Below are 72,089 nucleotides of genomic sequence, written 5' to 3' on the forward strand. Positions count from 1 at the left end.
TTGGGATTCCTTTCCCCCAAGAGGCCCCTTCAAGATGAATTTCAAAATCTCCAATTTCTAGGTTTCAATCCAAAAACGTGGGTCTTCTTTCTAAAGTGAAATTGATGTTATAAAATGACTTTGATTGATGTTATATGAACAATTATGGATTAATTTATGTTGTATTAGTGGTTTCTTGAAGAATTCCCCATGAGACCCATGAATCTCCTTTTTTTCCTAATTCTAACCCTAGTTTGTGTTGGATATTGATTGAAGGCTATGAATTGAATGTGATGTTATGTAATTCATGTTTGTAAGATGATTCTACCCTAGGTTATGTATAATTTCTATAAAATTAGGGTTGAGTCTTTGAATGAAGCCTTGAAGGCTATGAAGGGAATATGTCAATTGCTTATATTGATGTTGATTATGTTATTACTTAATGAATTACCTTGTATTATGTATTGGTAAGTCCAGTTCCCCACATGGGTTTCCTCACGTTTAGCAAATCTGGATTACTACGATATGTGTTGTCTCATTAGATGGAAACCCTCACGTTTAGTAAGTTAGGGTTTCTAGAAGCAATCTCCTTGATCCTTAACTATGTGCCCACATAGGCTCTAGCTTAGTGGATCTACCTAGATAGCTATGTACGAATGGTTACACCTTAGGCAAGTGTTAACCCTCTCTTTTCGGTGTGGAAGTAGAACACCGGATTCCATGTAGCTCTCATGGTCCATGTCAGTTATTGCAATATTTCCCTAATGTAAAAGTAAATGAAGGTATGAAAGGTGTGAACTCTTACTAGGGCTCTTAAGGGTTTTTACATAGTGTAAGGGATGGTATGGGACTTCTCTTGCACATTGCACTTGTTGGATCCTAAGAGATGGTTGTAGTAGTGTTTTCTTATGATTATGATGATTATAACTTATGTATGTTGAAGCTATGTTATGTAAGATCATTATGAATATGGTAAGTTATGATGAAATATGATCTTATGAATGTATGCATGAAGTAGGTTGCTTAATGTGATACTTGGCTTTGAATAGGGTTATGGGGTTCTATTTTTTGCATTGCACTAGTATTGCTTGGGCTGTCTACATGTTGGGATGATATTATGTTGGGTTGGACTATGATACTTAATTTGTGTGCATATTGGATTTACTTGGCAAAAAGCATGTTTTGAATAAAATGTCCTTTTTTGCATGTTTCAATGGTTTTTATGCATAGTAGCCATACTTAGTACGTATGTTGTACTAACCCATATTTTCTCCCTTTTCCCAAACATTTAGGTTCGGGCCGTTGAGGATTCAAGCTTACTTCTCAAGACACTTGGAGTTGCTTCCCCGGGTTGGTAAGTCCTCAAGTCCGAGGACAAGACCCTATGATCTAGCTTCTATGTTTAGTTCTTTGCTTATGTTGAAAGACATTGTTGTACTTCCTATTTTCAAGACTTCTTATTGATGTAAGGGCTAAGTCCCATTTTCGATACTTCTATGTTTAGATGGTGCATTGTGACGAAGTTAGATTCTATTTTTCATATATGAAGTGAAGTTGAACTTCCAAAGTAAAAGTTTTAATTTTTCCGTGATTTTATTCTATGATACATGTTATGATGAATGTTAAGGGCTTGTATAAGACATCTTCGAGGTTGAATACGCCGGTAACGACTAGGGGTGCTCTCGGGTCGTTACAGAAAGGTTGAGCAAAGCATCAGAGAGGATGTTATGAAAGCAATGAAGGACGTTCAGTACACCTCAGACATTGTGGGGTTGAATTATGAAGATTTGTGTCGTCATCCACATTTGGAGCTTCCAAAAGGTTTTAAAGTACCAAAGTTTGATACATTTAGTGGAGTTGAGAATCCTTTAACTCATTTGAGGGCTTATTGTGATCAACTCATCAGAGTTGGGAAAGATGAGGCTTTGTTAATACGACACTTTAGTTGAAGTCTAAAAGGAGAAGCTTTGGAATGGTTTATTTCTAAAGAAATCAAGCAGTGTCCAAGTTGGAACACTTTGGCTAAGGACTTCATTGAAAGGTTTGATTACAATGTAGAATTCACCCCTGATCGATACTCTTTGGAGAGAATCAAACAGAATTCTACTGAAAGCTACCAAGAATATGCCTATCGTTGAAGAAGAGAGGCTGCAAGGTTAGGCCTCTCATGACCGAGAAAGAAATTATTGAAGTCTTCGTGCTCATTTAAGAGCCGAAGTACTACAATAGGATGTTGCTCATTTTAGGAGGAAAGTTCAGTAAGATAGTCAAAATTGGTGAAGCTATTGAAGACGGTCTCTCAAGACCGGAAAAATCAGCTGAATGACTCCCCAAGATGAATCCTCGAGACCATTGAGAAAGAAGAGGGAAGATGTTTCCTTTATCTCATTTGAATCGAGCCAAAAATCAAAGAGGCATGTTGGTCTCAATGTTTGAAAGTCTTTACCATCCAAAACCTACCCTTTAGCTCCACAAATTCCTTACCCCATCAAACCAAATTACCAAACTCCACCACCAAATCATCTAACTTACCAAGCTCCATTGCCAAATTACCCAAATGCTCAATCAAGTTACCAAGATGCATTTCCAAATTACCCAAATTCCCCTCATAGCTACCAAGATCCACAATACTAAAATTTACAAACACCAGTACCTACTCACAAAATCCTCCCAGTTACCACCAAGTACCTCCATTTTCACGAAATAATTACAATCTTTCTTGTCCGAAGTTTTTGAAGAAACATTCTCGAGTTTTTACTCCTTTGGTTGAAAGTTGAACCCAACTCTTTGAGAGATTGAAAGTGGCTGGTCTGATACGAACAATTGATCCAAAAAATGTCAATGTCAATTCCAGACTTTACAGGCCCGATCTTCATTGTGCTTACCATTCAAGAGGTGCTGGACATACCACTGAGGATTGCATCAACTTAAAGCATAAAATTTAAACTGTCACTTCCAATGCCAATGGTGATTCACTGTGGAATCGTGGAGGATTCACTATTAACATGATTGACCCAAAGTCTCAAGCACCTCCTCGTCAAAACGCCCCATATCATTGTCAAATGCCTCCCTCTCAGCAAGGCAATTATGACCCCTCTCGTCCATGGCTTGAGAAGAAACTTCCTCAAAATTTTACTCCTCTCATTGAAAGTCGGACGAAGTTGTTTGAGCAATTGAATGTGGCATGTATTATTCATCCGGTCAAGCCCAAGCCAGTCGATACTAGCTCTAGATTTTACCAAGTCGATCGAAGGTGTGCGTATCATTCCAATAGTGTTGGGCATGATACTGAAGTCTGTATTAATTTGAAGCACATGATCCAGAACTTGATCGACCAAAAAGTGGCCAGGACCGTTGTACCTAGTGTCAATAGTAATCCTCTGCAAAACCATGGAGACGTCACTAAATATATGATAGAGATGGAGGATGAGTGGTTCATGGTAAAGGTGATAGTTCCGGCTGGTCCTGACAACCTTGAGAAAGTTGTAGTTTCTCCGAGTATAAGTGAAAAACTCAATTTTACGAGTATGACACCCCATCAAGCTTTTGCTTCTGTGTCAAGAGAGGGTTAGAACAAGAAGGGGATTAATCATGTTCCATCAAAGTCTTTGTCTCATTTACGCCAATCCTTTCTAGTAGAGGAATATGCCAATGATGACGGTTTTGGAGAAGGAATTGGGGATCTTTTTTAAGGAGGTGATGTTGTGCCCAAGAAGATGATCGAGACACCAAGCATACGAGATGTCAAGCCAATGGAGCAAGTTCTTAATTGGACTTCCACTCCGCTCTTGATTCCTTGTTCATCTTGATAGACAAAGATGAATCTTATGTTGTTTCTAAAATCGGGGGTAGTCCGAATGAGGCCCGGAACCCACATTTTATGTTATTTTACCTAATTATGTTTTAATTTCCCTCGTTATGTTTTGAAAAAAGGCAAAATGGCTCATGGTCATAGCAAAAGTTCGTATTTCCTTATTTTCATTGAAGGCCTCTTCTATTGCGAAAAATTATTTTGCTTGCTTTGATTTTTTCTATCTAACAGTCTTTGTTTTTGTTTCATTAAAAATAATTTTTTAAATCTATCAATATCATGTCATGTCACAAGTTGAATGAACAAAATGAGGTAGATGAAGATGAGTTTGAAGAGTATGACAAGTAAATCATGATATTCGAACACCTTGTCAAAGATTTGAAACAGTTTGAGACTCCGAGTAAGTCGAATCTGGATGAGACAGAAATCGTAAATCTAGAAAAGGGTGATTCTGTCAAAGAAGTCAGAATCAGGTCGATGTGACAGAAGTTCGAAAAAGAGAACTCAACAGTTCACTTGGAAATAAATCGATGCATTTGTTTGATCACATGTCGTGGTTAAACATAGACATTCATCTCAAGTTGCCAATCGACTCAGATGCTATCAAGAGCTATTATATTGGATGATTCAGAGTTTCCTTTTTTTTCTTGTAATCGCATCGTTTGTTTGTAACTGTCTTATGTTCTGTAGTTAGAAAATTATCTTTTGTAATGAACTATGTCTGAACTGAATTCTCAAGAATGAGATACGTAGGTGGCCTATGTCGGCCTCGGTCACCCCTTTTAGTGTTTCCTTTTGTATTTGAACTACGTTTTACCTGAATTCTCAAGAATGAGATACGTAAGCGGCCTATGTCGGCCTCGGTCGTTCCCTTATCAAAATTTCATATTTTTGTTAATCCTTTAGTGGGGCAACTACGTTTGACCTGATTCCTGCATCAACGGGATACGTAGGCGCCATAACGGTTCGGTCATATCTCCCCTAAAATTTCTATTTTCATTTATAATAGAAACTGGACAAAAGTTTTGAGAGGGACTCAAAAATTCTCAAGAAGAGGATCTCTACAACAAGTCAGGACTGAAGATACATTTAGAATCGCAACTGGGACAGAATTTTTTAGAGGGTCTCAAAAATTCTACAAGTCATATATCAACAGTTCGAGATATCCCAAGACATCTAACTGGGACAACATTTTTGAGGATGACCTCAAAAATTCCTTGAAGCATATTAGAAGTTTAAAGCTAACTTCAAATGATCTCTGGCATTGTCAAAGTTCATAGTCAACTGCAGCAATCTCCGACACCTTTGGATTTCAGAGTCAACTGCAAAACCTTTCAATTATAGCAGATTTCAGGAGGATCGTGTCAGAAATTTCCCAAGCATTAAGGATTTTTGAATTCTCCAGATACACCGAAGTTTCGAACCAATGACGTTCATTTAAGTTATGCATGACATGACATTTGACAGTGACATTTCCCAAGTTGATTTTTGAAAATCTTTTTTTTACGATTTGATATGTCAAACATTTCGTATAATTTCATCTTATGTCTATCGAGAAGCAAGAGATCAAGTGATCAACCGAAGATAGCAAGACAAGGAGCAAGTGACTGTAGAACTCAACACAGATCCATTTGTTTTAAAAACTATTTTTTTTCTATGGATGCAGGTCTATAAGTTTGCCTCAAGATCATCATATTCCTCTATTCAATGAATATGGAGAAGTCAAAAGGGCGAGGACCTCCCCAAAATTGACAACTTTTCTATGGATGCAGGAAAGTCATTGAAGTTTTTCAGAAGAAAAGAAACAGTTCAAAATACGAGCAACAACACCTCGTTCAAATTCCCAGCAAAACATGAGTCACAATGAGTACAAATGTTCAAATATGAACAAGTGAAAACATCATTTTCAACATGTATAAGCATCTACAATGACATCAAATTACATTTTTCAACATCAAGAACATTTGAAGAAAATTCACAAATCGCGTCAATATCAGACGCGGTAATGTGAAACCCTCCTAGAGGGACATTTCTATAGTATTATCAAATGAGATAATACGACCACCAAGAGGGACATTTCTACAATATTATCAAATAAGATAGTACCACCACCCATAAGGACATCATCATCATTTTATCAATGAAGAATCATCATCCTATCAATGGAGCATCAACATTATCTTGTCAATGGATCAACATCATCCTACCAATGGATCATCAACGAAGTATCATCATACTATCAATGGAGCATCAACATCATCCCGTCGATGGATCATCAATCATTATCCTATCAATGGAGCATTGACATCATCATCCTATCATGTAGCAGCATTATCCTACCAATGGATCATCATCATCCTATCTATGAAACATCGTCATCCACATCATATCAAGTCACTATCTACTGCGTCAAAACCGATGGAGGCTGACGTCAGAACATTTATAGGAAAGAACATGTGATGAATATGGGAAAACATATTACTTCTCTATTTGAATTACGGTTTCTACTAACAGGTTTATTTCATTCTTTGTTGAGAGCGTCCAAGAAGATGAATTCTCAAATCAAACCACAGGTGCAGATGACATAAAAAAAGATGCAGCATAACGTGGAACTTTTCCTTAGCGCAAGCTGAGGAGCGAATATTCATCAAGCCATCCACCTCGTTACAGTTGAATAATCATTGAGCCATCCATCTCGTTACAGTTGGAATATTATCAAGCCGTCCACATCGTTACAGTTGGAACATTATCAAGCCATCCACCTCGTTATAGTTGGATATTCATCGAGCCATCTACCTCTTTACAGTTGGAAAATCACTGAGCCATCCACCTCATTACAATTGGATAATCACAAGCCATCCACCTCGTTACAGTTGGATATTCATCGAGCCATCCATTTCGTTACAGTTGGACATTCACCGAGTAATCCACCTCGTTACAGATGGATAATCATTGAGTCATCCACCTCGTTACAGTTGGATCATTATCAAGCCATTTGGCTCTCTGCATACACCATCGGAGTTGCGATACACAAAACAAGCAATGACATCTCCAAATCTTCAGTAAATCATGAGTTGTAATGGACATACGGTGTTCGAAAGCGGTATCCATTATCTTTTAACATTTCTTTATTTTCTCATCTAGTTGAAAAGAATGTTTATGCCTATCCATTAAGATATATTCATTTGTTATATGAATGATCTTTCTTTATTTTTTGATTCAAGTCGCTAGCTAAAGCGGCGCAACGTCTACTAATTATTTACTTGAGTGTGCAAACATATATTGAACATACCTATATGTCATCTTTCAAAGCAAGAGTGACTTTAAAACACCAAGACAATAGTGTATTCACAGAAACTTGCAAGAAGATAACTAAAATGTATCGTAACAGATGCTACCACTGTTTTCAAATACAGTTTCTACTAACAATTTTGTTTCAGTCTTTGTCGAGAGCATCCAAGAGGATGAATTCTCAAATCAAACTACAGGTGCGGACGACATCAACAAGGATGTAGCACAACGTGGAACTTTTTCTTAGCAGCGAACTGGAACATAGTCCGAAGAGGAGTATCAAACTCTTAGGACACGAGCTGAGGAGCGACTTCCACCACAATCAAACCACACCCCTATCAGAAGGCACGTGGAATTTTCTTGGGATTTATCGGTTTCAATTTCGCATCCAAAAATTTTTGGTTTTCACCAGGAGCAACTTTCCAATCCGAGTGACAATACACCAAGAGTTTTGGAAATTATGTTTGTGTAAGTTCTTACTTATGGGTGTGAAGTGCACCACATTCATGGCTAAGAGGTTGCAAGCCTCTTTTTCATACTCGACTTATTTGTCACTCCGCCAGAACCAAACGTTATCTAGCAAAATAGATTTCCTTGTCAATCGATCGAGTCGAACAACAAATAGCCTGATTCTTTGGGCTGAAAGATATGTAAGCGGGCTCAATTTTGAAAACTCTGATGTACTCTAACATTCTCTTTTGAATCTCATTCTCGAGCATTCGTGTCTCTCCATAATTCGATGTTCAAATAACTTTTGAATTCTTTCAAAATGGTGCATTAAATCAAGCGTATCGAACATAAAGTGGCATGAATTCTCATATAGCCTGAGATATGTAGGAAACCCGATTTCGGGGTTCGGCCATAATTCTTAACGTCCGTACCAAAATTCCTTTCCTAAAAAGGAAGATGTGGTCGGTCAAAATTGGATTCGTCAATTTCATTTTCCTCGAATTTCTTTCATCAATCCAAGTCAAACGAGGAACAATTGTTGACACCCAATTTTGGACCTCCACAATATATATTAATCACCAAGCTTCTCAAATTCCAAACGATTTGAAATAATTAGTTTTTATAAAGTTCAAAATATTTTTCAAGTTACTTTTAATTAATTTTATCCTTTTTTATAAATTTCAAATAATAAGTATGATTTTATATATAATTATGCATATAATTAGTATATTTTTTAATATTCGAAAATCATCTCAAAAGATTTTACGTTTTAGTTGAATATCTTATTAATTTAGTTTAACTTAAATTATGGTTATAATTTTAAAATTAACTATTTTATAATCAAATTAATTATTTTATTTTTATAAAATTAAGAAGCTCGTTAGTTAATAATACTAATTCGTCTTATTTAATTTTTAGTCGATTTCACCAATTAAATTCAAATTGGCTAAGTTTGCAATCTAATTGGTCCCTTTTTACACCAAGTTTTGGGCCTTACTTTTAATTTCAGCAACCCATTCCTAACCAATTCCAACTCACCAGTCCACTCTCTTTATTCCCCGACCTAGTCCCAACTATTACAACAATACCCGGCCCAATTCCCTTATTCTCTCTATTTGTTTACTTCTTTTGTTACATTAAGTTGTTAATAGCATGTTGTCTCTCTGTCGTTACTGTTCGAATTTCGGGCTATGGATGATGTCTCTCTGTTCGTTTATCTTGCTATTTTCGGATGTGGTTACTTCTTTATGTTGTTTCCAAATTCTAGTGCTATAACTAGTCTCAAAAAATGTTCACTTGTCTTAATTCTGCTCTATCTGTTGTGAATTTGTATTAATAGTCGATGTTTGACATGGTATCACTTTCTCTTTGATTTGAGCTAAATGTAGAAATTAGCATATATAGTCATTTGAGCTTACTTTTGTGTTTCCATTATTCCTCATTTTAAATGTGTTTACTGAACAAACAAGCATGAGCCTACTAATTATCAGGAGATTTGTTCTTTTCAGTCTTCAAAATGGCTTGTTATCTGTTAGCTCTGTCTCATTATTGTGCCTGTTTGATGTTAAATTGGGGTTCTGTAGCGAAAGCAATAAGTCGAAAACGATTTGGCTTAGTTTGTTATATTTGGAGTTCAAATGGTCATGCACTGCCTGTTCCTGATTTAGTCCCATAAAATCCAATTTCTTGTTAAGTCACCAGGGTATAACTCATGCTTAGATTGTCGAATTCAGAAATATAGATTGTTCCATGATGGTTTTTGTTGTTACTGCTAAAGGGTGTTTACTTTCACTACTCATCTCGTGTTTCGAGTTTGTTGGGTTTACTTACATAGTCTCAAAGGTCAGCTTGTGATCCTCCTCTCCCTAGTCTGTCGAGCATGCCTTAATCTATCTAGATGTTTGCCAGAGTTGTTCATTTATGCCTAAATCAGCAGGTTGCCTTCTTAGTTCAAATGCATGCTCGTGTATGGATAATGTAGTAGGGCGTAATATGATATCTTATTATATCTTGTTACTACCTCTTCATTGATTGCCAGAAATGCAAGTGTTTGGCTCTTTAAAATTAATTAGTTCAAAGTTGCATCCCTTTATTCATTTACAGTTAAGTTATAGGTTTTAATAGTCTTAGTTAGATATGCTTAAATGATAATTTTCCTTCTTAGTCTTCTTGCCTTTATGCACTTCGTTAATATTATATCTTTCCATCTAGTTAGGAAGTTTCTTTAATCGAATGGTATATCTTAGTAGTAATTACTAGCTGCAATTATCTCTTTTCTTTGGATATAAGCTCCTTACCCTTTTCTGTTTAGAAGTGTATTGGTTTCATAATCATGCTTATCTCTTGAAATGATTCATGCATTTATCTCCATTTCTTTTAGTTATTAGTTTAACCATTTGTTCGTTGGACGTTTATCTCTTTCGTAATTCTTTTCTTTCATTTTGTTGCATGTGGAAATCTATCCGAGTTCACCATGAACTCATATTCCCCTTCCTCACATTTCGAGGAAGCCATAGAGGCTTAAATCACTTCCTTCTGAGTCAACCAGCCTTTGGAATCAAGGAAACGGACCCCAAAAAATTGACTAACATGAATTGGAGCTAATCTGGGATCGTACACACCTAGTGTAGATGAAAATCGAGAAATGGGCCTGAAGGCCTCCAAATTCCAGAAGTTGTATTTTGTTACTTTTGGGCCTAAGCTGACTTATTTATTATTATCTTGTTAGAGTTTAGGACAGGTGGAAAATGGGCCCAAGGCCCAAAGAAATAAAATTCAAAATTCAGTCTAGGACAGATACAAAAGTTGTTAAGAATTGGGCCTTTGGCCTAAAACGAAAAATAGGTCCAAGTACTGGCCCAGGCGGACAGATCCAGACTTGGGCCCAAATCTTCTTTCACTATCTCATTTATTTGCTATTAGGTGTTTTATGTGTTTATTTGATTTTAAGGTTTCCTAATCAATTCCCCAAAAGATAGTCACTTCGGGATTTTCTAAAGACTAAAATCATGCTTATTTTTCTACTTAAATTACTTTCAAATATTTTTAATATTTCTCTCTCCCCTAAAAATGATTTTAAGTTTTAATTGCTTATTCCCTCTATTTAATCAACTATGTGTATTTTCTTAAAACCGTTTAGCCAAATAGTTAATTATCGGATAACCGCGTGTTAGCGGACATTTCGGGTGCTTTAAAACCCTTCCCGAAATGCTAATATGAACCCCAAATCCTTTAAATATTTTCAAAATATTTCTATTTTAGTGTTTTGGGAAAAAATAGTTTTCTTGATTTTACTTTAAAAAATAAGTGGCGACTCTTAAAACCAGTTTTTTTAAATAAAATAACAAATATGTATCGATAAGTACAATTTAAGAACGAAATATAAAAGTATATAAATATATACAAATTAATATATACTAATAAGATTTGTACAAATATCTGACTTTATTCAGATTTGTTTTGTTCTATTAAATCAGAGACATCATCGTTGGTTTTTTGACTCATTGCTATTAGAATAAATTTCCTTTACTTGGATCTAAACTCTTTATTTGATAATTTTTTGCATAACGATTGGATTGTTTCTGTGCTTGGATCTAAAATCTTGATTCAACCTCTTTTCGACAATTGCTCTATATTTTGCAAATTACTCTGCAACACTAATTATTTTCCGTCGCTAGCAACCCCATGTGCCACAATCATTAACCATATTGGTATTCTAAAATAGACCGCATAAGTCGTGTAACTTTTAAAATGAAGATTCAAAATGTAATTTTATAAAGTGAAAATTTTATAAATGACATTTATTAGACTAATATTTTCAAGTTATAATAGTAGAATAAAACTTTCAAGTTGTAACAATAAAAAATTTCAGGTTGTAGCATCTTATTAAAAAAATGTGTTTTAAAGTAATTGTAAAAAATCAGTTTTGAAAAAAAATAAAAAGATAAAAAAGGATAAAAAAGGATAAAAAATCAAATTTGAAAAAAATAAGAAGATAAAAAATGGATAAAGGTGTATTAATTAATTTTGAATTCCTTGATGATAATTGTTAATTGGCATAAATTTAGGAGATTCAAACAAATTAGGAATATTTATTTTCCTTATTTCACTCAAATCTGTTAACATTAATTAAAAAATAAGATTTTATTCATTTTGTTCAAACGTTTTTCTCTCTTCGTTTTTTTCATAATTTGGCGTCACTCACGAGTAGATCCAAAATTTTTTGGTTGAATAATCTTCATTTGTTGTAATGGACGGCTTCTTTCTTTACGATTTATTGTTTGTATTTGTATATTACTGAAACGTAAAAAAAAAAAATCTGTAAATGACAATTTTTTGATTTTGTTTATGTATACTAGATTTAAGTTGTGATGTTTTTTGTATGAACATTATTTTGTTCATAATACGTAATTTTTTTTGTGAAACTGGAGTTAACGTTGGTACGATTGTTTTTGTTATTTATTTATTTTGGTTATTTTGTATACTGTTTATACCATGGATTTGTGCGATATTGGATTAATATCTGAATTATTTGAGTATAAGTGTATGGATTATTAATAGTATTAGTGTTATAAAGTTATGAAGTTTGTGACATAAAAATGTATGAAATGTGTTTAATGGTATGAAATGTGTTGTAACATTGTTATGAAACTGGTATTTTTTTAGTCAATTTGATAATAATAATAATGAGATGGATTCGGTATGCAGTTTAAAATTATAATATGGGATATTGTTTTTTTTCTTCTGAAAATATAAATAAAATGTGTAGGTTGGAATGAATTTGATAGTGTATTTGGAATGATACTGGTATGAATAATTATTCACTATTGTGTAAAAAATAGGATTAAGAAGTTTGATGATTTGTATGAAATTTGAATATAAATACAACACATGTTTTACTTATGTGTTATATAAAACTGACTGTGATTTCGTAATGAAACAGGGAAATATCCTACGCCAAAACAATGATGTCGTCAAGTGGGTCACAACAGGAAGACATGTTCAAACTATCCTGCGCCAAAACAATGATAGTTTATTTGTTTAAACTATACAAAAAATTTATTTTATTTTGTCTTTTAGATTCATGTTTTGTTTTGATTGTGACAATGTATTCATTGTTTTTCAATAATATTTATTGACAATGCATATAAAATATATACAGAATTGATATCAAATGCATTCCAGCTAAGTGTTTAATATATTGTTCATGTTTTATACAAGATTCATTCAGTAATCATACCTATTGCATACTGCTGGAAATCAAATTCATGCCAGTTTAATATATAAGGTATTGTTCATATTAGTGAACATTATATAAGGTAATTATGGTATGCATTTGATATCCATTTGGTATGCAACTGAATAGCCATTGATATTATTTAATGTAATTTAGCATGAGTATTAATTTTGTATCCAACTGGTGTCCTACTCTTAACAAAATAAAACAAGATGTAATTGATGTTGGTGCAAAATTTAATGATCGTTGTTTTAAATTGTCAGATTCATTTCTTCTGGTATTTATACAGATTGTATATCAACTTCATTGATAATATAAAACAAGATGTAATTGAGGTTGTTACAAATACAATGATCACTATTTTACATTGGCATAATCATTTCTTCAAGGTATTTATACAGGTTGGATACCAACTTCATTCATTTTTATTTTTTTATTTTTTGTGATAGAATATGAAGTAAAAAAAATCAATCATGTACGAATTTGAATGCCAAAAGTATACGGTTTGGATATCAATTATAAGACAGAGTTAGTTCATGAACTCTAGGTGTTCGTTTTGTTTCAGTTAATAAGACACTGTTAGTTCATGAACTCTAAATGTTGAATTCAATTGGTATGCAGTTTGTATATAACTGTTATCCCAAAAATTATTATACTCAATGTGTAATTTATCTTTAGAATGGGGTATCCAATTGGTATGCAGTCTGTATATAACTAGTATCCTGAAATTATAATAGTCAATATGTAATTCATATGTAGTTGGTATCTGACTGGAAGAAAACAGTGGATATTATATATCATCAAATACTTAAAATTGTACAAACACAAAAATATCGTCCAAATTTTTTTAAAAAAAAATTGTAATTCTAAAAAGTCTAAGCTGCAATTAACTATCTCAAATTAGATCTCTGTGGTCTTGGTGTAGGATAATTGCTAGTATTCGGAGCATGTTCTTTTACTATGCGAGGTCCACCAAATTTTCTAGCAACAGTTTCAGTTATTTCACTCTCACTGATCGCGTCATCATCGTTCTTTGTTTTTCCATAATGTCATATGATTGTGCCATACCTTTGACGATGGTACTTTGCATCGATATCAACGGAACGCATATCAAAAACTCCATTACTGATGTATTCAGCAAATAGACATGTGTACAAACCACAATCACTCGGAAAAAAAATGAAAGAAAAATAATTTTAAGAAATAAATTGAGTTAACTTTTCATTCCACATATTATTCATGTTTCATTTCACATTCATATACATAAATTTTAGTAATACATCATACCATATTTGAAAAAAAATTCACACCAATATTATTGAAACATCGTACCATATTCATGTACACTGTGGCATTTAACAAACTACTTTCATAAATTTATCCAACTACAATCAAAATAATTTTCAAAACAACATCTAATATCAATTTATACAAATTTCATACCAATGTTAAAAATTGAAATACATTAGTGGAGAAATTGAAAAATAAACCTTCCTTTTAGGAAAAATACCAATTTCATAGCAATATTAGTCATAATTCATACAAATAAGAGTAATTTAACAAATTGCACTAAAATCACCTAATTGGGCTACTGATATCAAACGAATTTAATACCAATGTCAAAACACATTTCATACCAGTTGCATATCAATATTAAATCACTTTTCATGCCATATTCATAAATCACATATTAAAGTCAGATTCATATCAATATTATTCACATTTCGTACAAGTTTCACACCAATACAAGTTTCGTACCAACAATACGCATAATATAATATTTTTAACAAAAACACCCACTAATTTGAGTAATTTGAAAATAAATTAACTATAATACTTATCCTAACCATTTTTTTGCCTTTTTTGGATATTGGGATTTCTGAGTCCTCCTTCGTTGTTGCTCTTCTTCTTGATGGTTTTGAAGACGGACCAATTTCGACATTTGTTGCTTTTTTTGATTTTTTATTTTTTATCTCACTTACGAAATTCGAATCTGAATCAGAATGTGACAAGTTTATTAACTGCTTTCCCCACATTCTTAGTGTGTAGATCTCCTCCCATCATTGAATCATATACATGTGGAAGAGTTTGCTGATTTTCTTTTTGAATGAAGAAGACGAACGTTGAATATGGTGAGAAAGAAAAAAATAGTTCTCTGTAAAAGAGGAACGTGGGGGTGGGGTGGGGGTAGGGGTGTGGGGTTTGCGTATGGGTAAACGAGGAAGGTGGGGGTGTGGGTGGGGGGTTGTCGTGTGAAAACTAGAAATTTTTTCGCCTAAAATGGTGTAAGAGATAATGATAATTGATTCTCAAATATTAATGTTATTCCTAAAATGGTGTAAGAGATAATGACAATGTAAAAAAGGAAGATGAATCAATGTAAATCCGGCGTGTAACTGTCAAAAAGTAACAGGAATCAATGTAAATCCCTATAATTGTATAAGAGATAATTATGGTGTATTCTTTATTTAAATAATATAATAATAATATAAAAATATTAATTATTTAATAAATTAAAATTTAATTGATTTATAAATAAATAGTGATATGTTATAACCCGTAATTAAACTGTTATAAGCAAGAATTTTTTAAAAGTAGATTTAAAACCCATAATATTATCTCTTAAATGTGTATGTGGAGTGAATTTTCCTTTTATAAAAGAGTTAGGCTAACAAAAATTGTATACAAACAAAAAAACTAAAAAAAAGTTTGAAACAGGTTTGGGCGGTTACTGCCAAGTGTTGAAAAAAAGTTGAAACATATTGAAACTTGAATTGTGATGTCACGATTAGGAGGGGCAGAAATTAAATTCAAAATTCAAAATTGATTTGAATGAGAGATTTAGGAGAAAATTAGTGAGTGGAGAGTGGAGAGTGGAGAGAGGAGAGAGGAGAGGTAAAATTAAATTTGTATAAAAATGTATACAAATCCGCCAAGTGTATCTTTTGTATTCAGATACAAACTATATGTGGGTGCCGTAATTAAAAGAAAATTTTATTAAACTATACCCACAAATCATAATTTTGCTAAACTATAACTTCATTCACTAGTATACTACTAATGTTTACCATTACGCGTAATTTTCTCTTTTCTATAAGTAATCAAAAAACATTACACCAGTGTCAAATGACCGAAAGTCAGAACAAAAAAAGTATCAAAAAATAAAGCGATGATAGGTTAGGCCCAAAATATCCATCCCTAGGACATGGATAAGGGGGAAAGGATTTCCTAATTGTGTCTCCATCTTTTTTCGCTCAAACCCTTTATACATCTGGATAATGTTGTCCCCAGCATATAGTTGAAATCTTTGCATGTTCTATTTGCTTCTCTGGGTTTAACACTCGTGTTCCTCTATTTAATGTGTCTTTTAGATCAACGTTCAAAAGTAAGTGTCTCACCTCTTCTCTTTTTTTCTTGTTTTGAAGCTCAATTCTGACAGTCACTTCTCCCTCTTTGGCATTAGCTATGTTCTCTGGTAGATAGGATTGCGCTATACCCTGTAGGTCTGAAGAGGGGCTCTATCATATGAAACTGTATTTGTACTCTGTGTAAATTCCTACTCCTTCGTGTTTTCCTCCTTCCTTTCCAATTTATCTCTAACATTGTGTGTCACGACCCAAAAATGGACGTGATGGCACTTGTCTATCCCCACCAAGACATGTTAGCCTCAACCCAACAAGACGAAAGAAATTCGAAAAGTAAGCAAGAATAACATAAGACCGGACACTTATTCATTTTAATATAATTCCAAAACCTTGTTGTCACATGTACAAGCCATTAATGTATAAAGTGCATAATCAAAAGATAATTATATGTCTCAATGTCTTTGTTTCTCAAATATAACAAGGCATAAAATAAGGAACAAGAAGGCCTGTCGGAATGACAAACATCTACCTCTCAATGTATCCTCAGAAAGCCTCGGATATAACTAGAGGAAGAGCAATCACATGGATCCAGAACCTACATAAGAGTAGAATCAAGGAGTGAGTACGAATCAACACAGTACTCAGCAAGTAACCAAATATACAAGACAAAACTAGCTAGAATATGAGTACTCCTTTCATCTCAACCAAATCTCCTTAAACTACGACCTACATAGAAATCATCACAGTCTAACAGTTTCACAATACACAGTTCACAAGATTAATAGTTACAGTCCAATGGTCACAGTTCAACAACCAACAAGTATCAAGTATGAATTTCTCAAATGACAAGTAGATCAATCACAATCATCAAGTAGATCAATCACAAGCATCAACTTCATCAAATCACAATAATCAAACACTTGCCAAAACCATTCCTATAACACCCCGGAAAATTTTGAGCTAAAACTCAAACCATTCTTCGTTGTGAGTAAGATTTTTACCGAGGAATTTAAATTTTCTTAAGTGTTAAGATCACTAGATGTAGCACCTTGAGTTAAAAAAAGAACTGGTCACTAGATGTAGTACCTTGAGTTCCAAAAAGAACTAAAGAGAAATTCATTCAAGTCATTCATAAATTCTTTTAAGTTTTTGGTCAACTTCAAACGACTATAAATTTTAGCACATAATGAGTTAGGAGGCCCATATGATATCAAATGAAAGATCTCTGAGTCCTCTTTCCAACACCCCCGAGTTTTCTAAAATCCAAGTTCAGATGAGGGAGATATGCCCGTTTGAGTTCAACTTGTACAATTAAGGAAATTTACTTGAATTAATGAGGGGTATTTTGGTCTTTTTCTTACCTCCACTAGCCTAGCTCATTTTTCATATAAGTATATTATTAATTTGCGTTTATAGGGATGAAGAAGAAAACCACGAAAGATACAAAAGTAGAGAAAATTATGAATTTCTGAAGAAGATGATGTAGAGTCTTACAATAAAAGTATTGTTATAGTAATTTTATCTCTTTGGTTTTTCTTTCCTCTTCTGTATTTTCCATTTATGTACTTTATTGAAGAACTTAAAATATACTTTAAAATTCTTTTAATTGTAGCTCCTTAGATTCTCTTTTTTCTTAAAGTTATATTTAAAAACGTAATGGGAAGAGAATAAAATGATAAATAAGACAAATTAGAAGACTGAGAAAGAGAACTTGATAAAGAAATCTTTTTTTATATGTCTATAGTTGTACATACATAATTCATTAGGCAAAATTATGATTAGTTTTTGTCAATTTTTATTATGATAGCTTTTTGCAGCATCCTAAAACGAACACTATATACTTGAAGTTACTGTTTATTTGCATGCAAAAGTGCATTTCTAAATTTGATACTACGATTAGAAATATTTTAAAGAGCTAAAATTTGATAACTTATAAAAAAAAAGTGTCATTCAAGCAATGAATTAAAAAAAATTAACTACAAACTAGAGCATTTGTGTAATTCTTAAGAAAAAGTAAAGAAACTAAAAACATTATATCAATACTTTCATTTTAAAAAAAAAAAAAAGAAGAAAAGTAAGACAATATATAGGGTCATAAATTTATGTTTATATAAAATTAGAATGAAACAACACCTCTTTTAACTTTATATTAGAATACATCTTTTTAAATTAAGAATTTTTTATTTACTCTCACATTTTAATGCAATATTTAACTTATCTTTCTTGGTTTCTCCCTATTTCTATGTAACTAATGTAAGAATTAATTAAGAAAAAAATATAAGAATTAGTTCCTCAATTATCACTATTAACAACTTATCATTTTTCCTATTTCCTTACCATAGACAAGGTGATATGGCACCTCTCTTTACCAAAGATCTTATTATTATTTTTTGATAAATTTCACTATATTTTAATTTATTATTATTATTACTTTAAAAAGTGTCAATTACTACTCTCTCCATTCATTTATATATTCCTTTTTTTTTGTAAAAACTTAAATATCTCAAAATTTATTATGCCACTGATTCTTATTCTTTGTTGTAAATTCAAAGACTTAAATATTTATCACTCCAACCTTTCATTTCTCCATAAAGAATGAAAAAACTATATCTATCTATATATAATATAAAATTAGATATTAAAAAGTAATTTGACATCTCTCTTTGGCCAATGATTCAATTTATTTTTTCTCATTTTTATTGTTGTTGTGAATTTGTGATATTTCTATTTATTATTACTATTAAAAAATCTGTCAATTACTACCCCCTTCATTAATTTCTATTATTTATTGTAAGAATTTAAATATCTCAAACTTTACTACTCCACTTATTCCTATTCTTTATTGTAAATTTAAATACATAATATTTATCACTCAAATCTTTCATTTTCTACCAAAAGAAGGAAAATTTATCAAATTAGACTAGTCTAATGAAATATCTTTTCAAATAGCTTGAAAAAAAAACCCACCCCTTTAACGTTCTTAATTATGAGATTTCTCTTTTTATCTTAATTTTCAAAAATCTAAAAAATATTTACATAATTATTCAATTAAAGAATAAGATAATTACTCACCAAATAAATTTAAAAAAGAGAAGTTGTAACTCTACAAAAAGAATTCTCAACATTCATTTATATTTATTACATTTTCATGATGAACCATGATTAAAGTTAGAAATAAAAAAATATCGCACTAGCGAAAAAAATATATATATTTTTCAACTTTTTCCCTATTTTTCCATTTATTTTATTTGTTTATAAGAATAAAAGTCACAACTCTTATCATTTATTATCCTGACTTTTCATATTTTTTACTAAAAAACAAAACTCATCCACATATTGATTTATGAGATCATTGGTATTCACTTTTAACTTCATATTTATGTAGTGTTTGGTTTACAAAATTTATTTAGTTTTTATATAAAATTGATAATTGAAATCTCTTGTGTATTTATTATTTCTAGAGAAAAGACATAAAGTTACCACTAAAGTTGTTCCGAATTTTCATAAAGACACCTTAACTTAGAGGGCGTCCTATTACCCATCAAAAGTATTGAATATCTTTCTAAAAGGACCATTTTGACCCATTTTCTCTACTGTGAACAGACGTGTGGTGCTCACTCTTTTTATCAATTTAATTTAAATTAATTTCTTCAAACCCGACCCAAATCGTTTCAAAAAAGAAAACTCTTGATCTCCATTTTTCATTTCTTAGTTTCTCTCATCATTTTCTTAAATCATAGGCTTGTGGAAGATCATATCCTACAATTTTGATGTTTGTTGGTCAAATTTCTTGGAGAACTAGCGGAGTAAACAATGAATTGAAGATTCAAAGGTTAGAATAGTAACAATAGCAAATCGTTCAACTGCAAACTATGGGTATTATGGCGAAGAATAATTCGTTGAAATCGATAGTAGTGGTATTTGGAGCCATGTCATTTGAGTGGCTGGCGATTGGGCTTGTTTTCAAACCATGGCTTGATAAAACCAGAGCTTCAATGGACAAGTCTCGAAAACATCTTGCGACCCCGACGATGACACCGCCGGTCAAAGTTCAGAAGCTGGCAAGTCTCAGGTCGATGTTGATCCTCCCGAAAAAACAACTAATTCGAGAGTTTGGTTTGATATTTGGGTTCTCAAAACTAAATGAAATTAAGAAGAAATGAATCCTCAGACAACTTTAAATTAGCTTTTTCGATTGGAAATTAAAACAAATTCCTACCTTATTGAGTTGATTTCATCAGTTCATCATTGAGTACCTGTGACTCTTTTGTTGGGGAAGATGATGAATTTTAATGGAGTAGATAATTAATAAAGAAAATAACTTAAATATGACAGCTTTTAATTGGTTTTTGGCATTAAAAACGGACTTTCACGCGCATCATGTGCGTGTTCACAAACATAATGAGAAAATGGGTCAAAATGGTTCTTTTACAAAAATATTCAATACTTTTGTGGGGTGATAGGACGTCCTCAAAGTTAAGGTGTCTTTTTGAAAATTCGAAACAACTTCAGTGGTGATTTTATGTCTTTTCTCTTATTTCTAATGTAATGTTCTTACATAATAGTAATTAATTAGTAGATGTGTGAATTGAATATAACTTCTACTTCCTTTCTTGAATCTAGAATTACACTTTCTATACTTTTCATATGAAAGTTTTGTATGGATATATGAAAAGTTTAGGCTATTAATTTTATTAATTGCACTAATTGACATGCTCATATTTTAAAGTAATAATTGTGAAAAAGTTAAATTACAAGTAAGAGAAATTACATGAAATCTAAATTAGATAGTTAAATAAATTTATAAGCGTAAATAGTATTATATAAAGAAAGTTATTAGTAAAATATAATAAATAATTTAAAACAAAAAAAATAAAAATTCAAAGGGCCAACAACTTTTAGAATCTATATATCATATATCATATATTATACTAAAAGTGGGAAGTCACAAAAGTAAAAGTTGAAATACTATTTTACCCCTATCTTAATTCAAAATGTTATAAAACATCTAAGCAATTAAATATTGAATAATAATTATATCATATTATATTATATTAAATACTAAAACTAAAAAGGTGTTTCAAAAGACATTTTAAGAATGTCTCTTCATTCTCCAACATAACTTTTGAGCCTTCTACAGAATTCTAGGCAAACTTTTGGCTTATCATATTATCCTAAAAGTGGGAAGCCACAAAAGTAAAAGTTGAAATACTACTATTTTACCCCCTATCTTAATTCAAAATGTTATAAAATATCTAAGCAATTAAATATTAAATAATAATTATATCAAATTATATTAAATACTAAAAATGAAAAGATATTTTAAAAGACATTTTAAGAATGTCTCTCCATTCTCCAACATAACTTTTGAGCTTTTTACAAAATTCTAGGAAATTTTTGGCTTATAAATATCATGTTCATGAGGTAAACTCATTATTGACAAATACATAAGCTAATTCACCTTTCAAAGCTCGGAAGAAAAAAGAAACCGATTTCATCAATTATAGAAAATGCTTAAGCATGGAGATCGTCGATTAAGGTAGAAGGTTGTAGTGGAGTGTTCTCTTGCTTTTCGAAGGGTTTAGGCTTAGTGATGTCTGTCGTAGTAGTACTTTTATTCTTGTATTGTTTTGATTTTGCTTTCTACCACCAATTGTTTTTATGATGTTTCAGTTATTGCACTTTTTTTTTTGTTACTGTTTTCATAATAGTTGTTTTATTATATTATATTCTCTTCACTATCATTTTTGTTTTTCATATTGCTATACTCGACTCAAGTTGAGGGTCTTCTGAATTGAGGTAAGGTCTGTGCACACCCTACACTCCTAGACGGATGTCACGAGATATGTTATTATTATAAAAGAAATAGCTATAAAATTATAAAACAAATTTAAACGTTTGAGCTGAATTGATAAATGTAACGTTTGAGTTGAGTTGATAAATGTACATATATTTTGCTTTGTTAGCAAGTTTTGTCGAGAAATATGTTTATTCATCATGTTTGATCAGTGATAGAACCTGGTGAACCAGGACTACTGCTTGCCTTTCTTTTTGGAGCCTTATATTAATTATATAATTTTTAAGATTTCTTTTGTCTTTAAATTTCAATTCTCTAAGTTAATTTAGTATTTAGAGTTCGAGGTATTTACATGCATTTACAGTCATCTAGAGCATAAAATTCAATCGGCATATTTCTATATACCATTATGGGGCTATATGATATTGATTTTCTTCACGTATTTATTGCTAGATGGTAACTGTGTTTGTTCGTTTTTTCGAGTTTATTTCTATTCAGCAAATAAATAACTAAAGTAATAAATTACGGTAAACACAATACAAGTTCAAATTTTAAATGGTGTCTCTGTATCATAACAACAAATATTTTCTCAAGTGACATAGATTTTAAAATACATTTTTAATTTATTATTTTGTTACATATATTTTATAATAAAAGTTGAATATATATATATATATATATATATATATATATATATATATTTGTGTGTGTGTGTGAGAGAGAGAGAGAAGCAATGAATATGATGTCAAGCATTGCTGGTAAATTTGGTCTCTACTCTTGTCAGAAATAAGTATTATCTTATTCTGGAGAAAAATATGATGTGTACTTCGTTATACATAATTTGCAAATTATAGGATTTGTCAGTGCAATTACTTCCCTCTCATGGTCTGTACCTTTTGTTTTTCCTCTTTAAACTTGTAGCTTCTGAATTCCGAATATGGATAAGTTATTGATTCTATATTTATTTTCTATCTATAATCTATAGGAATAAAGTCTTATGAATGATGTGTATGTTATATTTTTCTTCTATTTTTTGTGTGTTTTTTCTCTATTAGACTTCACCTATCTAATTTTTATGAATTTTTTTTTATCATCATCGTAAGTTTGTATTGTTATTTGGCTCAAATTAGTCATTTGTGACTTTATTGAAAGTGTGTTAATTACTAAACAAAGTTTAAAAATTACCAATAATAGCTTCCACGGAATTGATTTACCGATGGTAGCTTCAAAGGAATTGATTTCAAACATTACAATGTGTCCCTCATTTGGTGTTTCTTGACACACATTAAAAAAATATTACCCACTTCACACGATTTGCATAAAAATTTAATTGTTCTAACGAATCAATAAAAATTCACATGATACACACATGCAACGCACGTGTTCAGAGACTAGTATATATATAAAGGAGAAACATAGAGAAGGTGATGATGTTGCACCTCTCTATGGCCTCCATTCATATTTGTCTCTCTTTTTTTACCCTTTTTTCCTTCAATATTTAATTATTTTATTTTTAATACCTCAAAAAGTCTTCACATTCAATTACTCAACTTTTCACTTACCACTATATATATATATATAATATCTTTAATAAAATAAGAAATAACTACCAATAAATAACTCACACCTCTTCAACTTATAATCTTAATAATATTCATAACTCGTTTTTTTAATCTTCATAACCCCCAAAATTAAATTTATTAGTTTATGACACCTTATGGTATTCCTCCTCTTTTTCTATATAAATTCATATTTTGTAGCAAGAAAAATTTCATTCAAAGTTATTCTTTCACTTCTCCATCACCATATCATACATTAGGGTGATGAAGAAATGCTAATCATCACATCATATGGTTGCTTTCAACAAAGTCGTAAAGAATCTATGGGTAAATATATTATTTTTTTAATTTGTTAAATTATGTAATAATTTATGTGATGTTATTTATTTTGTTTAGTCAATTTAACCAATCTTTAAAACTAAATTGAATAAACTCAATCCAAATAAAATCATGGAGTAACTAACAATTTCATAATATACTATATGTGCTTGTAGGGTGAAGAAGAAAGTTGAGGAAGATACAAAAGTAGAGAAAATTGTGAATTTTGGAAGAAGATAATGTAGAGTCTTACAATAAAATTATTATTATAGTAATTTTATCTTTTTAGTTTTTCTTTCATATTCTCTATATTTCATTTATGTACTTTAGTGAAGAACTTAAAATATAAAGATTTTTTTTCCTTTTCTTTTATATGACTATAGTCGTACATACATAATTCATTAGGTTAAATTATGGTTAGTTCTTCTGAATTTTTATTATGATAATTTTTTGCGACAGTCTAAAATGAATATTATGTACTCGATGTTACTATTTATTTGTATGCCGAAGTGCATTCCTAAATACGCACTAAGATTAGAAGCATTTTAAAGAGTGGAAATTTGATAACTTACAAAAAGAAAAAAAAAGGTTATCCAAGCAATGAATTAAAAAAAATTGACAACAAACTTGAGTATTTGTATAATTTTAATGAAAAACTAAAGAAACTATATGAAATACTTTCGTTTTCAAAAAAAAAAGAAAAAAGACAAAGATCCTATTTTTTTTTTGATAAATTTCACTATATTTTAATTTATTATTATTATTATTATTATTAAAAAGTGTCAATTATTACTCTCTCCATTTATTTCTATTATACATTGTAAAAACTTAAATGTCTCAAAATTTATTATTCTACTTATTTCTATTCTTTATTGTAAATTTAAAGGCCTAAGTATTTAACTCCAACCTTTCATTCTCCAAGAGGAATGAAAAATTTATATGTATCTCTCTCTCTCTCTCTCTCTCTCTCTATATATATATATATATATATTATAAAGCTAAAATATTTTTAAAAAAATGATTTGACACCTCTCAAAGCCAACGATCCTTATTTATTTATTTTTACTTTTTTATTGTTGTGATTTTCACTATATTTCTATTTATTATTACTATTAAAAAGTGTGTCAATTACTATTCCCTTCATTAATTTCTATTATTTAGTAAAAGAATTTAAATACCTCAAATTTTATTACTCCACTTATTCCTATTATTTATTGTAAATTTAAAGGCAAAACTATTTATCACTCAAATCTTTCATTTTCTCCTTAACGAATGAAAATTTATTAAAATAGAGTAGTCTAATGAAATATCATTTCAAATAGCTTGAAAAAAATTAAACCATCCCTTTAACTCCTAATTATGAGATTTCTCTTTTTATCTAATTTTCAGATTTAATAATCTGAAAAATATTTACAGAATTAGTCAATTAAAGAATAAGATAATTACTCACTAAGTAAATTTTAAAAATGGAAATGCGTAACTCTCCAAAAACAATTCTAACATTCATTTATATTTATTACGTTTCATGATGAACCCATGATTAAAGTTGACAGTAAAAAAATATTGCATTAGCGAAAAAAGATAATTTTTTCCCTATTTTCTTAATTATTTTATTAGTTTATAAGAATAAAAGTCACAATTATTATCGTTTATTGTCCAAATTTGTCACGACCCAAAAATGGACGTGATGACACTCGTCTTACCTCACCAAGACAAGTCAGCCTAAAACTCAACCATTACAATAAAATGTGGATTTTTTTATATAATAAACTCAAATATAGACCCAAAATCTGGTTGTCACGTGTACGAGCCTCTAAAGTATTACAATTGAATCAAAAGAAAAATACAAGTCTCATATGACATTGTTTCTAGAGTAGAACAAGATCATAAACAGGAGTAAGAAAGATCGTTGAGAAGACAAACAACTACCTCACGAATCTCCCAGAAGCCTTGGAAAAGAAGAGAATGACAAGTACCACAAAAATCCAGGCTCGTAACCTACAAAAATTTGTAGAAGCAAGGGGTAAGTACCAAACGACACGGTACTCAGCAAGTAAACCTCTAAACACGAGCTAAGGGAATAGAATACAAGTACTCCTTACACCCCAACCGAACCTTCACTACTACAATTTGTATAAAAATTAGCCCAACCTAACAGTTCACAATTTACAAGCACATATCTCAACAACAACATTCTAACAATTATATATTCTCAACAACAAGCTCAATATTTATCAATTACCACCTCCACAACTACAACCAGCTTAGTACCAGCCCAACATAACAGTTCACAGTTTACAAAGCACATAGCTCAACACAACACTTTAACAATTTCATATCCTCAACAACAATAATAGTTTCATATCCTCAACAACAACACTCTAACAATTGCATATCTTCAACAATAAGCCCAATATTCATCAGTCACAAGTTTCATAGAAAAGCACTCGCAAGATCAGCAACACACAAGATCAAGTTCACCAATAATAAAGAAGTGCAATGCAATGAAATGCAATGTCAAGTATAGTGATGCATGTCTGACCTAATGATACACACCCGCTGTCTCTCAGTCCGGGACCCATGAGGGACATATCTGTCCATGCATCCATCGCGGCACGCGATACGACCCTCGATAATAGTAACCATCGCGGCGCACGATACGTCCCTCGAAATATAGTATCCGTCGCGGCGCGCAACACGTCGCTCGAAATATAGTATCCATCGCGGCGCGCGATAAGTCCCTCGAAATGGTACATCCTCTTTATTTTCTTATTCTTTCTCAATCCACATAACACTTGTCACAACCATGTCTCAGAACAATGCAAATGACATGTTCACACAAATAATGAAGAGATGACCATTTTCATAACATTGCACAATTCACAACAACACAATCAGGATACAACATCAACAATGATTCAACAAGCCTTTCAAACAATTCTCAACACATCACACAAACAATTGATCACATTGCCTTTTATTATCCCTTTCTCATCATTAGAATTAATCAATGTGGACAAGTCAACCCATCACCAAGCCTCATTACCCTAAACACATATTACAAGGAAATACATGAATTCCATACACTTAACAAGGGTTTAGAAATCCACTTGCCTCAAATAATCGAACAACCACTCCGGGACTTGAGCCTTCCCTTTTTGTTGAACTTCCAACTCAAAGCAATCTAGTCAAATAATTAACCACAATAAGATTTCTAAACTAACAACACCCATGCTACTATAGGTCTAACCTAGACCCAAAAACTCATCCCAAATCTATAATCAAGTTCTTAAATCTCGATGCCAGTTAACATGTCAAACTCTTTCAATTTTCTCCAAATTTGATGCCTAGGGTTAAGTCCCAACTTCTCCAATATCATAAATCTAAGGATATTCACAAAATACAATACCCCTAATATTTAATTACCTATTTCAATATGTCAAAAATATAGTTTATAATGTGATAATTATGGAAAAACAAAAATCTGGAAAATATCAAAACTGGTTCGCTAACTCCTGAATCAACTGTAACCATTGAATCATTATTCCTAGTATTCACCATTTTCCTATCATTAGCCAATTACCATCGTTTCTCAATTCCAAAATTACTTTATACAGATATATACCAATTTTTTTATTCCATATCCCTTTTTTCCTCTTCAAAGCCAATATAAAGTAATACTAACAGTTATTATGATTACATAAATGACATTTGGCCGTAATGATCACATGATTGCACGAAATCCAATTCTAATCCACTGTAACTTATAAATATACATATAATTAATCAAGTTTGCAATTTGATTCCCTTCTTACTCTTTCTCACACATTATTATAATGATAATAATACTTATAACTACATTTGACCTCAATACACATTTTCAATTGCATAATTAATGAATTTATGAATGTTACCTGATCGTGAAGTGCAGTGGATGGTTTCCGCGCCAGTCGCCGCTATACGCAGGTAAGTCTCCATTTCTTTTCTTAAGTTATGAACCAAAAACTCTCAACCCTAATAATTTATTTTTCTACAAGGGTCAAGTGGTAATGGTATTAAAAAGAATTATAAACTTAACCCATAATTATTAACTAAAATTAGTTATTTAATAATTAACCGTCAATTAATTTACTCTAGTTAAATGAATATTCAAAATTTCCAAAAATGACCTTCTGGGTCATTACAAAATTTTTCATATTCTTTATTGAAAATCAAAACTCATCCACATATTGATATATGAAATCATTGATAATCGCTTTTAACTTCTTCATCTTTATGTAGTGTTTGGATTACATAATTTATTCAGTTTCTATACAAAATTGATATTTGAGCTCTCTTGTGTATTTATTATTTCTATTTTTTAATGTAAGTTTTAACAAAATATTAATTTTTATGACTTTCATATAAAAGTTTGTGTAGATATATAACAAAAAGGTTAGGCTATTAATTTTATCAATTAAACAAATTAATATGCTCATATTTTAAAGTAATAATTGTGAAAAATTTAAATTATAAGCAAGAAAACTTACATGAACTCTAAATTTATATAGTTATATAAATATATAAATGTAAATAGTATTATATAAAGGAAATTATTAGTGAAATAACATAAATAATTTAAAACACCCAAAAATGAGATAGCAACGTATATAAAATTGGCGCATAAAGAAATATGTCTTTGTATTGTTCCAAGGAAAAATTATAATTCTCTTCTTATTTTCTTGAAACGAATTTAATTCTATTTTTTTTTCTTTTATTGTTATTTTCTGTTTGATTTTTTCATTTTCATATATATATATATAGAAAAATATGACCGCGCGAAGCACGGTTTGCTTAACTAGTATTAAATATATGTAATGAACTTTAGGAATATATACAATGAACCTCCATTAAAATTTGGAAGAGTAAACAATCCTCCCTTGAGCACATTAACTCTCCATTTACTCAATGTAGTAATTGATTATCATTAATATTTAAACATGTAATTAACTAAATATTTATAATATTTTAATTTAATGTAGGAGTGAAATGGTATTTCAACTTTTAACTTTTTTTGTTCCCACTTTTAGTAAGATATGATGATATGATATAATGATATAATACTTGTCAATCCTAATATGTTTAAACAACAAAACAAATGATAAAATTAAACGAACTAATGTTCTTAAATTAATGACATCATCATAAATTTTAAAAAACAAATAAAAAATTATAGTACCCTTAATCATGAGGATAGAAGAAGTCAGTATTGTCGTTAGATAAATAATTTGCATTTGTTAAGACATCTGCTTTCTACTACCGAGTGATGATGCTTCTTGCCAACTTGACCATGCAAAATTTACCAGGTCTTACTTTATTACATATCCAAGTTAATGTTAATATAGTAGTTCAAAGATAGGTGGAAGTAACAGAAAAAGAGGTAAAGATTAGCAAAAGTAAATTACTGAGCTAGGAGAACTACTTCATTATGTCTTGATATTTTCTGGTGAGCGTAATGTCACGGACTTAGAGCCTCACTAAAGCTCCGTGCGCCATGACAGTTAGTGGAGGACTACACTGGTGGCCTCGTTTGAGGCTCGTGTGAAGTGTATGCGCGCAGGTGTGTGCTGGTGCAATATATATATATTATGGAATGAAAAGATGGTAAAGAGGTTAGCTAATAGCCAAAATTTATCTCATTAAGGCATACAGCCAATTAGTACATAAACCTCAACCATATCCAAACTCTTAACAGTGAAATGTAGAAATCACAGCAGCGTTACACTAATCTGGTGAAGGAAGAAAATTCCAATACATAAGAAGGCTCTGGTGATTGAACCCATTTACTCAAATTTGTAATGCTTGTCCACTTCTTCAGAAACATCCCAAGTGCAGCTCATTCCTTTGGGGAACTCAACCAAGTCGCCTGCGCCTATCTCAACAGCCTGATTAGAACCATCAGGGTAAACCTTCACCTTTCCCTTCAGCAAGTAACATGTCTCTTTGGCAGAGTATGTCCATGGGAATTTGCTAGGAGGACAACCCCACCTATTTCACAAATAAGTCTCTACTTAGGAACCAGAAAAAAACAAATAGGGTGCGAGTAAACAAATATGCAAAATGACAGTCAGATTAAACACAAGCCAACTTATTGAAGACACTGGATGAGCTACTAATACAGAATTACAGGATCGAAGGAGTAACGAAAGATAAACCACCCCTTTAAAACATGCTGCATGAGTTGATCAGAGTGAACAGCTAGTGAAGGTTAAATAAGTACCCCCATTTTAGCATAGTGCAAACTGTTTCTACGCATCGTAAATATCTTCTCTAGGTAAAAAAATGCTTCTAAGGCAAGTAATTGATGCAGAAATGGAAGGTTCAGGCTTTGCACTTTTAACAATCCCATTCCTACAATTTGGATGCTTAGCACAATTTAATGGGATGGTGCTGTTAAGGTGATAAACTTCTAGGCATCAGTCTGAATTGCAAACTATTATGCTTAGTTACTGCAGAAAACTGCTGTATTATCCCCTCGCCTCTTTAGTTTCCCCTCCCCTCTTTAGTTTTTTTCCCTTTGTTTATTTCTCTTCTATGTTAATTGAGTTTAATCCTATGAGAGAAGGGAAAATTTTCCTATTTTGCATAGCTAACAATTTTATATATCTACAAAGATCAGACAACTGTATGTAGACAAGCGAAAGATGCTTCACAAGTTTGAAACCGGAATACATTGATCCGGAATATTCAATGTCAATAAGACTTCAGGTGGACCAACAACCTGACATCCACAATTTATAGAAAACAGTTCTGCCCGCTTCAAGAATTTCGCAGAGCTGGAGAATGATAAAATGCCAAGAGTGTATTATGATGAGGAACACTACTTCAGAAAATTTCTTGGCTACCTACCTTTAGACATCAAGAAGAAAATCAAGGCAAAGCTTCTGTAGGTATTTAACTATACACAGGTTAGAGAGGCCAAATTATGATTTCAAGACGTGGGGCTAAAAGGAAATGTATCCTTTATGTTAGGATAATAAACTACAATTGAGTAAACAACATTTCATGAGATTAACATGCTCAGGTAAGTGCACTAAAACCACTGCCACCCAAAACCGCACTTTTAATTTAAACTATGACGCCTTCCTTGAGCTTATACATGCTTGCTGGAGCCTGAATTTGCTTTTCTACAATATACTCTACTTAAACATTTTTTTTCTCCCTGCAATGTTGATGATTAAGGTGTCACTTCATCCACCCTTGAGATCTTAGAAGTGGAGACCCAACATATAATTACGAACATACTAAAGGTGATTCGGAGCTCCCTGAGAGACATTGGGATTTTGGGTACTGTAGATGGATTACAGTTGAGGAGGTTAAAAGCCCTATTATGAAGATGAGCAGGGGAAGAGCAACCAGACCAGATGAGATCCCGATGGAGCTTTGGAAGAGCATAGATAGGGTAGGTGTGGAGTGGTTAACTGATTTGTTTAATGTCATTTTTAAGACAGGTAAAATGCCATAAGCATAGAGGTGGTGTACAATGGTTCCATTGTATAAGAACAGGGTGATATCCAAAAGTGTAAAAACTATAGGGGTATCAAGTTGTCAAGCCACACTTTGAAAATTTAAGAGAGAGTGGTGGAGTTGAGAGTAGGCGGGGTGTGTCTATTTTCGAGAACCAGCTTGGATTCATGCCGGGGGATCCACTACAGAAGCCATCAATCTTGTAAGGAGATGGGTGGAAAAATACAGAGAAAGGAAGAGAGACCTACATATATATGGTGTTCATCGACCTTGAAAAGGCCTAGGACAAGTCCCGAGGGGAATGCTCTGGAGATGCCTAGAGGCTAAAAGGGTACCGGTGGCTTACATTAGGGCGATAAAGGACATGTATAAGAGCTAAAACGCGAGTTAGAATGGTGGGAGGAGACTCGGGGCACTTTCCAGTAGAGGTGGGGTTGAACCAAGGATCAGCTCTTAGCCCGTTCCTATTTGCCTTGGTGATAGATGAATTGATGCGGTCCATTCAAGATGAGGTGCCTTAGTGTATGTTATTTGCAGATGTCATAATGTTGATTGATGAGATGTTCAATGGAGTTAATGCTAGGTTTGAGGTGTGGAGACAAATTTTGGAGTCTAAAGGGTGCAGGTTAAGCAAGACCAAACCAAAGTATTTGAAGTGCAAATTCAATGAAGCAATGCAAGAGGGTAAGTGAGGCTTGATACTCAGGCTATCACCAAGAAAGATAGTTTCAAGCATCTTGAGTCTATAATCCAGGAACGTGGAGACATCGACGATGATATCACACATTATATTGGTGCAACGCGGATGAAATAGAGGCTTGCATCCGGAGTCTTGTGTGCTAAGAAGGTACCACAAAAACTTAAAGATAAGTTTTATAGTGTAACACCTTGGACTTTGGAGAAGGTAAGGGAGGTTAACATGCAAGTCCTCAAACCCAAAATGGACCTGGAACCCTAAACAGTCTGTGTAGGGCATCACTAGCCATTTTAAGGGAAGTAGACCAACCGTTAAAAGGCTGTCAGGACCTGAGGGTCTCCCGGACAGATCCCTATACGGTCTTTGGTGACCTAAACGGACCATTTAGGGATCCATATAGGTCACCCGTCAGTTTTTAAGTTTGGGGTCATTTTGGTCTTTCCCCTATCTGTTTGGTACCTAAACTATGTCGTTCACCTAATTCCCAAAATTCCCTCCAAGTTCATCCCAAAATACTCTCAAAAGCTAAGGAAGAAAAAAACTAGGGTTTCACTTCAAGATTCTCAATTCACCATAGCTATTGGGCCTTGATCACTAAGGTATGTTAGTATTCACCTATGGAGTTCTTTTCCTCCATAGGTTCCTCAAAGATGTTCCAATTTTACAAGTTAGATTCTCAATTCAAAGTTAGGGTTTTATTCAATGTTCATGAGTTCTTTTCAATTATGATTCAATTGATTGTTTTCTATCTTCTTATACATGAATTGAAAAATTCACATGATTTTGAGTTGAATCCATATGAACCAATGCATGATCCATTCATTTTGACTATCAACACATGATGAAGCTTATGAACTATGAAATATGAATTTATGAAGATATGCATGTTTTTTTTTATGAAAGCAATGTTTATGACTTAAGTAAGCTTATAGATGAAGTTATCTATATGTTCTATGAAGCTTGGCCACATGACATGAATGATATCTAAATTTGCCATCAATGCTTTTGATTATTTTCGGTCAAACACATATGGAGACCCTTAAACTTGTCCTTAAATTTCATTTTGGCACTCCAACTCAACCTTGTTCCATTTTAACCCTTTAACTCCAATTTCTATGTTTCATTTAGGCACTTTTAAGTGATGTGGCAGAGTGTGTGCATCACACTTTCTCTAAGAGAGTGAAAGACAAATAAAATGTTTTTTTCTTTAAAAAAATAATAAAAGATTGACCCTTCAACCTTTTTTATGTACCATTTAAACTCAAAATACTTATTTTATGATTTCTTTGTTTCTATATATGCTCTTCAACTGCAATTTTGCATTTTAACAATCAACGTTCATCCGTTAGGTATTGTTAAAAAATTAAAAATTGACGGATGATCATTGATTTTTTTTTTTTTTATTTTTTTAAAAGTAACAATTTCTTTATGAGAGTTTCTTTGTATTTTGTGTGAAAAATAACCTACGAAAGTGCGTCGATTTTCTTTCTTAAAAAAATCAATGAAAACCCAACGAAGTGTGTCGAGTTTAGTGTTTTTTTGTAGTGTTAATAATTAGCAGTGAACATGAGTTTTTTTTACTCGTATTTAGTTGATGAAAAATTAGAAAGCTGGTATTTGAGTTAAATCCAAATAGACTAGATATGAAAAAAAAAGTGGTGTCATTTAATTTAATTAATTGTTTTAAAAAAGAAAAACAACACACTTTCGTCGGTTATTTTTTCACATAACAATGTAGAGAAACTCTAACAAAATAATTTTAAAATGATGTTCATCCGTTAATTTTTTTAAAAGATATGACATTGATTTTTAAAATGAAAAAGTGGAAATGAAGAACATAAATAAAAATAAAGAAATCATAAAATTAGTATTTTTGTGTTTAAATGGTATATAAAACAGAGTTGAAGGGTTAAAATGGAACAAGGCTAAAATACAGTGTTAAAATAAAAAATGGGAGCAAGTTATATTAGTTGTGTGTGTGTTTATAATTGGCTTTTGTGCCATGTCATGGCATGTGAAGTACACACATCCACTTTGATGATTCTTTGGAAAGAAGTGCCTAAATGGAACATAAAAATTGGAGTGGCCCAGTGGTTTGGGCTTGGGACTTCCATGTTGGAGATCTCAAGTTCGAAACCCCTTGCTAGCGAAAGTAAGGGGTTTGCCTTCTGGGTCGAGCTCGTCGCACCGGGCTTGCCTAGTGCGGGTTACCTCTCCTATGTGGTTTGCGAGCTATTGCATAGGAGCAGGGGTTTTATCCTGTGCGCACCCAAAGGGTAGCGACTGCGGGTTTCCCTTGTCATAAAAAAAAAGTTGGAGTTGAAAGGTTAAAATGGAACAAGGTTGAGTTGGAGTGCCAAAATGAAAATTAGAGACAAGTTTAAGGGACTGCATATGTGTTTGGGCCATTATTTTCCTATGTTAGGTCTTGATTAGTATGGTATCTGGATATGTCATCAATGATCATGGACCAAGTTTCTAAAACTATATCATTAGTAGTATGGCACTTTTAGTATGAAGTTAATGATTGTGTCTTATAAAGCTATTATGAAAAGATCTTGGATGGTGAAAGGTTTTCTCATGCATGGTCTAAGGAGCTACTCTATGATGTTTCTAGCTTGGATTAGTAACTTAATAGTACTTTTCCATGGATGATAATGTGAATAAGATTAATGACTATTCCATGGAATTTAACTTAGCACCGAGAAGATATTGAGTTCGTAGAGGCCCGACCTCTAATAACAATCTCCTTGACTATAACTATGTGTCACCATAGGATGTTGTCTCGAATAGACAGTAGCTAGTGGATCCACCTTAGCTTAGACTCGTGGTCCTACCTTGGCAAGTAGGACACTCTTTTTTCGGTGTGGGAGCAGTACACTAAATTCCATGTTATAACTCACATGGTCTATGTCAATTACATGATAAACTTCCCTCGGTAATAAATTAAGGTTACTTTCAAAGTATCTCACAAGTGTTTTAAAGATGGTCAACTTGCATTGACCATGATTATTACTTATGTTTCTAACCTTTTATCTTATGAGTTAGCTTGGTCATTGCATGTCATGTAAAGTCCTTTTAGCATGATTTCATAACTCCTATGCATTGCTATCACTTGGATTTGCTACACTTGAGCCGAGGGTCTTTTGGAAACAACCTCTCTATCTCCACGAGGTAGTGGTAAGGTATGCGTACACTCTCCCTCCCTAGACCCCACTTGTGAGATTTCCCTGGATATGTTGTTGTACTAAAGATGAATTGGAGAAATAAAAGTCAGATGGATATGTGCTTCCTGGAGTCATCAATCGGGTAAATATTTCTGAAAAAAGACAAGGAACTAAAAACTGGATAATGGTTGGTTATTTAAACATAATTAATAGGAAGGCTCGCTAAGTTCATTGGCATAAAATAAGGAAATAATTACAACATTAAGTTTGTAGAAATCAAGGATGGTGCGACTATTCTAACTTCTATGATAGCAGCAATAACCATCAAGATAGCTTCTTCTTTCTCTAAAACTAATCCTGGTGTGATGGAACATCAACATATCCCTATTCCCTTGCCACTGTGGTCATCATGAGGTGATCTAATGATTTTACAGATGAGAGTCACCATGAGAATTTGACTAATTTTTCAATCAGCGCTTGCTTATTTATTCTGATATCCATCAGATTAAATTGAACCCTTTTGAAATAGACAGTAGGCAGAAGCCCTGTGACTCAATTAGACAAAACCACAACATTAGATTCAAAGGAAGAAAAGCCTATTATCTTTGTGAGGATAGGGTTGTCCCCAGGGATCAGATCAAGATCAAGTAAATACAGTGATCTATCAGCAACTGAAAAGATAAATAAGCACAAGGAACTTGGGAGAAATAAGATTCGGGATAACTCAGGTTCCTTCAAATCAGTTCAAAGAGAAAAGGACACGAAATAATAAAGGTTGAGTTTCATCAATGCTCACCCCTACACGTATATTGGAGCAAGAGCAGTGCTAACTTTTGCACAGGATTGACTGACTGACTCACTGGGACTGGCCTAGAATAGTTTGGAGGGGAGGTTACACCAATTCTTATCTTCCACTTATTTGATGGGCTGCTTAAGGAGTAGGTTGTCTCCTTAATATGGCTTGGGCAATCTTGAGTTAGTTTTTGAGGTTAAGTTAGGTCCAAGATCCACATATTTACATGGTGTCAAAGCAAGACCCATCTCAATTATTGTTTCCTGATATTTGGCCCCATATTAAATTGCCCACGCACCAGAGCCCATTTATTTACAAGACTCTTCACAACTTATCAATTGGTGTAACCCTTTAAGTATGAATAGGTTATTGGTTTGGGCATGGATGCTCTTGTTTAAATATCTTGTTTAATTTCCTAGCATAGATATAGGCAGGAATTGATTCAAACTTTATCATCGGTTCATGAGCGCATACCTTTGGCCAATTTGTTTCGCAAGTGAACAAGCTTGACCACTGAGATAATGAGAAATTTCTCTCTAAATAACAAGAGAAGACTAGAACAAATTTTATTATTAAGTAACAAGATTATCCCTAACTACAGTATCTCTGACTAGAAGATAAGGTTATCCACTACTTTTTTTTTGAGAAGGTAACATTGTGTATATTCATTGAACCAGTGCTTGGGTTGCACTAAACCATATTTACAGCTTGTCAAAAAGTAAGAAAACTGAATCTGAATCCTAACAGGAACCTAGGATATCTATAATGGATTCAGTGTCCTCTAAATACATTTGCTTGCACCAGAAGCAAAAAAGCATGATACAATTTAGTTGATCTTTTGAAGATCACAACTCTTGCTCTCAAAACATCTAGCATTTCTTTCTTTCCAAACAGTCCACCAAATACAGGTTGGGACAATCCTCCATCTATCTCTATCTGCAGCTCCCACCCCTACTTCTCCCCAGCTGTATAAAAGATGCGTGATTCTATTAGGCAAAGGCCAAGCAAAACCCCTGAGCGTAATGAAAATCCTCCATAGTTGGGATGTTATTCTGCACACACATCTTCCACCAGCCACTCCTCAATTTATTTGTCAGTATGCATGCTTGATGTGGTATTTTGATCCTTCTGAATTTCCAGAATTAAATCTGCTTTATCACTGCTAACCTCCATCACCATCGTTTTGGGGGGATTCGAAGCATCTCCTGAGTTTATAATTGAGTTCCCATGTTCTGCATGCCCTTCATTTGCTGTAGTATCATGTTGTAGAAGAGTGCTCTTAAGAACTGGAGCATGGTCCTCTATTTCAAAGCATAAAGAATCAATAAAGGCTACCTCTCTTGGGCCAAAATGATATTTGCTCTATCAGGCTCAATCTTTTTTTTACTATTGCCCCAGCCCAAAAAATTTCTAAAATAGACTTGGGTCTCCACTTCCTTAGCACATGAGTGTGGGGTCTCATTTAAAAAGACTCCAGCTGTCTCTGGGAGCCCCACGTGCCTCATCTGCACACCATCTGACTTTTTCAAAATTTTTTGTCCTTTCTCTGTAGGAGATAAGTCTATTACCTGTTGGTCCAAAGACAGTGGCAGACCTCCATGTTCTTTTCTGCACTCTCCCAGCTCCGGCATGACTAGCTGGTGATTTTCTTCTACCGTCGGCGTCAAGATTTGGAATCGAACTTTCGTCTCTACCCAAATTGGGATAAATTTTGTCTCTCTCAATCGAAATCTCGCTCGGGCAATTTTTTCCATCTCCACGGATTTTAATTCTTGTCCACTTCAAATGGTTCTTCAAACCCTTCTCCTCCTCAGTTTCGACCCATCCTCCACAAAGATTTCCAATTTCTGTGAAGATTCTTTGTGACCATACTCCTAAAGCTCTAATCCAAGTAGATTTGGCTTTTTGATTGGAATCTTCGCATCCTACTACAGGGTTCCACCACTGAAGATTAAATTTGAACTTCCCCCACCTCTGTATGATTTGTTCTGCCATGTACCTGTTTGGAAATTCGAAGAGGAATATGTTGTTGGCCGTCTCGTAAATGTTGATCCCAAACACTCCTTTCCAAGAGACTGCAATCCATCTCCTGATGTCTGATAAAGAGGGCAGTTGTGTTTCACCCTCATCAAAAGAGCCCACAATGCACCTCTTGAAAAGTCCAGTGTCTATTGCCCCTGGTGTCTCTGTAACTTAAAGGTTTCCTTCACTGTACGAGATCTTCGTCTCACCTGAAGTGTTTGATCTCCACTTGCTTTCCCAGCTGCTGTGGCATAAGAGAGGTCCTTAAATAGTTTGGGTTGTACTGCATTCTTCAGTTGGTGAGAGCATTGAATGAACCTCTCTATCTTAGAGGCTATCTCATCCCACCCAGCATTTGTAGCTAACTCTGGGACTATTATAACTACTCTTTCCCGACCAGCAAGAGTTAAAATGCTCAAGAATCTACCGTACTCAATCACTTTCCTAGTGTAGAAAGTCTCAGTGAATTTTTCTTTGTATTTCCATCTTCTGATTCCTTTTTCTCTATCCTTGGCTGCTTCCTTGAAGACTGTGCAGAGCCATTTCATGATTTTCACACTCATGGAAGACCTTCTCATCATTTTGCGACTTCTCTCGACCCATTCAAACCAAATGTCTCTCCCCACTGTCCATCTTGTGATATCGAAAGACTTGAAGCCTGCCTTGAAATATATCCTGTTTTCCTCCATCAAAGATCTAGAGAGGAAGAGCTCTGCTAGTGAAAGAAGAAAATAATGAAGAAAAGAGAGTTCAGTGAAAAAGCTACAACGGAATGTGGGAGTTGAGAGTAGAAAGAAAGGACGTTTCCGGCAAGGAGTTGCCGGAAAGAGAGTTTCCTCCCTCCTATGAAGTAGGAGAAAGGGGAGTATTGGGAGTTGTGCCTGGGAGCATTTTTAGTAAAGCTCAGAGGGTTTTATATAAGTAGTATATAAATGTGACATTATCCACTAGTTATTTCTGACTAAAAATATAGAATAATAGAAATCATCATAATTAAATTGTAATCTTTTGTTAAGCTACATAATTTTTTCCCCATCATAGAGAACTCGACTCTGGTGACTGAGACTGTTGGTCCAGCTCCAAAAGATCCGAATTATGGAATATATCTCGTCCTTGTTGATAGTGTCAGGTGATGATCCTTCTGTTGGTTAGGTTTTTGCTGCAAACAAGCAGATTGAATTTCTCTTGTATAACCATACTAGTGTTTCCAACTTCTCAAGAAATATAAATCTTCCTTATTGTGGTTTCTATGCAACACCACAAGGGAAGAGGGAGAAGAATAGAGCGAGAAAGAAGATCTGGAAAGAAGAGCAGTATAGAAGTCAGATCAATTCACGGAGCATCTTTAGTCAAGTATTTTCCCAAACAAAGTAATAAATGGTCTTGTTTATAGTATGCAACACTAAACAAGCTAGATGTGGGAGATAATAAAAACTTGTTCACGAGATAAGGGCAGATACAAACTTAAACTTAAAGGTGAGTATGTTTCTCTCTCGACACACAGTAGCCTAACCTGCGCCACCCATGGGAAAGAGAGTTTGTACTCCCTCTCAGAAGGTACTCATGTCCCAAGAGAATGCATCTAAGGCTGGCAATCAACAGAAGAAGAAAGGAAATCAAACAATCAAGGAGGTTGTGAAGGTCACTAATGGAACAGTTACTCCAGGGACTGCTGCACATCGTACAGGTATAGAGGTCTATCATATCCAGGTTGAATTGACTCAGGAAGAAGGGGCGGCTCACAAGCAAGCTGAAATTGCTTCGACACAATTAAGGAGCACACTGAGGAGGAAGGATAACCAGGTGACGGAGGAAACCCTAGAGAAAACCATTGGAACGATAACTGTAGGTTACTGTATCTCCAAGCAGTTCTAAAGTGGGAAATCACATACAGCAGCTCAGCCCTGCAAGTCAGGCCACAGTAACTTCCTGAAATACCTTGGGCAGATAAGGTTGAAAGCTCACATGAGTTGAACAAGATTAGGTCCATATGGGACAATTTTGATATTACCAAAATCTCTAATGCAGGGTTTAAGCTTGAATTGGTAGAACCTGAAATGCATGGTGAGGTAGGATATTAGTACTGAATTAGCATATTGGAAGAATGTTGTAATATGATATGTATTGGGGGACACCCACCCTTTTCTGTACTGAATGGCTACATCCATAGACTATGGGCTAAAAATGGGATTAACAAGGTGGCAATGCTAAAGATTGGAATTGTTTTGGCCAGGTTTGATACAAACGTGAGGAAGGAAGAAGTTATTCAAGGTGGTATTTATCACTTTGACAACAAACCTTTTATTGTAAAGGCTTAGATCCCGGATATGGAGTTCTCAAGGGAGGAGTTGTACACAGTTCCTATGGAGTTCTCAAGGGAGGAGTTGTACATTGTTCCTGTGGATATGACACCTAGGCCTAACTCAATCCTCATGAGGGGAAATTTGTCCAAGTCCATATAAAGGGATATCCCTCTACTAATGTGGGACTTCTTAACACTCCCCTGCATGCCCAGATCTCAACTAGAGCGTGAACACTTATAAATGGACTGGGGTCCAACATCAGTGAAAAACAAGATGAGCATGGCACTGATACCATGTGAAGTTATGACATCTGGACCTAACTCAACCTCAAAAACTAGCTCATAAAGGGAGGTTTGTCCAAGTCCATATAAGGAGACCAATGTCTCATCCATCTACCGATGTGGGACTTCTTAACAATTCCCATATGAATGAAGCTACCTGGGCTGGGTTTCACGTATTGGAGTCCTAAAGGTCTTAGTAAGATAGGAAGCCTAATTGGGAAACCTCTAATGGTGGACCAGAATACTGAGCAAAAGATGGGATTGAACTTTGCAAGGATGCTCATAGAGGTGGACATACACTGCCCTTACCTGCGAAGATAGTCTTTAAGAATAAAATAGGCAATCTGATAAAGCAGAAAGTCCAGTATGATTGGAGACCTACTTTATGTAAGTTTTGCAAAAATTATGGACACACTGTAGAGAAATGTAAGAAGAAGAACAAGCCACAATCTGAGCTAATCACAAAACAACTAGTTGTGGTGTCACCTGCACAGGTTACAGAGATGACCAAGGATAATTCTGTGGAGATGAACCAGGAGAGACTAAAAACAGTGGGGAATAAGGAGGGTACAGGCAAGACGGAGGTACTCACCAGCATTCTGGAAGGCAGGAGGAGGATGGGTAACTCCTTTGCCTACCAACAAGCAACAGGCTAGAGTACAACTGCTCCCAGTATTTTCTCCAAATCCTTTTCAAGGATTGGATAAACCAGGGCTTAGCTTCAGCAAAAGCTAGTAAGGTAAGAAACTGTGTTATCAAAGGCGTGCTTAAGAGGGTGTTTGGATTGACTTATTTTAGGTGTTTTTTGCTTTTAAGCATTTTTTAATTTTTAGAGGTGTTTGGCAAAGACACAAAGTACTTAAAAGCACTTACTTTAGGCTTAAAAAGTCCAAAAAAAAAAGCCAAAAGTCAAAAGTAGGTAGCTACTTACTTTTGGCTTTTGACTTTTAAGTCACCACTTAAAAATAGCTTATCCAAACACCCCCTAAGCCCTGAAGCGAAGCTCAAAACACGTTGAGAGCTTCGCCTTGCTTAATGTGCACTTTAGTGTCGTTATCAAGGTTCTAAGGCATACTTCTCTTTGCCAATGAACTTCAAAAGAGACGACACTAAACAATTGATATTTCACTCAATCGTAATTATTTTTCAATTCCTTTGTTTTGTATGTTTGTCATTCATGCTTATAAATTATTAGACTTGGACTAAACATATATATTTGTAGTTTTTCTCCCCTTGCGCCTTTTTTCATTAAAGCCATGTTTTATTTGTTCTTTGCGCTTAAAGCCCCATCAGAACTTAGAGCTTTTTTGCGCTTTTTGCTTTTGATAACACTAGTCAGGAAAGAGGGAGGACAACCAACACCTCTCTCTGGGAATGGATAACATACTTTTTTGGAATGTAAGGGGCCTCAATGGACCTAATAAGAAAAAGGAGGTCCAACTCCTTTGCAATAGAGAAGCAGTAGGGTTGGTTGGTTTAGCAAAAAATAAAAATAAGAAGACACTAACAGGATTGAAAGGTCAGCTAGTAGTTTATTACTTTATTTCCTGGCTGACAATATGTTACTAACTTGAAGCACCATTATACTGGAAGGATTTGGCAAGATTGATTGGGTGTTCATCAAAAATGATTGGTTGACACAGATACCTGACTATATAGCTAACTTCTTACCTGAGGGAATAAGATATCATAATCCAGTGACTCCAGTCAAGATAGAATCACTTCATGTTATTGCTAGATCAAGTAGATCTTATAAGTACTTTAATATTTGGGCCAGTCATCCTAGTTGTATGGAGAAAGTGGAGGTTGTCTTGCAGACTCCAATTGATGGATGTACAATGTTGCAAATTGTTAAGAAACTGAAGCTACTCAAGAAAAGTTTGAGATAACTTAATCAACAGCATTTCAGGGACATACTAGTAGAGGTGGCGACTGATAGGTTTGCTCTCGAACAAACACAGAAAGCTTTACACTTGAATCCAACTGATCGGCTATTGCAACAATAGGAGAAGGTGTAATATCAGAAGTTCAGGAGAACCCCCTGACCTAGCAGAAAACTTTCTACAGGAGAGGAGTAAAGCAAAGTGGGTGAAACTGGGAGATAACTCCAGAAGCTTCTTCTCAGTAATAGAACATAGGAAGTTGCAGCAAGCCATAACACAACTGAAGGATGCACAGGATGTTATGCACTTAGAAACTGCAGTATTGTTGATGTGTTTGTAAATTTCTATAAAGACTTGTTGGGAAGGAAAAGACTACATAGAACTAAAGCTTATTAGAGTTGAGCCCTGTACTCTCAGTAGAACATCAGATGCACTTACTCAATCCATACACCAGCAAACACATGAACGTGGCAATATTTGGAATTGACAGCAGTAAAAGCCCTGTGCCAGATGGATTTGGCACTTTATAAAGAAAACTTGGAATATTGTGAGGGATGATGTGGTCACTGCAGTGCTTCAGTTGCTGAGTAATAGGGAGCAACTAAAACAGATAAACTTTACTATAATTTCATTGATTCTAAAGGTGCCAAATCATCAATACGCTAGCCAATTCAGGCCTATTTCATGTTGTAATGTGCTTTATAAGCCCATGTCTAAGGTGATCTGTGTTAGACTCGGGAAGCCAATATCACATTTAGTGGCTGAAAATCAGGCTGGATTTGTAGCGGGCAGGTCTTTAGTCCATGGCATCTTGATTTGTCATGATCTACTTAGGCACTATAATAGGAAAACATCACCTAGATGTTTGATGAAGATTGACTTGAGGAAGGCTTATGATATGCTGAACTGGGAGTTTCTTGAGGAAGCTTTAAATGTATATGGATTTCCAACATCTTTCATTCAATTGGTGATGACATGCATTACTACTACTAAGCTTACAATAAAAGTAAATAGGGAAGGCTATGGATATTTTGAATGGAGAAGGGGCCTAGGGCAGGGGAACCCAATCTCACCATTACTGTTTGTATTAGTAATGAAATATCTAGCCAGGACACTCAAGAAGATGACTGAATTTTTAGACTTCAGGTTTCACCCCATGTGCAAATTTCTTAAACTAACTCATCTTATTTCTGCAAATAATCTAATGATATTTTGTAGAGGAGATTGCAGTTCCATTGCAAGAGTGATGAAGGCTATAAACCATTTCAGTGATGCCACTGGTCTGGTAGACGATGTAGACAAGTCTAAAATCTTCTTGGAAGGTATAGATGATGACACCACTCAAGCAGGGATCCTGTCTAGCATTGGGTTCTCATTAAAATAAAAAAGTGGAGTAAAATGGAGTGTCATCAACCAGTTGGGAAGATCACACATAGGATCACTACTTCCTGTTCAAAGTGTCTATCATATGCAGGTGATCAGTGCTGTTTTATTCTTTATTGACAACTTTTAGGGATCTATGTTTATATTGCCTCATAGCAGCCTGAAAGCAGTAGATAAACAGTGTATAGACTACCTTTGGGGTAGTTCAGAAGAACAAAGAAAAATGGTCTTGGTTGCATGGGATAAGGTGTGTATTCCTAAAAAGTTTGGTGGCCTAAACATAAAGATCTGCAGGAACTAGAATGTAACCTCAATTGGGAAATTGATTTGGATGTTGGCAAGGAAGGAAGATACACTATGGGTTAAGTAGGTGCATGGTGTATGTATGAAAACTTCGAGAAATATCTGGAACTACATGTCACCAGCTGACTGTAGTTGGTATTGGAAGAAGTTAAACTCTCTCAAAGCAACCATGGTTCAGTGGGTATCATAATAACCAATATCTGGTTACTGCAAATGGTGCATAATCAGTTACTAGAAGCTACAATGCATTGACAGAGACTCAGGCTAGATTTCTAGAGGCCAACTTAATCTGGTCTAATATATTTCAGCCAAAGCACAGGTTCTTTATTTGGTTAATAAATCAGGGCAGATTACTAATAAAGGAGAGACTTAACAAACTGCATATTACAGTTGGTACTGTTACTTGTGACTTATGTAATCAAGGTAGAGTGGACTCTCAAGCTCATTTATTTGGAGACTGTGACTGGATTATAGCTGTTAGGAATGACCTCTCTAACTGGCTAGGCTCAGAAACATCAGAGGGGTCCAACAGACCATACAATGGATAAGGAGTAGACATTGGAGACTGTTTCAGAAGGATCTTGTGTTTGCTGTGTGGAGTGCAATGCTCTACTACACATAGCAAGCCAGGAATTGGATCATCTTCGTGCAGTCCTACCCTAAATACAAATTTTGTCATTGCACAGATACAAAAGTAGATTAGACTAAGATTAGAGTGTATACAAGCCACCAAGAGAGCTCGTAGGTTTCGTACTTTGATTTTCAGACTATTTAACTAGTTTTCTGTTCTTAGATGTCTAGAGAGCACGACACCCGTTCGAGAAGGTGGTTGTGTTCCTAGGTGCTCATTAGGTGTATTCATTTTGGTTGTTAATGGTAAGACTTAACAGTTTACCAGAAACACATAATGGCAGATAAAGCCATTAAATCTAACCAAAAGATAAAAAAAATTGATGACAAGAGAAACCCGCAGCTGCTGCCCTTTGGGTGCGCATAGGGTAAAACTCTGCTCCTATTCAATAACTCGCAAACCACACAGGAGAGGTAACCCACACTAGGCAAGCCTGGTACGACGAGCTCCACCTAGAAGGCAAATTCTAACTTGAGACCCAAAAGATAAAATTATATGTAAGTAATAAATGAAACATCATCGCTAACTAAAAGAAAGTTCATCTTTACTTTATTTCTAACTAAAAGATAAAGATAATAACAGTGCAGTTTCACATTGAGCTCAACAGGCAGTCTGGTGGATCTTTCATTGTTTATACCACGGTTATACTAATATATGTAGAATAAAACCATTTTTGATGAATTTTTTTAATGTTAGGGTTTAGAGTTGAATAGAAAAGAGAGAGAGAGAGAGAGAGAGAGAGAGAGAGAAAAGAGAGATTACTTGGGCCAAGAGGTGACGCCGAGGTCCGTGAGTTTAGATTGGGGAGGGTTGTTAATGACCTTCACTCCGGCAATCTCAGTGGCCATGCTGCTTGATTCCTTTTCACCTGATGCTACTATCCTTCTTTTACCCTTGCTACTACTTAGTACTAAACTTGGGTTGTTGCTAAATTTATTATTATACCTATTCGAATTAGCATTACTCATGATGCCCATTCCCCACATGCCACTGCTTACACAAGCCATCCTTCTCTTCAATCTTAATCATTTTATCATTTCTTTTCTTTCTGCATATATAAAAAAACTAACCTACGTTTGCTTCCACATGTATCTTATCATCATTTATTGTTTGTACACGGATAGAAATTGTCTTCTTTGGGTATGGGCATGACATAGTAAACAATGATAAATTACAGAGAATTACTATTACTTTACTACTAAATATAAGAGGCCAGGGAAGCAGCTCTTCGTCACATGCTTGCTTCCGTAGCTAAGGGTAATATGATTAATTCTTAATACTTTTCTAATGTTAATGCTTAAATAATATTGTACTTAGCTATTTTGTAATTGTACTTTTTAAATTTGGCACGTAAAAGTTAGCCTAGTTCTTCCACATGAATACCGCATTTTGCTTCTCAGCCGCAAAATTTGCCTAATTTCCATGCATGTGGGCAATTCTTTTCTCCACTTTCCCTCTATCTATTAATGCATATAATATAGGTTCCACTTCATATTTTGAATAGCAACTTTATTTCCTTCTCTTTATTTCTACCTCATAACTTCTTTCATTTTATTTTTTATGGCAAAATCATTTCTTAAAATATTAATGACTTTATTTGTTTATCAAATATTGAAAAATTACGTCTTTTTTTAAGTTTGTTACATATCTGAAAATTGTATAAATATAAATAACACTATAAATCACAATAATTAACAACTTAAATATTTAAAAGTTATACAAAAAAAAATTAATTGGCTCTCGAAATTCAATTGGTACCAATTTATAAATCACAATAATTAATAATTTAAAATATAAAATACATATAAAAAATCACTTGACTCTAAAAAATTCTATCAGTACTACATAAATTGAAACAGGAGAAGTAACATATATGATTTGAAAATTACGTTAAAAAGATACTATAAATTACAATATTTAATAATTTAGTATATTTAATAGACATATAAAAATGGTTAATTTTGAAATTCTATATATACCACATAAATTGAAACAAAGAGAGTAATACATTTTATTTCTAAAATTATATAAAAAGTACTAACAACTTAAAATCTTTTTAAAATCATATAAAAATTTGGCTAACTTTTCAAGCTCTATGATACTCCCTCCGTCCCATATTAATTGACTATTATTCTAAAAATAGTTGTCTCATATTAGTTGATCACCTTACTAAATCAACAAAACATTATATAAAATTTTCCTATATTACCCTTGCCATTAATTCCTTTTGAAAGTGTCACATTTGTTTGCAAAATTCTCACAAAGTTTTTTAAGGGTTGAATTAGTAAAGTTATTTTCTTACTTATAATTTCTTCAATACCGTGCAAAATGAAAAGTAATCAATTAATATGGAACAAACGGAGTACCACATAAATTAAAATAAAAAAAATAACATATTCCAGCACGGGGCCATGTATCTAGTTCTATATATAAGAGTCCTCTTATTATATAAGAGACAACTAGTGTTGAAGCAGGCACCTCTCCGTTGACGTGCTTGCTTCAGCGTCTTATGACAGTTAGTGCTGAAGTAGACACCTCTCCGTCGACGTGCCTGCTTCAGCGTCTTCTGAAAAAAAAATTAAAAAATTATTTCATTTGTTCTACTTTAATTTAATTAGTGTATAATTTATTTGAAATTATGAAATCCTTTAAAGCTAAAACTTTTAAAATTGACGTGCCTGCTTCAGTGTGTTTTGGAAAAAAAATCGAAAATTATTTATTTCTTTTGTTTTACTCTAATTTAAAAATTTATTTCTTTTGTTTTACTTTAATTTAATTACTGTATAATTTTTTTGAAATTATGGAGTCCGTTTTAGCTATGACTTTTAGTTTTAAATTCAAGACTTAATGCTAAAATAGGCACGTCATGTTTCGGAAATAAAAATTAAAAATTAAAAATTATTTCTTGCTTTAATTTAATTAGTGTATAATAATGAGAATAAGCATACAACTTCCCGTCAACATGCTTGCTTTACTTTAAGGGCATTTTTTGGTATTCTGTTATATTTGTGTTTTATAGCTATTGTACTTAAAAGCTTCATATAGGTACCTTTTCATCTTACACAAAAGTATTAGACATCCATGTCCCCAAGAAATCCAACACAACTTCTTTGTAAAAATTGGGTCCAACACGTATCCTTTATAATGATGCAATATTTATGATGTCCACGTGGATACATATATACCTTTAAAATATACTATTAAATAGTGCAGGGGGTAAGAGGTCCTTTCCAAAGTTCAGTATTGTTACAACAATTTTGGTCAAAGTTCGAATATATTTCAGACTTTTTTCCCATATAAGTTTAATTCAGTTTATAGATCGTTGTCTTGTCTTTCGTTAGTTACATTTTTCATTCATTCTTAATTCTCTCTTCTAATTCAACTTTAATATTGTGTAATACAATTTCAAAAAAAATTAATTTACTTACTTGTTTAATATTTGTGTAATACACTTTTAAATATAATTTTAATTGATTTTGCAATTTATTGGTTGATTTGTTATGTTGAATTACTTGTGAAATTCATTTTTGGTACAAATTCATTCAGTTTACAAATCATAGAATGCTCTTTCGTTTGCTACATTTTGCATTCATATTTAATTCTCTTCTAATTCAATTTTATATGTGTGGAATACATTTTTAATTCAAGTTTAATTCATTTTGCAATTTATTATGTCTCTTCATTTGTTACGATTAAATTACTTATCTAATTAATTAATTATTTTTACAAATTTTATTTAATCTACGAATTATTGACTACACTACGAAAGAAAGTAGAGAGAGATAACGGGAAAAAAAGCAAGAGAAAGAGAGGGAGAAAGAGCAACAAAAATAAAGCAAGAAAGAAAAATAAATAGAAAGAAAGCAAGAGAGAAAAAGCAGCAGGATGAAAATAAGGGAGAAAGAACAACATAAAGAAAAAAGGAAGAAAGAGCGAGAAAGAGAGATAAAAATTAAAAAGGTGAGAGAGAAAAAAGAGAAAAAGGCAAAAGTGAAAGACAAATCTAAAAAAATATATTATATTGTTATATATTGTTATAAATGGTAATAATTAAAAATATATTTAAAATAAGTAAATATTTTTTAAAAGGGATCCACTCAAGGAATTAATCCTTTTTTTGTTTTTTACTTTGCCCCAGTCAGAAATTTCTTTGATTTTCCATGCATGTGGGCCCATTTATTCCCCCCTATTTCACGCCTTTTCAATTTTGCTTTGCATTTATTCCAAGTCTCTTAAATTCCTTTTGTTTCACTCTCTTTAATTACTCTATTTATAATATTGTATTTTATAAAGTATATTACAAAATGTTACGTACTTAAATTTGTTCAAATTTTATTAGTGTCCCTTCTATTTTAATTTATTTATTGTACTTTGTTTTTTACTTTATAGCATATTCAAAGATTACGTTTAAGATACTATAAATTATTATAATCGACAACTTACAACATTTTATTACAAATTTGAAAATTACGTAACATACCCTATAAATTACAATAATTAACAACTTAAAATATTTTTACTATCTAATAAGAAGCTACAAACACACTATTCTTAAACAGACGTCATATGTTTGAAATTCTATAAATCACAATAACTAACAACTTAAAATACTCTATTATATATTTAAAATGACGTCAAAAATACTAAATCACAATAATTAACAATTTCTAAGTAATTTTTTTTAAAATAGAAAAAATTTAGTTGACTTTTAAAATTCTATCGTGACACATGAATTTGAATAGATGGAAAATATATATTATTGAGAAAATACTTAAAAGAACATATAAGAAAATTTTGGGGGACTCTCCTAATTCCATATGTGTCACAAAAATTGGAACAAAAAGAGTAGCATATATTATTCGAAAATAAGATAAAAACTTTTTATAAATCATAATACATTAAAAACTTAAAATATTTTAGAAAAAAACGTATAAAAATATTTGACTCTCCAAATTTCATCTGTATCAAACAAATTAAGATTAAAAAGTGACATATATTGGGCCCGTGTTGGCACGGGCACCTAATATCTAATGTCTAAATAAAAACAAAAGTAAAGAAGATACAATCAAAATATCCAAAAGACCTTGTGATATGAGTCAAGATCACTTAACTTAAAGCATGTACATGTTTTTGACATCACAATAGTTTGTCACGCTCCGAGCCTACAATTTGGAAGTGACCGACATTCAGAACCATTGATGGTCCCAAGCTAATCCTTGACTTGACTTGCTACTATATTGAAGGTTATAGCACAAATACATGATATTTTTAAAAGGTGGGCCAATAAACACTGAATTATGTCTCATTTTTTAGAGCATAAGCGGTTGTTTGCAAAACAACTCTGAACTTTAGAAGTCGGGGTCGAACCACAAAATTTGGAAGATGGGATCACTCTCAATTGATTACATAATCCAAAGTAAACTATCACAATGCATTCTCAACAATCATGTTTATATAATGGGGGGGGGGGGGGGTTAGAAAAACAAAAAACATTCACGAATATCAAGTAACAAAACATCAAACCAACACAAATATGATGTATCAAATTTGGAAAAGATTAGAGGTGTATGCTTTATGATTGGGGTGTCAACTCAAATAGGCAAAGACTAATTGTAACCAAATCGATTGACACATAGATAGTGTTTGGTCTAGGCTACATTCTATATTCTCTCGAACTCCAAGACCCTTACTAATAAAACATCAAACAATGCTTGAGTAGATGTACTATTCCTAGATCATATCATTAAATGAGAAAATACTCGAATAATCTCATTCATGGCTCAAACCCATAGTGTAATTTCTACAAGTCCTCACTATTGAGTTTTACCCAACTCCATTTTATTTTTTCAAGTCAAAACAGTGTTACATAGCGCAACCAATGTTTGCAACCACTGTTTTTTAGAATAAAACTTCAAGACAATAATATATCAATGTCCTAAAATTAATTTTAGAACCAATTAATTGATACCCATTTGGGGTTTTACACCCCCATCTCGCACACACACCCATATCTAAGGATTTAGTTGCTCATAAAAGAAAAAGAAGAAGTAGAGATAATATCCATGTGGAAAATCTCTATTTCAAGATAAATTTGATTAACAAAATCTGAAATCCAAGCTTAGAGTGATGCAAACATGAATTTTCTTCCTCTACAAGCAAAATGAATTCTTAACTACTATATGTGAATTCTAAAAGTTATGTTATTCATTCTCCATTTGGGAAGAATATAACGGTACACAATTACGCAAATTCCTATTATATCAAGGAAGCACTTTATTCCTTGAGTATATTTTTTCCCTTCAACTTCTGCTTCTTGACTTGCACTAGACCAGTGGAACGCCGATCCACAAATGTTCCACGCCAATCACATCATCGCTTCAACATTAAGTTATTTCAGAAACACATGCGCTGGAATAAGTGGGATGTTGATCAAGAATCGTATCATGCCAATGAATTGTCGGTGCTTAGACAGTTTTACTTTAGTCAAGTCAACGTTTAGCCGGCGAGATGGAAATTGGCTCATGCGAGACGTCGATTTCTTCACTAGTACACTTTAGTGATTTTAAGTTCCAAATCCATCAAATTTGACTTTTTGAAGAAACATTTGCATACAAGAGAACTACGACCTAAAATGCCCTCAATGAGTTTCAAAATAAAGCAATAATTCATGAATTTGAGTCCAATGAGTTGGTAAAACCCTCAAACTTGAAATATTGTTTGTCCTCAAGCAAAACACTTACCAAATCATAGGAATTAAGCTCAACTACAGCAAATATAGGACTATCATAATTACACACTAGACTTAAAAATAATAAGAACCTAAAGAGTAAAAAGAAGACTCTATATACCACACAACTCATAATTGATTCCACCATTCATTCACTAGGTGAAGGTTTTCTTTCTTCCAAAGCATTTTAAGAACAAAACTAGGACAAATTTTCCTTCAGGCCCAATTTCAAATCATCTCAAGTTAGTGGTATCAACCTTCAAAGTTTGACTAAAGATTCACAAGAATTTAACACATTCATGCAGCTCAATTGAAATCAAGACATCACTAATCATATGAAGGATGCAATGCAACTAACACAAGAGAGGACTCCCCCCCCCCCCCCCCCCCCACAATTATTAATGACAATTCAAGACATCACTCTCACAAATGAATTCAAGTATAAACACATCGTAACATAGGCTTGTCCTGTATGTAGATCTTTATTATTGTAGATTGGCAAAACTCAAAATTCCCAAAGACTTGCGAGGTTTAATTTAAGATTAGGCAAAACGTATGATATCCTTTGGTCAAGTGACTAAGATGATCACTTGTTTTAAACACCCATTATTTTTTCACTTGAGCCATGTGCATACATTGAGCTAGCACCCACAATTTGTTATTCTTCTTAAAATTCTTTCATTCATGAATCCATTTCAACACTTTTCGCTTTTAAGCTCATGGTGCTCTATGCTTTTAGCTCAAACTTGTTTGTCCTATTGGTGTGAATCCCCCACCCCCAAACATAGGTTTTTTTCCTACATTTCAAATCATTCACTTTTTCTCCCCCAAACTTAGGCTTTTAGCCTACATCACAAATCATTAGAAATTAAAGAGACATGAGGGTGTCTAAAATAGAGTATTAGAAAGTATCAAGGTATGAAACATGCTGGCAAAAAAATGGTTTAGGCTCAACAGGGCTGACTAAGATTGCATCAATGGAGGGAAAAATTGGGGCATAGTAGGTGGTCAAAAAGGAACTATGTCACGACCCAAAAATGGACGTGATGGCACTCGTCTTAACCCACCAAGACAAGTCAGCCTAAAACTCAACCATTACAATAAAATGCAGAAATTTTTATAATAAACTCAAATATACTCCCAAAATCTGGTTGTCACGTGTACAAGCCTCTAAAGTATTACAATTGAATCAAAAGAAAAATACAAGTCTCATATGACATTGTTTCTAGAGTAGAACAAGATCATAAATAGGAGTAAGAAGGATCGTTGAGAAGACAAACAACTACCTCACAAATCTCCCAGAAGCCTCAGAAAAGAAGAGAATAACAAGTACCACAAAAATCCAGGCTCGTAACCTACAAAAAATTGTAGAAGCAAGGGGTGAGTACCAAACCACACGGTACTCAGCAAGTAAACCTCTAAACACGAGCTAAGGGGATAGAATACAAGTACTCCTTACACCCTAACCGAACCTTCACAACTACAATCTGTATAAAACCAGCCCAACGTAACAGTTCACAATTTACAAAGCACATAGCTCAACACAACACTCTAACAATTTCATATCCTCAACAACAACACTCTAACAATTGTATATCTTCAACAACAAGCTCAATATTCATCAGTCACAAGTTCCATAGAAAGGCACTCACAAGATCATCAACACACAAGATCAAGTTCACCAATAATAAAGAAGTGCAATGCAATGAAATGCAATGACAAGTATAGTGATGCATGTCTGACCTAATGATACACACCCACTATCTCTCAGTCCAGGACCCATGGGGGACATATCTATCCATGCATCCATCGCGGCGCGCGATACGGCCCTCGATAATAGTAACCATCGCGGCGCGCGATACGTCCCTCGAAATATAGTATCCGTCGCGGCGCGCGACACGTCCCTTGAAATATAGTATCCATCGCGGTGTGCGACACGTCCCTCGAAATATAGTATCCATCGCGGCGCGCGATACGTCCCTCGAAATGGTACATCCTCTTTATTTTCTTATTCTTTCTCAATGCACATAACACTTGTCACAACCATGTCTCAGAACAATGCAAATGACATGTTCACACAAATAATCAGGAGATGACCATTTTCATAACATTGCACAATTCACAACAAGACAATCAGGATACAACATCAACAATGATTCAACAAGCCTTTCAAACAATTCTCAACACATCACACAAACAATTGATCACATTGCCTTTTATTATCCCTTTTTCATCATTAGAATTAATCAATGTGGACAAGTCAACCCATCACACAAACAATTGATCACATTGCCTTTTATTATCCCTTTTTCATCATTAGAATTAATCAATGTGGACAAGTCAACCCATCACCAAGCCTCATTACCCTAAACACATATTACAAGGAAATACATGAATTCCATACACTTAACAAGGGTTTAGAAATCCACTTGCCTCAATTAATCAACGATTCACTCCGGAACATGAGTCTTCCCTTTTCGTTGAGCTTCCAAATCAGTGCAATCTATTCAAGTACATAATCACAATAAGATTTCGAAACCAACAACACCCATATTATTATGTGTCTAGCCTTGACTCAAAAACTCACTCAAATCTATAATGAAGTTCCTAAGCTCGATGTCAATTAACATGTCAACTCTCATATTCTCCGAATTTCAAGCCTAGAATTAAGTTCCAACTTCACCTATATCATAAATCGAGAACTAGATCATCATATAAAAATATTTCCAACATGGATACAACCCACCAAAATAGTAACAATTATGCAGAAATTACACCCACACGCCTCCTTTTATCACTTTAGTTTTCCCAATGATTAATTGTCCAATAATCATCCCAAAATGGCCATTGACGGCATATCAATAATTTAATACCCTTAAATGAATTTCGCTTAATACCTAAATCATCGTTACGTTGTAATGTTCCACTGTTTCTTGTCCACTAAATTTTCAAAGTCACCAAGAACTATGCAGCAACATTATGATTTCACAACCTTCAATTCCTTATAACTATTATACTAATATAATAATAATAAATGTTGATTGCCTCCACTAAACTCCAAAACCAATTAACATAATACAACAATTCGGTCAACTATATATAGGTGCAATTAATGTTGGCATATGAAAGAGCATTTAATGCAGCTATATGAAAATTTGCAAGTATAACTTGAAATTGACTTACGGGAGAGGAGACGAACAATTTGCCCTTTCCGTATTCACGTTGCATCCGCACAGATGAGTTCTTCCTTCTCTTTATTTTCTTTTTTTTTCTAAATTATGATCCAATAATTCTCAACCCTAATAATTATTTTCTTATATGGGTCAAGTTGTATTAAACTAATTATAAACTTAACCCATTAAGCATTAACTAAAATTAGTTATTTAATAATTCACCATCAATTAGCTCACTCTAGTTAAATGAATATTCAAAATTTCCAAAAATGACCTTCCGGGTCATTACAAACTAGGTTCATCTTTCAAGCCAAGTCAAATCTAGAATTTGGCCTTGAAATACATTTTGGGGTAAAATATATCGACAACATGCATATACAAGAATTATTCAAAGTTGTACCGCACAAGGCATCACAATCAAAAAAATTCTCAAGTGAGTCTCAAAATCAATTAAACCAAATGATTTTTGATAAACTACAACGGAAAAAAGTTTTACTCCCGCTTGCAAATCATAAATCAATACAAATAATGTATAAGTCATGACAAGAGATTCCTTCTACTTCAATATTTTCCTTTTTGAAATCATTTTAAATCATCATTTTCCCATCAAGAAATTTTTTTGTGGTCACTCTTGCAAGATGTGCGACACAAGACTCAATTTAAAACTTGACATTTTCCTTAAGAAAGTTGTCTCTCGATCTATCATAGGGAAACGTCAACCCGGTTAGACATAAAAGGACTCAAAGAAAATAAGAAATAAAAAGAAAAAAAATATGTTTTCTCCTTGAAAAAGGAAATGTGGCATAAAGAAAACCCTTGGAGTTTATTCAATTAACTACTATTCACAAAGACGAATTTGAATCTTATTCTAATAAATTCATTGAAAGAACGAGGCCTAAGATAGGCACTTTAGCACTATTACCAAGCACAAATAAGAAAATAATAGAAAAATATACGACCAATCTGGTTAAAATCACATTCTGAAATAAGAGAATCAATAATTATATTGATAGAGCCCACTAAGGGCACAAAACTGCTCATAAAATGTAGACCCACCAAGGACTCAAAATGAATAATAAAAACATAGGCCCACCGAGGACCTTAAAATATTCAACATGTAAGATAAGGGCTCACAAGTAACCAATAATAATAGTAATTAATGAAACACTCCCAAACTTGAACTAGCATTATCCCAATGCATTTACGCTAAGTCCGGGGAGGGGGAGGGGGTGGGGGAGGGGGGTAAAGAGGAAGTGCAAATACACCTCCTGGTGCGGTTGAGCCTGCTCCACCCTTCGAGAATTGAGACACAATCATATTTCACTGCAAATGTAATTCACCCTCTTAATCCTCACTGGTACCCTACTTATGCTCCACATTGCTGCCCTTTCTGGCAATCAGCTTGTCAACTGCATCTGGTTCAACTCCCATTGGCGCTTTGCCCTTCTGCTTTCCAACTGATAAAAGCTCAACTATGTACCATTTTTATGGCATAGGCGGTCATGTGCAAATAAAATACCTAAATTTAGAGGTTATGATCATATGGGCTCTTCTTCAATTGGTTTCACAATTCGAAACAAACTAGGAAATTGAGTTCTCCACAAACATATATATATATATATATATGTATATATATATGGGGTTTTAATAACAACTAAAATTTTATTAATATTTAAGCAATAAAATAGGGAATAAACGCAAATCAGGTTTGACAATTTTGGAAAGGACCAAGGTGTGTGCATAATCGATGAGTTGTAGATTTCCACTTATTTGGGGTCTTTTTAGTTCAACAAATAGTGTCCTCTATGCCTGTTTATGTCCTTATCTGACTATATTATGATATTTTGTAGCTATGAAGGCTAAAGGACAAGACAAATATGAATATATGAAAAAGAGGCCAAAAACATTGAAAGGAGTGTAAACTCCCAACTGACAATCGCCTAACCAAAAAGGCGAATCGCCATAGACCTTTGTCACACCCCGAGCCTACACCCTGGACATGGTCAGCACTCAAGAACCATTGTTGGTCCCCAAGTGAACCCTTATCCTAATGACTACTAAGTGGAATAGTAACTCAAGCATACACAAGTATCAAAATTGAAGAAAATTTTAAAAATAATATATTAAATATTAAAGCTATCTGAAAATACTGAGTATTAAGCATAAAGTTTTAAATAAAACATCTGAAACTAAATATTGAAAGACTGGCCAACACTATCTATCTATGAAGCCTCTACTGTATAAAGATAGGTGTCGGGACAAGACCCACGACACCTCAAAATGCTAATATAACAAATCATAAAAATAGAGTCATTCGAAAGTAAAGAGGTCTCACTAAAAGCTGACGAGTGGATGATATGATCTCAACAAAACTCCTATTGATGATCCTAAGTACATGAGTCTGCATCATGAAAAGATGCAGGTCGAGACATCAGTTCATTGAATGTACAAGTATGTAATATGATTGAATAAACAAATAACTGAAATGAAGGACTGAAAGCAACTCAACTGAATCAATACATGAATATTAAGTGAAAACCATTTAAGATTTATAATAATATATGCAATAAAAGCAATACACAAATAATATACTTTACACTATGTGGAGTTTCTCTAATCGCCAATCATCATTATGAGCCTAGCAATGATACAACATTTTAACCATGTTGCCAGGGTCATTCTATACTTTGCCAGGATATAGGATGCTAACTATAACAGTGGATCCATCCAATAAGCCTTCTTGAAGTAGTGAGGAGTCACCTAAAAAGTTGGTACAATCCTATCCTACACCGGCTACATAGTATTATGAGACTTTGAGTTAAAAATAGATTCTTACTCAATTTGGTGCTCGATACTACTCCCAAAATAATCAATATCAATTATGCTCAATCACGCCTTATAGAGAAATGGACTATTACTTTACTTTCACTTTTCTTTACTCAAGAACTTTTTTCAGAAAATCAATCATACTTTTTCTCTTTCTCAACAGTCAAATAGTACATATGAAACCATTTGATTCTTTCTTTAAAAAATCTTTTCAAAACATGCATTTAAAGCGTATACTTATGGACTTATCTATCAAGTATGAAATCAATGTATAAGAACTCTCATATAATTACTTTTAATTTTTTTTTGGATCCACTTGTGTACCCTTAAACTCTTCTCAAAAGATATTTTAAAATACTCTTGAACTCACTTTGAATTTCAAATCAATGCACAAAGGCTTTCAATAAAAGAAGTCTCATCAACTAGTTTATGTAAAATATAAGCATGAACAACAACGCAAGGATATCAATATATAAAATATCAAAATCTCATAATTAGGAAATCAAACTCAGAATAAAAGCACAATATGAATTTAGGAAAAATTATGAAATTTTGAGTAGAACACTGGATTTTATATATGGTTCGTGGTTTGATCTACAATCCTTAGATCCCATCTGTGGAATTTGTATTGAAGTCTTAAGGCTAAAAAGTTCATTCTACGGACCCAAACTACGACCTGTAGAAGTTTCTACTACCTGTAGATGAGTTTGTAAGAATTGGACCCAAAAATTAACTTCCAGAACATTTTTCCATGAGTGACCAGTACGGGTTGTAGTTTAATCTATGACCCATAGATCAGACTCGTATACCTTTGGATCTAAAAATTCTATTGTGGTTGTCTTTGGTAAAATGGTTATAATAGTTTACTCCAAAATTGAAATGAGGCAAACTTAGTGTAGTTGGAAAGAGGACTTATATACATTTAATTTGATAGGTCAAGGGCCACACAACTCTTTATATATTAAGAGATATGATCGTTGTAAGTTGACCTGAGTAGATGTCACGACCTAGGGGTACCCCCTAGATGGAACATGGTGTACTTGACCCCGAAGGGGTCTCATACAAGCCCTTAGCATACATAAACATAGGAAATAGAAATGATGCGGAATTTAGAATTTTACAATTGAGGTCTTTTTATTGAATTCAAAAGTGATGTCTAGACTTTGTCTCATTCACCATCTACTACAATAGAATGTCAATAAGGTCACAACCCTTTACAATAAAAAAGTCTCAAAAGTAGTCTATAAGAAAATCAACTAGAAGTGAATGACATCTTGTCCTCGAACCATGAGGACTCACCACATGTCTTGGAGATAAGCAATCCAAGCTTTTGTCAAGAAAGGAAGTACACTTCACCTAGCCGGAACCTACACTTTGTAAAATTGTAGAAGAAATAGGGGTTAGCACAACTATGTACTAAGTATGGAAGCATTCATAAAAAGAATCCTTGAAATATAATAAAAAGGACATTTTGGTTAAAAAGTATGCATTTACCATTTTGAGAATCACCATGCACCTTCAAGGTAAACCACAAGTCATAGTCACATTTATCATGCAAGAACATTCTAACATAATAGAACCATCTTTTTAGTAACCTTAAGTCACACTTGTGCAATGTATGCTTAACATCCCATAAGACCAACCACACCAAGTACTCCTTTGAGGCCACCCTCATCATTACATAGCATACATAAACCTCATCATATCCAATACTCGTAGACAAGGAAATAGTCATGTACATTAACTTGAACATAAGGAAAGTCATCCATAGCAACAATCCATTCAACATATATGCATACATTCATATATTATCATAGCATAAGAAACCATCCCATAACACCTTTCTAAGTCTACTTGTGAAATGTAAAAGTGAAGTCCCATACCCCCACTCCTACTAAGTAAAACTCATCAAGAAGTCATAAGTATAGTTCGTGTCATATTCATTATCTTGTCATGTAGGGAAAATAGCCATAGCCGACATAGACCATGTGAGCTAAATGGAATCCGGTGTCGTGTAACCCTACACCGAAAGAAGGTGTCCTACTTGCCTAAGGTAGAAATAAATGTATTAGCTTTTTGGTGGATCCACTCGCTAAAGACCTATTTGGGCACATAGTTATGGGATAGGGAGATTGCTTCTAGAAACCCGACCTATTGTATTGGCGGAGGAGTTTCATCTCATGAGAATAATTTAGATGACCCGGCCTATTGTATTGACGGGAGGGCATCTTCCACATTTTCCATATCCACTCGGTGCTAATCATTATTTCCCAAATTATAATTAATTAGTCTTGAATTGCATTTACATGTGTGAAGGAATACCTTGCCCTTCATTCAATACAACTCATAAAATAGCTCATAGATTCAATTAGGTGAGAATGGACTTTCAACCTTATAATCATCATTTAACATGTGAGTAAACCTTTCACATCATGTTCATATGTTTTTTGAGAATAGCCTTTCAATCAACACAACAACATTATTATCATCCTAGACAGTTCATACATAATCATGTGTAAGGGTAAAGGGGAGAATTATCTTTCAACAATACCACAATTTACACAGTACTCATAGAATCTTCACTTTCTAAGTTTATCATAAGTTCATACACGACTTTCATCAACATGTACAAACCTTCATAGTTTACCCTTCAAGGGTCATGAATCATGTCTCACAATCACACCTATAAATACTACTTTAGGCATAGATAAAGCAAGATTCAATAACTAAAATACCATAGAAACAATTCATAGTATTCCTCTTGCATCAATATGCCCATCACAATTCATGAAATTGGGGTCATGGGGAAATTCATGGGTTCATGGGGAATTTTACTATAAAAATAACCATGAAACATCAAATCAACCATAATATAAAACAATTAACCCATTAAAATCATTTTTAGGAAGAACCCATGGCTAGATTATAAACCCTAGGTTTTGAAGAATCTACTAATTTGAAATTAAAAGTTGAAGGGCTTCATAGAAGAAAGATTTCCATGAATCAAGACTTCTTTTCATGAAATTAAAAGTTGAAGGGCTTGGCACACTGGAGCTTTAGGCGAGATAATAGCCATTCAGTGACTCGCCCAATGGATTAGGCGATCAATAGGCCTTCTTTTCTTCGTTCTTTCAGCTGCCTTGTTCTTTTTGGCGCATTAGCGTCCATGTTTCATTCCTCAATCCATATACCTGAAAATCAAGGATTTTACATATGTTTTTGGCACAAAACAAGCATTTGAGGACATAAAATCTATCCAAATAAAGCCCTTAAATGAGTCCAAATTGTGGACTCATCATTAAGCAAGGCTTAACAAGTAAACCTTGGGGTGTATGCTTGGCTCCAAGTGGATATTTAAGATGAGATGGAGTGTCAGAAAAGATAGGGTCCAGGCTACTAGTAGAAAGGAGAACCACACCTAGTTCATGTGAGGACTATTCAAGTTAAAGGGGGAACTTTTTTGTAGTAGAGTGTGGGTTTTCCCAAAGTTAGGTCTCGTGAGATGAGAGCCTTCACATGATTTGAGTCAAGGTTCCTTGTAGCAATCTCCATATCCAATGAACTAAGACATGCTTAATGAAGCATCTTATATTGTTAAAAAGCATAAATGAACTTAGACATACTTAAGGTAGTATCTCATAGGGTCCATGTGAAGAAGGAACTTAAACATACATAACTGAGTATCTCATAATGTTTAAAGTATAAATGGATTTATACATGCTTAAGTAAGTATCTCATAGTATCCATGCTAATAGTGAACTTAGACATACTAAAGGAAGTATCTCATAGGGTTCAACCTAATAATGAACTAAGATGTGCTTAAGAGAGTACCTCATAGTGTTCCCAGGTTTAATGGGAGATGAACTAATATGTGCTTAAGAAAGTACCTCATAGTGTTCTAAAGAGAGGAACTTGGTTCCAAATCAAGAAGTATTAGTATGAGGACCTAAAAGTGGTACTTAGCATGAGTAGTATTATGGGGTGCTATTCTTGCATTGCACACGTATGACTTAGGGTTATTAAAGAAGAGATTTGAGATATGATTGTTCTATAGTTGCCTTCCTAGATATATTTGACTAAAGGTGAGAAATTGCCTTAATTATGAGAGGTAAGCTAATAATGAGACCAAAGGAAGGGTGAGTATTACTAAGATGACTTCAAGGTTATGCTTAGTGTAAAGGGTAGTATGGGATGCCTTTCATACATTTCACAAGTGTGCTTTGAGGTTACTTAGAAGTATGGTGCCCTTATGGTATAGAGAAGCTTATAGAATTGACTATTTATATAGATTATGATTAAGATGACTAAAAAGGGATACTTGGCTTCGGTGATATTATGGGATGCTATTCATGCTTTGCACTTGTATGCTTTTGAGGTTACTTGAGAATGGTTATATTATGGTATAGATGACTAAGAGTCAATTCTGCTTATTATGATTATGACTTATCTCCTATGTTCGTTAACTATGTCTTATGTCGACTTATGATGATATGATGCTTATGTTGGAGATTATGCTATGACTATGTTATTATCTCTTATGCTTATGTCTTATGTTGACTAACCAATTTGAGATGCTTTTATGGTGTTGTGCTAGCTATTATACTTGGTACATTTTGTACTAACACATATTGCCTACATTCTAATCAAATGTAGGGTTTGGAGAGTGCTATCTTGAAGCTAGGTTTCCTAAGGAGCTAAGGAGTTGAAGATCTTGGTGAGTCCTCATAGCTTCGAGGACAACACCCACATTTACTTTATGTCTTTTATTTTCATGTTGAGACTATTGTATGGGTTGTGTCCCAAGAGTTTATTCTAAAAGTTGTATTAGATGGTTTGAGACAAAGTATAGAAAGACTTTCGCTTGATTTTATGAAAATGACTTCGATTGTAAAAGTTTTAAATTTGCTGTATTTTTCTATTATCTTATGATATGCTAAGGGATTGTATGAGACCCCTTCGGGGTCAAGTATGCCATGTTACGTCTTGGGGGTACCCCTGGGTCGTGACAACTAGCATCCTATCAAGCAAGCAATATAAAAAATAATTCCAAATGCAAAGGAGGAAACATCAACTCCATCTCAAAATATAGACAATGCAACATAAGGAAGTAGGAGCTACATCCACAACCTATTATGCACCAAAGCTCATTATTTCATATCATCATAGGAGGAATTACCTTCTCCATCTAAAATAAGCTCAACACAACATTATGGAGCCAATACGCCATATCATCACAAGTATAGCAAAACATATTTATTAAATCATCTTATGAAATCAAATATTCAATCATCATACTACAATGCACAATAACATGAGGAACATATTTAAATCATGAAAACTCAATTTATGCTAAAGAGGAATTCTCACAAGAACATGCATATCATAAGGAAATCATAAAGGACACTTATAGCACATATGACTTCCAAAACACCAAACTCAAGAAAAACTACTTACCTCAAGTTTGAATAGGAGTAGAAGGAAAAATATGAGGATGGCGAGACTTCATGTCGGCCTCGGCCTCCTATGTAGCACCCTCAACTAAGTGATTCCTCCATAAAACCTTAATGGAAGCTACTTCTTTGTTTCTCAACCTCTTAACTTGTCGATCTAGAATCTCTACCGGAATCTCTTCATAGGAAAGGTTCTCATCAACTCCCAAACCCTCTAAAGGAATGACAGTTATCGGATCACCCATACACTTCTTGAGCATAGAAACATGAAATACCAGGTGAACCAGAGCCAATTCATTTGGCAAGTCTAATTCATAGGCAACTTTCCCAATACACTTCAAGATTTGGTATGGGCCTACATACCGGGGACTAAGTTTCCCCTTCTTGCCAAACCTCATCACACCATTCATAGGTGAGATTTTCAAATAGACCCAATCACCAACTTCAAATTCTAGATCCCTTCTTATATTGTCGGCATAAGACTTTTGCCGACTTTGGGCCGTCCTCAACCTCTCTCTTATGGGTTGGACCTTCTCAATGACCTCATAAACTAGTTCGGGACCAATTAGAGCAATTTCACCTATTTCAAACCACCCAACCAGAGATCTACACCTCCTACCATATAGTGCTTCAAACGGATCCATGGCAATATGTGAGTGGTAACTATTGTTGTAGGCAAATTCTACCAATGGTAGATGGTCATCCCAATTACCTTGAAAATCTATGACACACGCCCTCAACATATCCTCTAAAGTTTGAATGGTGCATTCCTCTTGACCATCCGTAGGGTGAAAGGCCGTACTAAGCTTGACCGTAATACCTAGCCCTTTTTGGAATGCCTTCCAAAAATGTGAAGTAAGTTGAGTACCCCGATCCGATATAATAGATAGAGGAACCCCATGCAACTTTACTATCTCCTTGATGTACAATTTTGCATAGTCTTCTGCCGACAATGAAACTTTGATGGGAATAAAGTGGGCGGATTTTGTCATTCTATCAACAATGACCCAAATAGAATCATGTTGCCTTCTAGTACGAGGCAAACCCACTATAAAATCCATATTCACATCCTCCCACTTCCAAGTGGGAATATCTATATCTTGGGACAAGCCTCCCGGTCTTAAGTGTTTGGCCTTAACTTGTTGACAATTTGGACACTTGGCTACAAAATTCTTTATACCATTCCACCAATAGACTTCCCGTAGGTCACGGTACATCTTGGTGGCTCCCGGATGAATAGAGTACCGCAAACTATGAGCCTCTTCTAAAATTTTCTCCCTCAAGCTATCAACATCCGAAACACATAATCAACCTTAGTACCTAAGCACCCCATCTCCCCCTTGGGAGAAAGCCTCAACGGATTTGTTGAGTACCGATTCTTTCAACTGCATTAATATGGGATTAAGGCCTTGTTTGGACTTCACGTTCACTACAAAGGATGAATCGAAACCACTATGGATAATGACACCACCCTTGGTGGAATCCACTAGTTGGATACCTAACCGCGCCAACCTATGTACATCATGAACTAACTTCTTCTTCTCATCTCCTACATGAGGTACACTACCCATGGACAATCAACTTAAGGCATCCACAACTACATTGTCGTTGCTGGGGTGGTAAAGGACACTCATGTCATAATCCTTTAAAAGCTCTAACCACCTTCTTTGTCGGAGATTCAAGTCTTTTTGGCTAAACACATATTGAAGACTCTTGTGGTCGGTGAAAACATCCACATGGACCCCATATAGGTAATGTCTCCATATTTTCAAACCAAACACTACCACTGCTAATTCAAGATCATGGGTCGGATAATTCTTTTCATTGATCTTGAGTTGCCTTGAAGCATAGGCGATACTTTACCATGTTGCATAAAGACACATCCCAAAACCACTCGAGAAGCGTCACAATACACCACAAACCCATCGGTACCCTAAGGTAAGGTCAACACCGGAGCGGAAGTAAGTCTATCTTTCAACTCTTGGAAGCTTTTCTCACAAGCCTCCGACCACTCAAATTGAGCCTTGTTTTGAGTCAAAGCCATCAACGGAGGAAAAACCCTCAACAAACCTCCTATAGTAACCGACCAAACCCAAAAAGCTTCTAATATCGGTAGGATTTAGAGGTCTAGGCCAACCTTTGACCGCATCCATATTCTTAGGATCTACCTCAATACCCTTGCCCGACACAATATGACCAAGGAAGGCTACAGACCTTAGCCAAAACTCACACTTACTAAACTTTGCATACAATTGGTGGTATTTGAGGACTTGCAATACAATACTCAAATGGTTCATGTGCTCATTTTCACTCTTTGAATAGATCAAAGTATCATCTATAAACACTATCACAAACATATCAAGATAGTGCCTAAAAACTCTATTCATAAAGTCCATGAATGCCGTCGGGGAATTTGTTTGCCCAAAGGACATTACTAGGAATTCATAGTGATCATATCTTGTTCAGAAAGTCATCTTAGGAATGTCAACCCCTCTTACCCTTAGTTGATGGTAACCCGAACAAAGATCTATTTTGGAGAAATAGTTAGCTCCTTGAAATTGATCAAACAAATCGTCAATCCTAGGAAGAGGATACTTTTTCTTTATTGTCACCTTGTTCAATTGGCGGTAGTCAATACACATCCTAAGGGACCCATTGATACGCTCAAATTACACCTCCCTAAAGAAGTATAAGCGATCGTTATCAAGTGAAAAACCCAACTTGTATGTTGGGGTCGATCCCACGAGGAAAATGGTTTAGACTTTACTTTAACCAACAATTATATTCAATTAGTCAAATTACTTCTAGCAACAAATAATAAAAGGGGGGATTTGTGAAACAAATTGTAAGAATTCAGTAAGTAATCAGTAAACAAAAGTAAATTTTGGTTGTTATCAAGATGAGCAAATTAACTAAGGTACACGTGTTCACCACAAGCTCATAACTCAGTAATCCTAGTAATAGCAATCCTTTCCTAGTGTATTACATGCAAAGTGATAAGTTAGGTATCTCTAAATCCTTGGTCCGCCATCTAGAGAATTTCACCCCGCACCTTGGTCCGGCTACGTATGTCTAATTTACTAACCCTTACCTTTACCTCATATTAGACATCATAATCGATGTTTGGCTTAGTTATTACTTCGCACCAATCGACACTAGCCTATTAGATAGTATCACACTAAATCTATGTTGATAATTCTTTTCTTGTTGATTACCTCCTTGGTCCGGCAAGTAGCAACAAGGCGAGTTCTAACGCGTGCACTCGTTAAAAAGACTTTTGAGCGAAAGAATTATCAATGCATGCAAAACACTATTCAAGAATTACTTAATTACTATTCATACTTTGTTAATCGCTCATGGATCCCACAACCCTAGTTGTGGATTTAGTTACCCATATTAGCAAGAACACAATTCATAGTTTTAGATGAAGAAATCATGAACTTAAGTAAATAGAATAATAAACCCAGAAATTCAACTTGAATTGCAAATCCACAATCTTCACAACGAACTTAGGAAATCAATAATTGCTAGGGTTGCAAATTAATCTCCAAAATCACCAAGTAAAACTAGAATAATAATATCTAACCCCCAAAAATGAGGTTTACATGCCCTATTTATAGAAAACAAATCTAAATTAAAAGGGAAACAAATTAAGGAAAGTTTGTTCAAGCACGCGTCTTCATTCCACGAGACTGACTTACGCGTCGTCAATGGATCTACGGTCCGTAAGTCCCTTCCATTTGCAAGGACTTGGAAAATATTTCAGCTTCCAAAAAAATCAGCTTCTCTGAAGCAAACGACAGACTTGCAGTACGGACCGTAGATTGATCTACGGTCCGTCAATCCCCTCCGTAGCTCCATACTTAGAATCTTCAAAAAAATCAGGTACTGGAACCCTCGCAGTATCAATCTACGGATCAACAGTACGGTCCGTAGATCAATCTACGGACCGTCAATGGCCACCGTGGTTCCACACTTGGTCAGATTTCCCTGATTTGTCTTCCATACCCTGCCTGCTGATCTACAATTATAACCTATGGACCGTCAATGGACCTACGGCCCGTAGATCACCTCCGTGAATGCCCTTTTCTGCATTTCTCTTAGCTGTCTCTATACTTCCGCGCCTGAACATCCTTCCTGCAAAATATGATAAAAACACATAAAAACCAATACAAAAAGGCCCTAGACTCACACAACTTGTAAGTGAAATGTATTAGAAATATCGTAAACTCACGATATATCAACACCCTCATCTTAAATTCGTTGTTTTCTCTCAAGCGACCTACTACGACTCTAAACGAGACTTGTATAGAAGCAAGCATTTCAGGCTCAAGCAATCACATGGTTCTCTCCCCCCCTCACTTTTCAGATGCAAATTCGTCCTCTTAGACTCGACAGGCTAATTCATGCGGGTCTCACCATGACACAGATCGACCAACTGACACGCAACATACACCTTCTCACTATCACCAAAGTACCAACTTTCCGACAATGTAACTAGTGCCCTTACTTCAAACGAAATCCCCTTTTCACAAAGATGAATGTCATTCAGGGTACAAGGATTTATTCAACACTCACGCTCAGAAGTAATTTCCAATACAGTTAGTGCTCAATGCCATAAGCTTGCCCTTATTTTCACTGCTTAGACTCTCCAAACTAGACTCTAGGATCACTATAGGACTTTCTTGGCTTGTAACGTACGCTCAGGGTCAGGTGTGGTACACTTGGGTACTGCTTAGTGACTTTCTGCCCTCCTTGACATTGCACTAGTCTTTCAACCTCTTTTTGCCCTATTTTTGTCATCCTATCATTTTACCTTCTTTCCCTTAATTTTCTTCAACCACGGATGTGACTTTAGACTTTGTAGCTCTTTTTACTTTTTTTTTTAGCTCTCATCAAGTCACATCCTTTCCTTTCTCTTTCAACATCAGACTCTTTTCATACCCATTTTTTTTTCAGTTTCCTCTTTCATAGCCACCCTCAACTTATGGATTTTCCATTAACTAAGGTGCACAATACCGGTGTCGGGTCAGGGCCAAGATTGAAGTTACTTTTTACATTGGCCACCCTCAACTTAGGCTTTTGGCCTAAGTCGAAGTGCACATGTCCAAGGAGGGACCAGGGCCAACATAGTAGATTGTGGAAAGGTGAGTTAGTGGTTTAGAAAGAAAAATGGTCTAATTTAGGCTCAAAGTATTTGGATCAAAGGGAGCATTTATTTCATTTGGTTGGATCCTTCTTTTAGGCAATTTGTGGACTTTTCAGAACAATGGCCTATGATCACTTCCTAACCTCTAGATTGAATTGTCTTAGTAGGACTAACCGGGCAAGTTCTAGTTTTGCACAAAAACTGTTTGAACACTTAACGATTCTCACCCACTCTTGGCACATAGTTACATTATCAGATTATCAGTTTACCCAGTTCAAGTTTCAGCTTAAGTCACGCCATCGAGTTGATTCGTTATTATGTCATACTCAGAGCCAACACATTCAACTAATCGTAGCCTATAAATTCTAGCATACATCCCAAAAACTGACGGGTATCATTTTTCATAAACCATCATGCTTCTTTCTTTATCATGCTTCTACACATACGGTCCTAAGACATGCCAGTTCAACATAGATTAAACAGTCTCTTGGGGAAAAAGAACACAGGCAAGAAAACCCTAAGAGAGGATTTTTGAGTTGGGTTACTCAGATTTCACCTTATTACTCACAATCCATTTACTCCACCCCCAACAAAAATAGATGCGATTGTCCCCAATGCATACAAAAACCATAAAAGAAAATGGATTGGGTGAAGCAAACCTGTGGCGCAAAGCACCGACGAATCATCAACAAGCAGGGGGTCCGGTTTCTCAGAGCCCACTGGAACAATAGTTGGGGCACCCTCAATAGTGCCCATATCATCAATCATAGCACCCTCAGTAGTGCTCTCTATCAATCTCACCGCACCATCTGTGATGCTCACAACGTCCCTCAAAACAGGCTGGACCTCTACAACTGGGGCAGAGCTCGATGTCCCTGCAACTCTCTCACGCACCCTCTGCTGGCGCAACTCTTCATCTAAAATCGAAGGCCTCCTAGCCTCCTTCTCCTGCCTACGCTGTCTCTTTTGAGATTTCTCCTCCTCAGTGCGACGAGAACGGTGCCGCTTACCTTTGGCGTATGTAGGTTCAAGCGGATCCTCGATGGTCCCATTGAATAAAGCATCCATCACTGTATCATCAACCATTGCAGTAGGTGCAACCTGAGGCTCAACTGAAGGGGCGGCAAGAATGACATCAATGTCGTTCCGAAGACTGGCTAATTCAGCCTGCAAAGTAGATAGATCTATGGCCAGGGCTGATCGCTCGAGGACTCACAAATTCAAAAACATCAAGACGCTTATTAACAGCCTGGACCTTCTGGTCTATCATCCCCTCCATCCTTCACTCCATTCTAAACGGCTTTCCTCCCCTACCGGTTTCAACATTAGGATGGCATAGTATATAAGTTTTCTCTCTGTTTCCAGTGTGCTAATAAACTAGAAATCATGATTCAAATAGTTCTAATACATAATAACTAACATAAATTTATTCAATCATATATATGATATTCAGGAATATATGAAATTATTTCCGCATATTTTTTGAACAATATACCTTTGCCTCTTGCTTAGCCATGCTATCTGAAATATCTGATTGGATTTCAGATTTTTCCATTAGTATTTTAAATATTTATCTTATTTGAGAGAGTGTTTTCTGAAGGAGGATCTTTATTTAGGCGTTGGCTGCCTTTTTAAGTTACATATCCGTCCTTTATATAGAAAGGATTTTCATACTACACTACAGTAATGTACTACTATTCACTTTAACACTTGTCACCTAATAAATCACACCCCCTACCATCCCTTACACTTGCCCATCATGATACCTTACACTTGTACACCTACTTTATGACACACCATACCTTACTTTACACTTGTCCACCATTCCTATATACTTACTTTAATATGCACATGCATAATAATGCATACTTGACTAATTTACATAATAATGCATACTTGACTAATTTACATCTTATCTACACATCTTTTTGACTACTTTATGTTATTTACTTTATCTTTTTTGCCCCTTTGTCTGCTATTTGCATCTTATCTTCATCATCTTCTTTTACTCTAAATCGACATCTGGAATTATGTTATCTTCACTGTTACATTTTGAACATATGTGATCAGGATATTTATGTCCAATTAATTTGCAATATCTGGTTAATAACTCTGTCGAAATAAATCATGCCTTTAGTGCTCTCGTCGTAGGTCGTTCTTATGGCTTAAGTAATGACAAAATCCATCTCTGGACTTCATCCATATCTACTTTCCTTAGCTCCCTTTAATTGGAATAAATCATTAGATGATCTCTTGCATAGTAGCTCCATATAGCGTTTCCATTTAAATAATTATTTGCTAGCTCCTATATGATAGTTGATATACCAATTATTCTTTTGTTGGCATAAAAACTTGGTATCTCTATTTTGCATATCTCTTCTTGTTGTCCGATGTCCTTGGGTATAATCATATCTTTAGTTAGTCCTATCTTGATAACCTGTATTGGAGGTTTTATTTCCTCGTATAATATCTCCGCTGGTACTGTATAGAATTTTATATAAAATAAATTTCCTTTTGTAACTCTTTTGTATGTGACGAATGCCTTGTGTAGTTTTGGTATACCACTAACTTCTTCTCCGTCGTATGTGTATACAGTTTTTAACAGTTCGTAGTTGTAACATGTTCTTACTAAATTAGCGTTAGTTTTTGGCTGTGCAATTAACTTGTTATATCCTTGTAGCTTTTGTGTCAAATAATCTTAGTTTGGTTCTTTCGTAGTTGATCTGGGGTTAATGTTTAAATAAGTTTGGATTTTGTGTATGTTTTCGATATAGGTTCGTGTGATGTAGTTATATGTCTTTTTCTCATTTTGGTTTTGCAAACTATCTGCGTATGTAGATGTTTGTGGTTCTATGGACATATGTCTAGGTGTCCTTTAGGTAAATGGTTTTGCGAATAGCTGGTTTAAGTTCACATTTTTATGTTGTTTATCGCTAACTTATTTGCTTGTACCTGCAGCTGTATTTAAACAAACATTATGGGTTTTAAGGAGTTTCCCACCGTCTCCTTTTAGCTCTGGGTTTTTTTCGTCTTCCGATCGACGTAGCTCCGCATTTTTATAGTCATACTGCTGACTAGCTTTAGACTTCAGATTATCTTCATTAGTCTTTATCTTTTGTATCTCGTTGTCCATACTATCCACTTTTGTACAAAGTGTAGTAATAGCTTTGAGTATCTTTTCGATTGTATCTTCTTCCTCAGTCTCAGTCTGAGTAGCTTTGTCGTGATAGGTAATCTGCAATAACATTCTTATCAGTTTTTATTACTTCAATTGTAAATGTAAAATTTAATATATTTAATACCAATCTCCTTATTTCTTTTGTTGTTACCGAATCTTGTATTTTTCTTGTTAGCCACCATTTTACTTGTGTATTATCTGTTCTTATAATAAATTCGTTATATACAATATATGGTTCAAATGATAATAAACACTTATACACTGAATATAATTCTTTTCTATTTATTTCCCATTTTATTTCTGTATTATTAAATGTTCCTGAATAATACCTACAATGATGTTCTATCGTATTGCCATCATATCCATATTTTAATATTCCTCCATAACTTTTTTCACTCGCATCTGATTCTACTATATAAGTAAATTTTTTTTCGTCCAGAAAATATAGTTTAGGTAGGTTTTTACACAATAATTTTATTTTTTGTATTTGTGTTTGGTCTTTCTTGTCAAATTGGTATTCTACATCTTTCTTTAATTTTTGTTGTAATGGTTTTAAATTCTCAGCTAATTTTGGTATGTATTCTCTTACCTGGTTCACTAGTCCTAGAAATGATTGTAATTTCTTTTTCGTATCTAGCTGTTCATTTGAGTTAATTATTTTTGTACTATATCCGTTTGCATTTTTATTCCATTTTTATCTATTTGTATTCCTAGGAATTCTATTTGATTTTTCATTATGTCTGCTTTCTTTTTACTTAGACTTATGCCTGAATATTCTATAATATGTATGAATTTGTCTAATAATCTTATG

General features: G+C 34.1%; 1 protein-coding gene across 1 annotated transcript; it reads right to left on the reverse strand.

The window, feature by feature from the left end:
• Positions 1–29,458: 29,458 nt before the first annotated feature.
• On the reverse strand, positions 29,459–45,796 carry LOC125830010 (uncharacterized). The gene is made up of 2 exons (XM_049509233.1): positions 45,538–45,796; positions 29,459–29,833 (listed from the first exon to the last, which is right to left on the reverse strand). Exons 1-2 carry the CDS (start codon positions 45,780–45,782, stop codon positions 29,629–29,631), a joined length of 450 nt encoding a protein of 149 aa, XP_049365190.1. The 5' UTR covers positions 45,783–45,796; the 3' UTR covers positions 29,459–29,628.
• Positions 45,797–72,089: the final 26,293 nt, after the last annotated feature.

Source organism: Solanum verrucosum, unplaced genomic scaffold, assembly GCF_900185275.1.
Source record: "Solanum verrucosum unplaced genomic scaffold, falcon-dt-bn FXZP01000074.1, whole genome shotgun sequence".
NCBI classification, from domain to species: Eukaryota; Viridiplantae; Streptophyta; class Magnoliopsida; order Solanales; family Solanaceae; genus Solanum; species Solanum verrucosum.

Bases quoted from the DNA above. Each gene is read 5' to 3' on its own strand.
- LOC125830010 (XM_049509233.1), bottom strand. From the start codon at position 45,782: ATGGCTTGTGTAAGCAGTGGCATGTGGGGAATGGGCATCATGAGTAAT. The intron at 29,834-45,537 runs GTAATCTCTCTT...TTTGTGAAATAG, and splicing joins GGCGTCACCTCTTGGCCCAA to GTGGGGTTGTCCTCCTAGCA.